Here is a 72,089-nt window from a genome sequence, read left to right on the forward strand (position 1 = left end):
GAAGTGGGGCCGTTTCTATAAGAATTAACAAGGTCAAATTCTTTAAACCACTCATAGAACCAGGCTAGTGTTCCAGGGCCAAACCGGACACAACAGTGAGAATAAAACGATGGTTGGAGTAATACCTGTGTGAGGTCTGTTGTCTTAGCTTACATAAACGGCAGCACAGTTTAAGACTTCGTGTTCACTGGGCAGCTATTAAATCTGATAGATTTCACTAGGAAGGGTTCAAAACCAAAAGCTATCTTTTTCGATGCACTCTCTCTCTCTGAGTCTTTGTTGTTACGCGTTGTCCATTTGTTGTTATTTGGTCAATTTTTATTCATGTGGGGGATTGTTAAGAAGTAATGGTTTTGTGCTAACTTTAATGTAATATTAAAGTGGGTGCCAATCCTAAAGTGAGATGAATTAAAGTGGGTTTAGATTCTTTATAGTAAAATATTTACATCACAAAAAGAATGACCAAAAACTATTAAGATTTGAATGAGAAATTGACTCATTAAGTTGGCTTCATGAAAGAGGTGTTGGGAAAGGTGTAAAATCTTCTATCCTACATTGATTGTAGAGGAGAGCATTGATGGGTATTTAAATCCCAATTTTTGCCTAAGGGTGTGAGACCTTTGGGGTATCCAAATTTTCCGAAGGAAGACAGTTATGGATGCTTCAAGGATGGACCTGGGCCGAGACTATGATCCAAGTTGGTTATGTAAAAATTGTCGCCTGCCCGCTCGGACTGGATTGGTCCGAGTCCGGGTTTGTGGTCTGTGGGTCCTGGATCGTGGATCTTGGATCTTGGGACTTGGGCTTGGGCTTGGGCTTACTAGACTGGATTGAGTGTGGGGGTTGGGCTTGGCCCACCCATCTTAATCTTTTTGGGCCAAACCAGATCTGTGGGCTTTAGAAATATACACACAATACACGTGTGTATATAAAATGTGCAACCCCTCTACATTCATGATGGATTAATCCATTAGTTTTGTAGGTTAATATAAAATTTATTTCTACGTTGGTGATGGGCCTTGATGGCAGGAGCCTTTTCCTCTCTCCCTTCATGTGTATAAAAGGAGGCCCTTTCCTTCAATTTTTACCACCAGAAATTTTGCGATCTTTGTGTTCTTCCAAAATTTCAGTTTTTTATTCTTCCTACTGTGAGAGAGTGCTCTGCCTTAGTTCTGTTCGCCGAAACTACTCAATAGGTGCCCTGTTGTAGCTGGTCTAATCGTCGTATCTTGGGAGACAGACATCGAACAACCTCCAGCACCCAACCAGTGAAGTGGCAAATCTGTTTCAAGGAGACTGTTTAGTGCAGGCTTCGGTTTGCTACCTTTTGCCATTGTATTTTATTTTGTAATTTTGTTTTATCTACTTGTAATTTGTCCAGCATGTTTCTTATTGTGAAATCTAAATTGTTAATTATGAATCTGTTTGTTTTATTTAAGTACACAATTTACACAACAAATTCAACCCTCAAAACTTCTGATATCTATTACAAACCAATAACAACATATTTAAATCTCGTCCAACAAAATCAACGCGTCATTGGCTCGCTTAACCTACTCATACACCATGATCATTGTTGTCTAATAACCAGTTCCTTCCTAGACATTCTATCAAACACTTTATTACCATCATCAATCAAACTACATTTCGTATGCATGTCAACCAAATCAGCATCAACATACATATCTGAATTGAGCCCAACTCTTATGACTTTTGATTCACATCGGCAGCAATTATAAAAATAAAGATGAAACGACACCTTGGAACCACTAGGATCTGTGAAGGGTAGGGAGTTTCGGTTAACAGACAAATTGGTGGCATTGAGGGTGATGAACTTAGTATGGAAGACGACGTTTACGGTGATGTCGACGGCATGGTGAACTTATAGCTGACGAGGTCCGGTTTGAGGTTGATATCGTAACATTTAGGAATAACGAATTATAGGTGACGAGGTCTAGATCTCCGTTGTGCTTGACTGTCGTGACCACATCTCCACTGTTATCTCTCTCTCTCTCTGTTGATCTTGGGTTTTCAAATCTAAATAGTTCACTACACACATAAATATGCACATATATACATATAGAGAGAGAAACCCAGAGCTTTCTAGAGAGAGAAAATGAAGATGATCGAAAAAATAGCCCTCTCTTTCATACTCATCCCTATCATCTTTCTCTTTATCACCTACTTCATTTTCATTGGAACCATTCATGTCATAGAAAGGCTTCGGCGGCAGTGGAAGACGGAAGATGAGGGTTTTGGCGGTGGCGACAACATGATTATGGTTTAGGCAACAACACATGTATCTTAAGGCCCCATTTGTTTTGGGTGAAAGAGAGGGTATTGGGATTGCTAATACAAGGTATTAGCAATAGTCTTGTTTGTTTTGGGAGAAGGCCTTGGGACTATTAGTCCCTTGGTATTACTAATACCCTTGGAGAGGGGATTGGTAAGGAGGAGGTAGAGATGGTATTAGAAAAATAGTGAGGGGATTAGAAATTTTTTTATTTTTTTTATTTTTTATATATGGGAAATTTTTTTTAAAATATAATTTTTAATTTTTTATATTTTTTTATTTGTTTTATTATTTTATATAAAAATAATTTAACAATTCCTCACTACTAATCCCCTCACTAATAATCCCCTCACTATCAATCCCCTCCATTCTATCTCCCAAAACAAACGAGGCCTAATTGAAGAAGAAAGAAGGCTTCGGCATTGGAGGAAACAATGGTGGTGGTAGACGACGAAAGAGAAAGGCTTCGGTGATAGTGAAATTGGTGCGATGGTTTTGGAGAGAGAGAGGAAACACAATTACGTAGGTTTAGTTTCAGTTTTCTGAATTTAATTTTTTGAAAATTAAATTTTTTATTTTTTATATTTTTTTTAGTGAATATTTTTAAACTTTTAACTATTTTTTTTATTTTTAATGAATATTTTTAAAATTTTAACTATTTTTTTTTAGATGAACTTTACTTAGATGTATTTAAAAATTAAAATATTTATAAAAAAATATTTTAAAAAATTAATAAATAAATACGAATACAAAAAATATACTGAATTCTTGTATTTTTTTTAAAAATATTTTTGGTATTTAGTTAATTTTCTAAATATTTTTTTCACAAATATTATACTTTTTAAGTATATTTATGTTAGGTGTATTTAAAAATGCTTAGAATATTAAAAAAATTTAGTGAAAACAAAAAAAAATACGAAAAATAAAAAATTTTAATTTTTTGAAAAGTGAATCTTGAAAATAGAAACCAAATAAGCTGATTAGGGCTCTCTCATTTCGGTATAGGTCCGTGAAGTTGATAGAGTATATATATGGATAATTTGATCATTTCACAAAATCATACCCTTATAAATAAAATTATTTAGCATGTGAACTTTTAAGTAAAAAAAATTTAAATTTAGATTTATAGGCTGGGTGCCTTATTTCAATTACATTAGTCTAGTCTAGGGAGTCCTTTTTTAAATATTTCATAACTAGTGTTTCACCCGTGTTATGTACGGGCTGTATTTATAATTATTTGTATATATGTGAATTGTGAATTGTGAATTGTGATTTTTATTTTTATTTTTATTCTTTTGCACACAGAAAAAGGATAACAAATGCAACATATCTTCAATCAATTATTTATTTATTTTTTTTTTGAGGATAACACAGCAGTATAAACATTAACTAAGTAAAAAGTCTTACAACAGTAGCAAGTTGGTGAGCAGCGTAAACCACATCACGATCCACTTTTTGTAAGACAACATGATCAAAAGATTTACATAAAGACAAAATGTCAGCTATAATGGATTGGAGACTCCAATCGGATTCTTGAGCATGGTGGTGGAGCAGCAGAAGAAGGACTGAGCAATCTGTTTGAAGAAGCAGATGATTGATGCCGGAATGGACTGCCCAACGCAGAGCATGGAGAACAGCAGCTGCTTCGACTTGTTGAGGAGATAACATTGAAGGTCCCAAAATAGCTTCCTCATAAACTTGGTGATCATCAGAATCAAAGCAAACCCACGCTAGACCAGTGCGCTCACCTACAGCAACCCAAGAGCCATCCACAACAATACGCATACACGGACCAGCAGCAATGCATGGCTTGGCAGTCTGCAAAATAACCTGCTTAACAAAACTGGGTTGAGGAGAAGAACTAGAATAAGAAATCTCATAGGGGACATTTTGCAGGGGTGAAAGAAATAATGTTAGTAACTCGGAAGCAAACATGATCGATCGATCTATGGACACCTCAACTCTATGAAATTCTACAAAGTGACGTTGCATCCAAATGGCCCATAATAAGGCAATGGAGTGTATTACAATCTCCGAGTCATGTATTTGTTGCACCCAGCCTTGAAACCGTGAGACAAAGGATAGAGGTCTTCCCACCCCAAAATCTAAACCCAAAGTCGACCCACGCCAAATCCGTTGTGAAATGGGGCAATCAAAAAATAGATGTTCAAGGGATTCCTCATGCTGAAAACACCTGGAACAAATAATATCAATTGGCATCCCCCTTTTCTTTAATTCAGTTTTAACCGGAAGAATATTATGTAGACATTTCCACACAAACAAGATCCATTTAGGGGGGATCTTGATCTGCCATAAGCGTTTCCAAACTTGCCAATCCGGATCAGGCCTAGAATGGTTGGGAAACTGTCGGGTCAACGCCTGCCTATAACCCGATTTGACTGAATACTCGCCACTTTTGGTCGGTCCCCACACCATTTTGTCCTCGACATCAACTTGAGAAATGTGCATGGATACAATATAAGAGAGAACATATGCAGGAAAAAACAATTTCAATAATTCAAGACGCCAAGACCGTAGTAAGGGATCTATGAAATGTGCAACCCTCAACCCAGGACAAATAGCAGTCCAACCTCAACCTCTACAAGGATTTGAAACAATCGGAATCCATTGATCCTCAAATGGGTTAATACATTGTCCGTTCCCCACTACCCATTGAAGCCCCGAGGCGAGTAACGAACGGCCCCATAAAATACTCCGCCATCCCCATGAGGAGGATGAAGATTGGCGAATGTCAAGAAAAGAATGCTGTTGACAATATTTACCAAGCAACACTCGTGAAAGTAATAAATTGGGGCATGAAAGAATCCGCCATGCTTGTTTAGCTAGCAAAGCTTGGTTAAAACACATAAGATTTCGAAAACCTAATCCGCCCCAGTCTTTTGGGAGACACAGATATGTCCATTTTTTCCAAGATATCCCTTTACCCTGGGGAGAAGCCCAAAGAAACTGACGAATAAGAGACGTAAACTTATGCTGAATGGATTCAGGCATGCGAAACACAGTCATAAGGTACACCGGAATGGATTGAAGGACATGTTTGACCAAAATACCCCAGCCTGCAAAATTTTAAAAATCACACTTCTAGCCTTGTAACTTGTGGCTAACTTTACTCAAAATTGAAGTAAATATGTCCGACTTTGAGCGCCCGGAGAAACCCAAGTTAGCCCCCAAATAGATGCCGGGATTTGGGACAACTTTAACTCCAAAAAGAGAAACCAGCCAGTCCCTAGCCAAAGGTGAAAAATTGGGACTAAGATAAAGCTCCGATTTATGAAAATTTATACGCAGCCCGGAGTAGTGACAAAAAGCATTTAAAAACCAATGGAAGCACCAAATTTCATCTATCTTATAGTTGAGGAATATAAAACAATCATCAGCAAAGAGCAAATGGGAAATGGGGGGCGACTGCCGACTAATAGCAATACCACTGCAGATGTTAAGAGACGCTAGATGCGCAAATCCTTCCGAAAAGACATGCATTACCAATAAAAACAAATACGGCGAAAAGGGGTCGCCTGGCGTAGACCCGCAGCAGGTTCAAAAAAATCCGACGGGGTGCCATTAACCAAGACAGCAAATTGAATAGTAGATACACATTGAGATATTAATTGAATCCACTTAGGTGAGAAGCCCATTTTATCCATAACCGCTTCAAGGAAAGCCCAACTCACTCTATCGTAGGCTTTATTCATATCCAACTTTAATCCAAAAGAGGACAAACTCCCCTGTTTGTTACGCTTTTTAATATATTCAAGAACTTCATGGGCCAACAAAATATTATCGGATATAAGTCGACCCTTCAAGAAAGCACACTGATTATCAGCAAGCAGATCCGGCAGCACTAGACTAAGTCTATTAGCCAGAACTTTAGCGCCTATTTTGTAAAGCACATTGCATAAACTGATAGGCCTATAATCATGAACCGTCAATGGACTCTTCGTTTTGGGAATAAGGCAGATAAAAGTTTTGTTGAGTGGTTTGAATAAGAGTCCGGTATTGAGAAAACCCAACACAGCCTCAGTCACAGATGATCCCACAATTGGCCAATATTTTTGATAAAAACCAGCTATAAACCCATCTGGCCCCGGAGCCTTAAACTTTCCCATTTGAAAGATAGCCTTTTGTATTTCCTCAGTGGAAAATGGATTGTCCAAGAGAGTAGAATGATAAGGAGTCAATTGAGTATTAATGACACTAATTAAATTAAAATGAGAGGGAAATGAACCTGAGCCAATGTGAGAGGCCGAAGACAATGAAAATAGGTGCTTAAAATGCGCGACAAAAGCCGTTTGGATATCCTGGGGCTGAGTGAGAACATGGCCATCGTGATCTTGGATGAGAGCAATGCGATTCCGACTCCGTCTCCAGGACGCCATCCGGTGAAAGAATTTTGTATTGCGATCCCCTAAAGACAGCCAATGTTGTTTAGAGCACTGAGCCCAATAAAGCTCCTGCTTCTGTAACAAAATATCAAGATGTAACCGCAGCTCCTGTTCAGTAGAATGTGAGCCCAGATTTGGTAACGACTCTTGGACCTGGCGGAGACGAGCGTGAATGTCGTCAATTTGACCTTGGAGACTCTTGAATGACAAAGCATTCCAATTTTTCAAATGTCGGTAAACAATGGTCTGCCTTTGAACACATGAAGCAACATCAGGAATGGGGCTTTGCCAAAATTTTTGGATAATATCATGAGTAGACGGATCTGCTAACCAAACTGCCTCAAATCTGCCCCATTTCGGTCCAAAAGGTTCTATTCGGCTAGTGTCAAAGAATAGCGGACTATGATCAGACCGGTGAATAGGCAATGTTACAAGTGAAAATTGTGAGAAGAGGGCTGTCCAACTAGATGAAGCTAGCACCCTATCCAATCGCTCATAAACCGCTTCAGTCTCCTTGCGATTATTACACCAAGTATACCACACCCCTTGAGAAGGAAGATCCACCAACCTATTGCGAAAGATTAAATCATTAAAAGTCGGTGCTCCAGGAATGAATCCTTTATGTGAACTGAGTTTTTCAGCCCAACCCCGAACCTGATTAAGATCCCCATAATAATGAATGGCTTTTAAAATTTCTGAAATTTGGTTTTTATACTACTCCATACTTGGCCCCGAGCTAGAATACAGGGAGAACCATACATGAAAATGATGAACCAATTCCCCCTCACAGAATCATGAACCTGTAAAATAATGAAGTTCGCATTTAGTTCGCACACCTCAAGCAAAGTATCAACATGCCAACCAACCCATAAGCCACCGGCTCTACCATTAGAATCCACACCACAATGATGTTTGAAACCCAAAGAAGACCCAAATCGAGAAGCCTGCAGCACAGTATGTTTGGTCTCCATAAAGAATCAAATATCGGTCTTAAGCTTACGGATCAAATTACGAGCTGCTTGAACTGTCAGGGGATGACTTAGACCCCTGCAGTTCCAGCTAAGAAGCTTCATGGCAAGCGAGGAGGTTGTTGTGGGACAACCTCCTACGAAACCCGTTGAATCGACCCAAGACTAGGATCTAAAACCAAGGCCATAAACCGGCTTGTTTGATGATGAACCTGCAGTAAATCAGATGGAGCACATGCCTGCGAAACTTCATGATCGAGACCACAGCCTTCCGGTGAGCTGACCCCCGTATCGTATCCCGATTCGGAGGTGATAACATCCTGCATAAGAAGACCCGTAGTAGGAGAAACACCCCGCCGATGGCCGCGAGAAACATGTGAGGAGTGACCCCGACGATGCCGAGAAGAGGAACCCATTGAAGAACTCGTACCAGCAAGGAGATGGTTTGACCGAAGATGTAACTTTCGACGGCGACGCTGTGGCCGAAATCTGGTCGACGCCTCCTGTGGTAAACACGGAACAGCATGGGCAGGGGCATGCATGACTGACTAAGGAGAGTACCTTGCTTTCTTCCGACAACGGAGATGCTTTCGTAAAAGCGAACCCAAGCTCTGAGAAGGATACACAGAATCTGAGACCATACCCGAACCATGCAAAGAGGATTCAGTCGGACCAACCTGGAAAGGGCTCGGCACCATATCTACAACAAACATGGGCTTTGTATCATATAATAAGTCAAAACCGGACTCCATTTCCCTTAGCCGTTTCCTGATTGAAGGCCCACGAACAAGAGAAACAGAAGAAGTAGGATTAGGAAGTGCAGCTGCTACAGTAGGTGTCTGGGGTCCATTAGCCAACATAGAGCTAGATTGGCCAACTTCAAGATTGGCCAAGCCCGTAATTGTCCAGCTACTTGGGCTTTCTCGGACAAAGGCCCGAGTGGTAATTGGGGCCTCGCCCATAGGAAAATTCAACCGTGGGCCAGGCCTATTGACTTGAATAGCTCGAATAACATCCTCTGTTGAAGCAAGTAGAGAGCCTTGACCGGAACCATTAATGGATCCATAGTTAATGTGCTGTTCTTTCAATCAATTATTTTAAATTTTCTTTTATTCAAAATTTCAAAATAATGTACGGGGCAAAATTTATAACTAAATTAAGAAAAAATCTATTCCTAACTACATTTTTTTTACTTCTGTGTAAATGCTTAAAAAAATAAACCTGAAAAAGGTAGTCAATACAAATATTATACATTAAGTAAAAAAATGTGATGAGCAATTAAAATTACTATAGTTTTAATTTCAAATTTAAAATAAAAAAAAACTATTTTAAAAACATTTTGTTTAGTTATTACCAAATAGAATTTTCTTCACAAAAAAGAAAGTTATAAAATTTTGTTACAAATTTTCAAATGTCTATTGTTAAACATTTTATTCTATTTACTTGTTTGTTTGCTTTCTTATTTTGGGAGTTTTGATTTTTAATTTTTACTCCACATTCATTGTATTATTTTATTTATTTTTTTTCTTTTTACTTGATTTTTGCATGATATTTCTTTCATACTGCATCTCCGAGTGTATTAGTGAAAATATCATACATTTAAAATGCACAAAATTATAATATATCGACAAAAAAAATAATTGCCCAAAACTAAAACTACTTTAAGAAAAAATAAAAAAATAAAAACAAAAATGAAATTGTTTGAAATAAAAAATGATTTATTTATTTATTAATTAATTTTTAAAAATAAACTTTTAAACAAAACAAAGAAAACTATATAAAAAAAAGTACATAAACCAAACATAAAATATAATACAAAAAATAAATGAATTATAGGATTTTCAAAAAGTGAGACTCATAAACAAATTTGTAAAATCTTGTCTATTCATATACTTTTTGTGTATATTTTTTGTACTTTTAATCCCGAGAATGACAGTAAAATAGTTTACTCTTTTTGCATTAGGTCTATCTAATAGTTTTAGCAAATACAAGTGTAATAAATTTTATGATACAAAACACAAATAATTGTGTGACAAAGTATCTAAAAAAAATGAAAGTAACGTTCAATGATGATGTAGAAATACACCTGACATTTTAATTGGAGGTATAAACAGATAAATTGCCATAAAAAAGAAAGACAACCTTTATTTTTCATCACAACAATTACATAACTCAATATACAATTTTAATGTCTCTCATTCTTTTATACGCCCAATTCTCTATCAATATTAGAATGAATATATGAATAAAAAAAAAAAAAACATTTGAAAAGATAAAAGATGCGGTTTGAGACCTTTCAATTGTTGAATTCTATTAATTAATAGTTATTAGGATGTAATGGTTTGGTTTCTAATATTTGCTAGCCATTAAAGCTAAATTCTTTGGTTTTATCTATATTCTGTAACGCCCTCAAAATAAAAAGGATAATCCAACCCAAGAGCTTCATAAACATAATAAGAAATGTATTACTTTCATTCATCAGAGTTTATATTACGAAAGAGATTACAAGTGTTATACTTTCATAAATATTCATTCTGAAACTATAGCATGTAATACTAAGTAATTACAACAAAATAAATGCCCTATGGGCTTACATCTTTCCAAGATATTACTTGGTTACAACAAAAGAGTCCTAAGCTCTATACATATAAAGTCCTCGGTTTGGATAAACATTTAACACAAAACAAAATAACAAAATGGAGCCTTCAGCCCTTCAACCTCCTAAAGTATGTCCATAGAGGCGGCATGTCACCTGTATTTGAAAATGGTTTCCTAAGTAGGGTGGGCTAAAGCCCAGTAAAGATATGCTAAAACAATATATGAGATTTAACTAAGATATAAGCATCAGATAAATGCGCAATATTCATAACCAACACATATTCTTTCTAAGACCATTCAATATAGATAACTACACCTCATTCCATTTCCATTCATCCATTTTGGATTAATCTATTTACCAAATTCATTATCATCTAATCAACCAAAATGAGACTACAACTCAATGGTTTACAATCTAATAAATTCATCAACCCAACACTTCTATTTTCTTGCCATTTTACGGGATTCATATCCGAGGGAATCGACACCCATATATATATAAGATTTCAGGACTTTCACCCTGAACACTCCGGCCAACTTAGTTTTCAATGGAGTCCATCCCCTATCTCCTCCCAAACAATGGAGTACATCCCCTATCTCCTTCCAAACAATGATACATATACAATGTATTTAAAAGCACCGTTATATACAATGACTAACCAAATCACATATTCAATAGTTTAATCAAACCGTCATATTCAATGACATAATTTAAATAATTAGTTTCAATTCACCTAATTCTCATACAGTTTCTACAACAATCATAGATATCCTCCACCGATAGCCCAAAGCAGGTATTTCTAAACAGATATACAATCCGTCAAACAGATAATTTATCAAATTTTCATAGGTGAATGATTCATCAAATCTAATTACACCATTCATTCATACACTTCCCCAATTTCATATTTTCCCATGTTAATTTCATTATTTATTCAAAATAGTTATTTAACACAAAGTAGGGCAAAACCTTCTCCTTTTCCGAATACTATCCCCAAGGCCCAATCTCACGATTGATTTTTATATAACATCATAATCAAGTCCTCACCTACATATATAGAGCCAAATATAGAAAACCCCTCTTTCAAAATTCAAACCCAAACCTAACTTTATCCAAATCTTCCCGAATTCCATCATTTATACAAAATGACAAATACCTAGGTTAAAACCTATATCAAATAGTAGAATATCCTTACCTCAAGTGTAGTAGCTCAAAGGAAGAATGGAAGAAGCCTCAAAGATGTCCAAACTCAATTTTGCTCGAATGAAATGGAAACCCACAAGATGCTCTATCTTTTTAATAAAGGGACAAGTGTTAAGAGATCTCCAAATCAACGTGTATTTTTAGAGAGAGAGAGAGAGAGTTTAAAGAGAGAGAGAGAGAGTTGGATTAGTGTTCTTAGGGAAAAAGAAGATCAAAAGTGATATAAAATCACCCTGCTGCGAACTGCTAAACGCGACCTTCGCTCGAGCGAAGGAGTTGTCGCTCAAGCGACCAGACACAACAAGTGACCTCGCTCGTGAGCAAGAAGCGTTGCTCGAGCGTAAAATGCAAAGCTTCAAAAATTTCACAGACGCACACACTCGCTCGAGTGTAAGAAGCCTCGCTCGAGGGAAGCACTTTACCTTCCCAAAAATTCTGCGTTTGGGAAAGAAACCTAAGGACTCTCAATTCTCGCTCAAGTGCAAAAAACCTTGCTCGAGCAAAGAAGCAAATTACACAAGGCTCGCTCGAGCGCAAAAAGCCTCGCTCAAGCGAAGAGGCCAAAATCTGGGCAACAACAATCTAAACCAACTAACGACCAACCTGTTCTAAACACGCCCAACATATTCCAAAGCTTAAATTCAAAGAGTTAAAGGAGGAAAACAAGACATGGATACAACGTATAACCACGGAACCCGAGTTCGGAACATAATAAAGGTCGTGTTGAAACCGGGATCGCTATAACCTCCCCCCCTTAAAGAATTTCGTCCCCGAAATTTTAGTACAAGTTTCAAAACCATGATTATCCAATTTTCAAAATGATTACAATTCAACTTCTATCATCATGACCCACCCACTGGTCATTCAATCTCATCACAAGAGAACAAATCTACAATATATAGCTCAATATACATTACTAGTATGTATCTTTCGAAATTTAACCACTTTTAAGATGTACATCTCATATTTCCAAAACATATTCAATGTTTATGATAAATTCGCATTTTCAAAACTGAAACAACATATATAATACTTTCATAATTCAAAACATATACAATGTTCTCATAGTCCATAAGTAAAACTAAAATCTCAACATACACTCAAACATCAACAAATAAGTCCGGATATTTCTCTCGGACTTCCAATTCATGCTCCCAAGTTACTTCCTCAACCCCGTAATGTTTCCACAATACTTTGACCAAGGGGATTGTCTTGCCTCGCAAGACTTGGTCCCGCGTATCCAAGACTCGCACCGGTCTCTCCTCATACGAGGCATCCTCACCTACCTCTAAGTCAGTGCAATCAAACACATGCAATGGATCCGGCTCATACTTCCGAAGCATGCTAATATAAAACACGTCATGCACCCCAAAAAGTTGTGGCGGTAACTCCAAACAATAGGCAACCTCCTTAATCTGTTCAAGGATTTCAAAAGGGCCAATAAATCGAAGGGATAACTTCTCACTCTTCCCAAATCTCATCAAACCCCTTCTAGGTGATATTTTCAAAAAGACATGATCACCCACCTCGAATGACAAGGGTCTCCTTCTACGGTCGGCATAACTCTTTTGGCGACTTTGGACTGTAACCAACCTCTTACGGATAAGTGCCACTTTCTCCGTCGTTTCCCAAACCAACTCTGGACCCAATAAAGGTGCATCACCCACCTCGGCCCAATACATTGGAGATCTACACGGTCGGCCATACAAGGCCTTAAACAGTGCCATGCCAATGCTCGATTGGAAACTGTTATTGTAGGCAAACTCCACTAAGGGTAAGTGTCTCTCCCACGACCCCTTAAAGTTAAGGATACAACCTCGAAGCATATCCTCAAGGACCTAAATATTACGTTTGGACTGCCTGTCGGTCTGATGATGATAGGCAGTACTACAGGTCAATCTAGTGCCCAAGGCACTCTGCAAGCTCTGTCACAATCGAGCAATGAAACATGGAGCTCTATCCGAGACAATCGTCATAAGGACCCCGTGCAACCTCACTATGTCCCGAATATATAAGTCAGCAAGGTAATCTATCGAATCCCTTACGTGCATAAAAATAAAATGCGCCGACTTAGTCAGTCGATCAACTACCACCCAAATGGCATCACTACCCCGTTGAGTCCTCGGAAGGCCCACAACAAAATCCATCGTGACATGCTCTCATTTTCACTCAGCTATAGGCAAAGGTTGCAACAAACCCGTTGGCATCTAATGTTCGGTCTTCACTTGCTGACAAGTAAGGCACTTCGATACAAACACTGCCACATCCTTTTTCATACCCCTCCACCAAAACTGATGACTTAGGTCGTGATGCATCTTTGTGCCTCCCGGATGCACTGCAAGGCGTGAATGGTGAAACTCTCGAAGTACTTCCTCCCGACAAGACTCCGGCACAAACAAGTGGTCACGGTATCTCACACTCAGGTCGGGATACACAGTCAAACCCTTCTCTACCTTTCCACTGGAGAACTTCTTCCGGAGGGATTCTACATCAAAGTCACCCCTCTGCGCTTCTAACACTCGGTTCACAAGTGTAGGTTGTGCAACCACAGAGAACAAGGCTGCAAACTCAATAGACTGGCCTAAATACAAGTCAAACTCCCCAAGAGCACCCAACATCTCCCATTCTCGGATGGCAATACAAGCCACACTGCCGATAGATTTCCTACTCAAGGTGTCAGCCATTACATTGGCCTTCCTCGGATGGTAATGCAACTCAAAATCATAATCCGCTATGAACTCCATCTACATTCTCTGCCTTAAATTCAAGTTCTTCTGTATAAACAGATATTTCAGACTCTTATGATGAGAAAAACACCTCAAATCTTTAGCCATACAGATAGTGCCTCCAAATTTTCAAGGCAAAAATCATAGCTGCTAACTCTAAATCATGAGTAGGGTAGTTCCTCTCGTGTGTTTTCAACAGTCGTGAGCCATAAGCTACTACTTTCCCTCCTTGCATCAATACACAACCCAAACCCGCTCATGAGACATCACAATACACTGAATAGCCCAAACCTCTATTTGGAATAATCAAGATTGGAGCAGTGGTTAGCCGAACTTTAAGCGCTTGGAATAACTTTTCACAAGTCTCACTCCACACAAATTTGACTCATTTCCTCGTCAATCTAGTCAAAGGCGAAGCTAATTTGGAGAAATCCTTCACAAACCGGCGATAATACCTTGCCAACCCCAAGAAGCTACGGATCTCAAAAGCATTCTTAGGCTGCGCCTAATCTTACACTGCCTCAATTTTGGATGAATCTATAGTCACCCTTTCCCCGGATACTACAAGGCCTAAGAACTTAACCTCTTTTAGCCAGAACTCACACTTCTCGATCTTAGCATGCAACTTATGGGCTCTAAGTAACTCAAACACCACTCGCAAGAGTTCCTCGTGCTCCTCCTCAGAGGGTGAGTAAATCAAGATGTCGTCGATGAAGACGACCACAAAACGATCTAAGAACTCTCGGAAGATTCGGTTCATCAAGTCCATAAACACAGCTGGGGCATTGGTTAGCCCAAAAGGCATCACAAGAAACTCATAGTGGCCATACTGCGTACGAAATGCTGCATTCGGGATATCCTCCTCCCTGACCCTCAACTGGTGGTAACCCGATCTTTGGTCTATCTTGGTGAAACAACGAGACCCTTTTAACTGATCAAACAGGTTATCTACATGAGGCATAGGATACTTGTTCTTAACCGTAACCCGGTTCAACTTTCGATAGTCAATACAAAGTCGAAAGACTCCATCTTTCTTCTTAGCAAAGAGGGCCGGTGCTCTCCAAGGCAAAGTACTAGGGCGAATAAAACCCTTATCTAGTAATTCCTGGAGTTGAACCTTCAACTCACTCAACTCAGCTGGTGCAAAACGATACGGGCCACGGAAATCGGTGATGTGCCAGACACTAAATCAATAGAGAATTCGATCTCTCGATGGGGAGGTAAACTAATAAGGTCCTCGAGAAAGACATCCGAGTACTCACAAACCACTCCTGGCAACTCAACTCGAACTTCATCACACTCACTACTTAGAAAGCTAGTAAGAAGACAACTAAGTTCACTCCGTCCACGCGAATCATAACCGGTGATAAGACTCTATCCACCCGGTACCCCAAGAAATAAAAACAGTCACCGCTCAAGGTACATACAGTAACTCTCTAATGGTAGCAATCTATAACAGCTCGGTATGACGAAAACCAGTCCATACCCAAAATAATATCGAAACTAGTCATATCAAACAAAACAAATGCAAAAAGGTAACCGACAGCCTGCAACCTCGATGTCACAACCTCGACATCCTTGTTTTAGAATAGCCTCACTACCAATAGGTGACTCTACACAAATATGAGATGCTAACTGTAACATGCTCGGGCGGTACTCATGCGCGTTAAATAGTTCGGACCCTCGGTCTCTTTGATCTAGTCTCATGAGTGCAATGTGAAACATAGATGAGAGTCTAGATTTGGCAACTTTTTTATTTTATTGCAAAATCTTTTGCCAGAAATGGACTGCGTCATCAGATCTCAGAGTCACTGCCTAATATTTTGGAAAATTAGGAAACCTATGACTCGTGCCAAGGCCACTGTTCGTCATAACCAAAGTTGTCTCGGTTCGGAACCTTAGGTATGAGAGGGGAAGGTCATTATTTGAGCACCCCCGCTCACCCGATCAAAAGATCGGCCTTTACTAACCATGATATGAATTTTAGTTTCTTTATATGTTCATGTTTTGATTATTTAATAAATCCTAAAATTTACTATGTGAAACATATAAGTATAGACTTTATCATCCACTTTGGAACGATTTGATTTCATGTAGCTTTGAAAGAGTTTCGAAGATGTACAACCCAAATAAATTGAGTTTACAAACATGAAAATCAACATCATTCCAAATTAAACAACACAACTTCCATCCATTGGCATTCATAGAGTTATATCACATAAGCAAATCGCCTCATGGTAGAATACTAGACATAATAAGAAAAACACTCACAAACAGGATGCTAAAGCATAAAAACTTACATGTTTGACGTCCCACGAACAAGCTACAAAACAAAGTTAGTAAAATATGCATGATCTTATATACAAAATCCTAATGCAATTCACTCATGAGATACAACTAAAGATTCGACTTCTAAAATATGATATGTGAATCATCTCAAGAACATGAGGTAGTGCACATAATCACATAGGAATTGATTAAATCCACAAATGCAAACTTAGCCGAATCAAGATGCATGAAACATGGATATTATGATGAAAATAAATATGATGTTTATGTACAAATAAAGAAAACAAGTAAAAGAACGGGATAGAAAGAAGCAGGGATGAGGAATTATTACAACACTTGAATAAATTATTACAGACCAAATAAGAGAGAGAGGAGGGAGTATTGCAATAAAATAAGATAAAACCTCACAAAACACTCAAAATAAAAATAAACAAAATAAAAGCTTTATGTTCCTTGGAATCGTCGGCAAAAATTGGTCAACATTGGGAGATTACGCCATCTTGTCCGAAAGAAGCTAACCGACAGGCCAAATAGGCTGGTCGGCCAACTAGGCCGTGCAAAACCTATCTTGTTGTGAAACCAAGAAAAGGGACAAACAAGAAATATTATTATTATTATTATTATTATTATTATTATTATTATTATTATTATTATTATTATTATGAGTTAAACAAACCACTTAGATCACAGCAACACCCTATGAAATATAAAGTATGAAAATAAATATGAGATAGAAAATATAAGAAAATGAAAGATTAGAAATTTACCTTCGAAAGAAAGATTGAACTTCTTGATTTCCAAACTTACTCTTGATCACCCTCAAGTGTATGAATTATGTTCTCAATCCTCAATTTGAAAGCTTGGAATTCTTGCTAGAATGATGGCTTGGAGGTGTATATGGTGAAAAAGCGATTGTCTCTCTTGTTTTTGCTCACTTTTACCAACACTCACTCTTCCTCTCTATCAAAACTACTGTAATTCAAGTATTTCAAAATTTTTGGACGAGTTTAGGATGTAGAAAAGATGAAATTTTAGTTCGTATGGAAGATATAGGGTGTATATGGAAGATAAGAGTGTGTTTAACTCAAAAACTCAACTTTTCTCTCTTTTCTTCCTCTTTTCTCTAGCTCAAATGTTCTCTCCTTAATCTATCCTCACCCTCCTCTCAACAATCAGATGTATACTTATAGCCTAAGCAAGTGGAGAAATGGTGGAAGACAAGATAAAGCATAAATGAAGGTAATGGAGCTAATAGAACACTAATGGAGCTAATTGGAGCAAAAATTGAGCATTATCCTCAATGGAGCAAACACTAGGTAATGGGGATGAGTATACATGCATTGGGACATGTTTGGGTCAGAAAATGGGTCAATGGAGTGTCCCAACCGAACCAAACAATGGGCGTTGCTATTTTGGACCGAGTCAACAAAATCTGATGTTAAGCTCAACTTCAAATGGGCATATCTCCCTCATATGGACTTGGTTTTAGGTGGTTCTTGGGTCTAAATTGAAGTCCCAGAAGTCTACTTTCCAATGGTGGTGGGCTCACATTTAAATTCCAAGTGTACAAAGAGATATGCCTAATTTAGTGAAGGTTGTCTCGGTTGGGTCAACAAAATCTGCTCTTAAGCACAACTTCAAATGGGCATATCTCCCTTATTTGTACTTGGTCTAAGGTGATTATTGGGTCTAAATTGAAGCCCTAGAAGTCTACTTTCCAATGGTGGTAGTCTCACATTTAAATTCCAAGTGTACAAAGAGAAATGCCTAATTTAGTGAAGGTTGCTCATTTCCTTTTTAATGATTTGATACTCATCATTTTCCTAAACTAGTTTTCTTTCATCCCTTCCTATTTCCTTCAACTCCAAACCTATAAAGAAGATGTTTTTAAATATTTTTCAAAATGTTCACCTCCCTTCCATTTATTTCCACTTTGTCCTTACTCGATTTACTGAAAAGTGCAATATTTTAATCGAAATGGGAGCCTCGGGACATCATAGAAACATTTAAAAAACATATTTTGAAAAGAGGGTTTTAAGGTCTAAAATAGTTTGGCCAAAAAATGGGTGAAAGTTGGGATTAAAGCTTAAATTCCATACTTCTTACTGAGAATTTTGTGAGATTACATATTCTAATTGTCATCATCGGGTAATCAAAAGAAAGTGCCCAAGTCTTAGGGTCGGTCAAAATGGGGTCTCTACAATTGTCCCTCTTTAACAGAACTCGAAGTCATTTCATGATGTGAGTGAATGTCAAAGCCCAAAGACGACCTTTTTGACAAGGCCATAAGACTTGAGCAAACAAACAAGATGCAATGCAAGTGGTTAAACCCGAAGGTTGGCTATGTATCGCTTTGCAAGGAATCAAACCAGAGTAGTTTAGGGGCAGAATGCAAATGATATGCTCAAAATGCAGTTTGAAAGTTGGACTTATACGCTTCACGAAGCCGATTAGTTTTGAAAACTTATACTCATGCAATGAGGAATGTGATGACATGAATGAAAAGCTTAAATCAAAACAAAAAGCGAGTCATGTCTTACATGGAAAGAACTAAGAATAACATGACGGTGCAACCAATTAGAAACATCTCCTCGTGTTGCATACGAAAAGAAAGAGAAAACCTCAACCAAGAGAAATCAACAACCTAACGCGTCTCACATGAAAGGAGGAATGATGGTGTGAACACCAGGCGCACCTGATGTTTTTAACCGAGTAAATCAATAACCTAACGCGTCTCATGCAAGAGGAGGAAAGATGGTGTGAACACCAAGTGCACCTGCTGTTTTTTTAACCGCTTTGGATGGTGTGAACAGACAGGCGCACCTGCTGTTGTTAACCGATTTGGGTGGTGTGAACAGACAGGTGCACCTGTTGTTGTTAACCGATTTGGGTGGTGTGAACAGATAGACGCACCTGCTGTTTTCAACGATTTGGGTGGTGTGAACAGACAGGCGCACCTGCTGTTATTAACCGATTTGGGTGGTGTGAACAGACAGGCACACCTGTTATTTTTAACCGATTTGGGTGGTGTGAACAGACAGGCGCACCTGCTATTGTTAACCGATTTGGGTGGTGTGAATAGACAGGCGCACCTGCTGTTGTTAACTGATTTGGATGGTGTGAATAGACAGGCGCACCTGCTGTTTTTAACCGATTTGGGTGGTGTGAACAGACAGGCGCACCTGCTGTTTTTAACCGATTTGGATGGTGTGAATAGACAGGCGCACCTGCTGTTTTTAACCAATTGAATGGCCACGAATGTCGCTTTACTTCCTGGTCATATTCACAACTTTTCGTATTCTCCAACGGGGTGACAGACTAGGTTGATTTAGTATCCAGAATTGAGGTGCATACTGTAGACACCCCATTTTGACCGGCCCTAAGACTCGGGCGCTTTCTTTTGATTACCCGATGATGACAATTAGAATGTGTTTCTCACAAAATTCTCAGAAAGAAAGATGGAATTTAAGTTTTAATCCCAACCTTCACCCATTTTTTTGGCCAAACTATTTTAGACCTTAAAACCCTCTTTTCAAAATATGTTTTTTTTAAATGTTTCTACGATGTCCCGAGGCTTCCATTTCGATTAAAATATTGCACTTTTCAGTAAACCGAGTAAGGACAAAGTGGAAATAAATGGAAGGGAGGTGAAATTTTTGAAAAATATTTAAAAATATCTTCTTTATAGGTTTGGAGTTGAAGGAAATAGGAGGGGATGAAAGAAAGCTGGTTTAGGAAAAGGATGAGTATCAAATCATTAAGAAGGAAATGAGCAGTCTTCACTAAATTGGGCATTTCTGTTTGTACACTTAGAATTTAAATGTGAGGCTACCACCATTAGAAAGTAGACTTCTGGGGCTTCAATTTAGACCCAAGAACCACCTTAGACCAAGTCCAAATAAGGGAGATATGCCCATTTGAAGTTGAGCTTAAGAGCAGATTTTGTTGATCCAGCCCGAGACAGCCTTCACTAAATTAGGCATATCTCTTTGTACACTTGGAATTTAAATGTGAGGCCACCACCATTGGAAAGTAGACTTCTGGGGCTTCAATTTGGACCCAAGAACCACCTTAGAACAAGTCCATATGGGGGAGATATGCCCATTTGAAGTTGGGCTTAAAAGCAGATTTTGTTGATTCGACCCAAAACAACAATAGCCCATTTTTCTTGGTTTTGGTTCGGTTGGGACAACCCATTTACCCATTTTTTGAGCCATTCAAGTGCATCCACTCATCCTCCATTATACCTAATCATCCTCCATAGTCAAAAAGATATTTTGTTTGCATCCATAAAGGAGTATCCCATGCAACCACCTTGAAAATTTGCCCTCCTATCACATTCTTGTCTCCCACCTTGTCTCCCACCTTCTTTTTGACCTTTACTCTCCCTCATTGCCTATATAGAATGATCATATTGTAAGAGAGGAGGAGGACCACGAAATTGAAGAGAAAGGAGTGAGAAAAGGGTGAAAAAAGAGAGAAAAATTGAGTTTTTGAACCAAAAATATTCCTATCTTCCATATACACCTCATTCCTTCCATAGCTGCTGAAATTCCTCATTTCCATACACCAAAACCACTCCAAAAATTCTGATATAGCCAAAGATCAATTGCCTCGACCATAAGGAAGAATGTTTAGTGATTGAAAGTGAAAAAAAACTAGAGAGTTAACCACTTTTCATACCACAAACTCCATAAACTCCATAATTTTGAATTAAGGATTTGAGAACACACTTCCTACACTTGAGGGTAATCAAGAGGAAGTTTGGAAATCAAGAAGTCCAATCTTTCTTTGGAAGGTGAATTTTTAATCTTTCATTTTCTTATATTTTGTATCTTATATTTATTTTCTTACTTCTTATTTCATTGTGTTTTGTTATAATCCAAGTAGTTGTTTATCTCATATTTATTTTCTTACTTTATATTTCATAGTATGTTGTTATAATCCTAGTGGTTTGTTTAGCTCATAATTATTTATTTATTTTTATTCGCATACTTAATTTCATATTAGTTTTGTTGTAATCTTGCATGTTTTACCTCACATTTATTTTTTTTCGTGTATTAGTCTCATATTAGTTCTGTTATAATCTTGCATGTTCTATCTTATATTTGTTTTATTGCTTTAGGTTTATATTGTGAGTTTGCACTTTTTTTTATTTTATTTTATATTTATTTTCTTTTTTAATCTAACCGGTAGTGGTTAGTTGAGCCACCTACATATTTTTTTTTTGTTTGTTCCTTTTCTTGGTTTTGCAACAAGACAGGTTTTGCTTGGCCTAGTTCGCCGGCCGGCCTATTTGGCCGGTCGGTTAGCTTCTTCCGAACAAGATGGCGTAATCTTCCAATATTGGCCAATTTCCGCCGGCGGTTCTAAAGAACATGAAGCTTTTATTTTATTTATTTATTTTATTTTGAGTGTATTGTGAGGTTTTTATTTTGTTGTAATTTTCTCCTCATCCCTCTCTAATTCGGTTTGTAATTATTCTTTAAAATGTTGTAATAATTCCCCGCCCCGCTTCTTTCCATCCCGTTCTTTTACTTGCTTTCTTTATTTGTACATAAACATCATATTTATTTTTCATCATAGTTATGCTTTGCATCCATGTTTCATGCATCTTGATTCGGCTAAGTTTGCATTTGTGGATTTAATCAATTCCTATGTGATTATGTGCGCTACCTCATGTTCTTGAGATGATTCACATATCATATTTTAGAAGCCGAATCTTTAGTTGCATCTCATGAGTGAATTACATTAGGGTTTTGTATATAAGATCATGCATATTTTACTAACTTTGTTTTGCAGCTTGTTCGTGGGACATCAAACATGTGAGTTTTTATGCTTTAGCATCCCATGTGTGCGTGTTTTTCTTACTATGTCTAGCATTCTACCATGAGGCTAGTTGCTTATGTGATATAACTCTATGAATGCCAGTGGATGGAGGTTGTGTCGCTTAATTTGGAATGATGTTGATTTTTCATGCTTGTAAACTCAATTTATTTGGGTTGTACATCGTCAAAACTCTTTCAAAATGCATGATATCAAATTGTTCCAAAATGAATGGCATAGTCTATACTTGTATGCTTCACATAGTAAATTTTAGGATTTATTAACTAATCAGAACATGAACATATAAATAAAATAAATTTCATATCATGGTTAGTAAAGGCCGATCTTTGATCGGGTGGGCGGGGGTGCTCATTATTGACCTTCCCCTCTCATACCTAAGGTTCCGAGCCAAGTATCCTTGGTTACGACGAACAGTAGCTTTGGCACGAGTCATGGGTTTCCTAATTTTCCCAAAATAAATATTAGGTGGCGACTCTGAGATCTGATGACGCAGTCCATTTTTGACAAAATTGTAATAAAATGGATTTTCAATAAAAGTTTCCAAAACTGGACTCTCATCTATGTTTCACATTGCACTCATGAGAATAGATCAAAGAGATCTCGGGGGTCCGAACTGTTTAACGCGCGCGGGTACCCCCCGGGCATGTTACAGTTTCTGGCGACTCTGCTGGGGATTTTATGAAACCTTGACTCGAACTCCATGATATGACCTTTATTTTCAATTATATGTTCATTGCATTGCATTCATTGGTGCACTTCAAGTCCTTGTGTTGCCCAGATACTAGTGGGAGCACAGGTAAGCTTTTTGTGACACTACACCTATTTTTACGATACTTTAGAGGCCTTGTGTTGTAACCTTTTGAGATTTGTCAAAAGGGTAGCTTTGCTATGTAGCCCTGCTATCTAGCTTTGCTATCTAAGGTTCTCAGACTCCGAAGAGAGGCTATTTGACTCTTCTGATTTCCTGGGATCTTTATTGGTTATGACCTGAAGGACTCTTTGGTAACGTCACCTTGGCTTCAACCCGTAAAGTAGAGCCAACCTTGTACATATGGTGAGCTATAGTACCTTTCAAATTAAGACAGGATGCTTTCCCGTTTCTAGGATGTATGATACCGCTTGTGTGAATAGTGAAACCCTAGATCATTCCAAGCTAGGACAGGATAACCCTACCCTCTTTAGGGGTGTTTGTTCTCTTTCTTCCTTTATGTGCAATGTATTGGATCTATACATGGGTTCTCAAATTCAAATGAGTGGTTCAGGATGTTCAGTTTAGCATCATTACTTCCAAAACAAAAAAAAAAAAAACAAAACAAAAACAAAAACAAAAACATAAAATCAAAAAACAAAATAAAAATAAAAAAATAAAAAACTCCAATATCCCACAAAGTCGACCATTGTAAATAAATAGAACTTGTGGGGTATCCGACCATCTCTGTGATTGGGGAGTGACCACCTGTTGATTGCATGAGCTTTATTTTGAATGTTGTGGCTGGCCCACACTTTGACTAGCAATTTATTTTGAATGTTGTGGCTGGTCAACACTTTGACTAGCAAAATTGAGAATGGTTTTATTCTGAGTTCTGAATTGAGTATTGAGTGTAAGTTTGACTCCACCAAGTTTGTAGAGTTAGAGTCAGGCTCGAGTCAGCCTAATAAGTCAGAGTCTGTTGATTTCGATAGTGCTAACCTAGACATTTCTGTTCTGTCTAGGTTCTCTTTGTCATTTTCTTTTGAGTATGTTGTCAAAAGTCTGTTGTCATTGCTGAGTCATAGTCTCTTTTCAATAAACAGAAAAACAAAAAAACAAAATGCCATAGAGTCTGCCTACTTCTCTGTGCCTTAATTCATTGCATTGACCAAAGTTTTTCAAAACTTTTTCCAAAACTCTGATGAAAACAAAGAGGAAGAATTTCCTCGGGATTTGCAAATTTTGATCAACTGAGAAGAAGAGAGGTGTGCTAAGCCTTTGATGAATAAAATCATTTTTGTTAATGTGGGTACTGAGAATGATCCTAGCTTGGTCCAAATTGGTTCTATCTTGTCTTCGTAAGAGTACGAGTGATTAGTCACTTTGTGAAAAGATTTCAAAAAACTGTTTTTGCGTGGTCCTACAAAGACATGCCTGGAATTGATTATACAGCATAGGATCCCTCTTGACTCGAGGTCCGACCTCCTTAGCTCCTTAGCTTTCAAACCTGAATTCGAAGTATTCAATGATCATTCAAAGTGTAAGGCTTGCGTAGCCGAATTGGAAATATCCCTTGAATTAGGGGCCATGATGTGATTCAAATGGAGGCAGCCCTTCAACTAGGGGCAAGAAGGTCGAATGTGATTCAGATTTGAAACAGCCCTTGATCTAGGGGCAAAAGTATGAGGCTTGCATAGCCGAAATGGAGGTAGCCCTTGAACTAGGGGCAATAAGGTACCATCCTTGAGAGGCTCGCTGGGCCGAAAACCCGAAAGGGCGACCTAGGCAAAAGTTAGAGCACAAAAAAATAAATAAATAAATAAATAAATAAATAAATAAAGAAGGAAAAATAAAAAGAAAAATGAAAAGCTCGCAAGGTTAAAAACCCGAAAGGGCGGCTTTGGCAAAAGTTAGAGCGTAAAATGAGAGTGTCAATACCCAAGTGAACCTTAGCCAGAACTATGTAGGGCCAGTGATTCAGATTGGAAGCAACCCTTGAACTAGGGGCAAGAAGGTCTGATGTGATGTAGATTTGAAGCAGCCCTTAAACTAGGAAAGGTTGGATGTGATCAAAGAGTTAAAACTAAATCGTTTCCCAAAGAAGACCGCACAGAAAGGCAAAACCCATAATTTGAGAGAATGAACTTTATTATTGAAGGACAGTCGAGTTCCTATCCACTACACTAGGGGCAACACTAGGGGCAAATTCAAACCCAATTAACCTAGTCCCTACATCATCATATCTACTGGTCAAGTGTAGCAGTCGTTCTTAACATCCAATCAACATGGACAAGTTAAACTGAAAGTAACCCTTGAGAGGCTCGCTGGGCTGAAAATCCGGAAGGGAGACCCAGGCAAAAGTTAGAGCAGAAAAACAAAAAAAAATATATAGAAAAAAAAATGAAATGAACAAAATTAAAAAAAAAAAAAAATTAAAAAAAAAAAATATAGAAAAATGAAAAAATGAAAAGCTCGCAAGGTTGAAAACCCGAAAGGGCGGCTTTGGCAAAAGTTAGAGCACAAAAGGAGAGTGTCAATACCCGAGTAACCCTCAGCCCGAACTACGATGGCCTGATTCCTATCTTGAGGATACGTAGGTAGCTTCATCTTGAAGTTCGGCCCCAATAATTTTTGTTAACTCATTCATTTCGTCCATGTTTGATTGGTGTATCTTTAGTCGACTTGGTTGTCCTATTCGTGTTGATTGGTGTATCTTCGTTCTGCTCAGTTCAGTTGTTCAATTCAACTTGGTTCAGTTTGGTTCAGTTTGGCGGTTCGGTTCGGTCCCGTTCTGCTCAGTTTCATTCGATTCGGATCGGCTCGGTTCGGTTATCATCGTTGCTACAAAACCAATTCGGGGTTATTTGGCTTGGGGCTATGCACCCCAATGGTTGATTCCATGTTAGTTGAGTAGTGGCCATTTGCAAAAATAGGTTTTGATTAATTTGAATGAAGCTGACTAATTTTTCTCAAAAATTGTTCTATTTTTGCAAAACTTGGACCATTCTTTGGATTTGAAAAGGGAAAATTTTCAGTGCTTACAGTTTAACTTACATGATTTGAAACAGAAAATTGAATAAGTATGCTAATCTAACTGTCTGTTGATCAAAACATTTTTATGAAAAAAAATCAAAAAAATAAAATAAAATTTCAAGGTAATGAATTAGGGGCATAGTCGAGTTAGAGATTCTATCTTCTCCATCACTTGAGTCATGAAGTTCCTTGGCCAACTCTTTGGCTAGATCATGAGTTCGTCAGCCAACGTTTTGGTCGGCCCAGTTTCAATTTCAACCCATCAGGATAAACTGCAGAATCACTTAGGCTCAATGGTTGTGTTCCAGAGTCTTGTTTTTTTTTAAGTTCCTTTCATACCAGTCAATGTATATAAGTATGTTTGGATTGTTTTGTTTCGTTTTTCTTTCGTTAAGTCATTCTTTGATTTAGGTCAGTATGGGTCAGTATAGAATCAACGTTCAATTCAGAGTTCAAAATTCAATCACTCTCAAATTCAATCAAACAAAAATGTTTTCAAGTTCAAAGTGATATGCCAGTCACGCCCTCGATGTGCAAAAACTAAACTGATTTTATTGTAGTCAGGGGAGGACATCCCCGATCACAGAGACACAAAACAAAACAAAACAAAAAAAAAAACAAAAACAAAAACAAAACACAAAACACAAAAAAAAAAAAATAATAAAAACAAAAACAAAACAAAAAAAAAAAAAACAAAAAAACAAAACAAAACAAAACAAAACAAAAAAACAAAGAGAGAGAGAGAGGGATCTTTTTCTTCTTTCTTCTCCGGCAACAGCCCGGCGGCGAAGATTGCAACCGACTTCATTTGCACACAACTCCGTTGCCTGACTTTACCATCAGCTGCCTCGCTTCATCTTTACTTCTTCGAAGCTCTTGAAGACTCTGCCTCGGCCTTGGTAGAGCTTCCGAAGGAGATTATCCCTCGCTGGCCGTCAAAGGTAGTCCCATGACGAGTTGCGACGGTCACCTGTCGTTTCAACTCCTTAATTTGTTTCTTCAAGCCACTAACTTCCCCTCGAGAATCTTTGTACATATGTTGAAGTAAAGAAAGTTGTGCATTCAATCGATGTACTTCATATGTCCTGTTCTGCAGTCGACGGGACAAGTTGGAGACCGCTGTCACGGTCTCCACACATGACCTCAGTGTATATGAGTTTGCTTCAATGTCAGACTGTGCCGCCATGATTTGTTCAACTGACATCGCTGGAAAGTTGAAAACAGGGGAAGGAGGAGGAGCCCGTGGTTGAGGTTCAGGGGAGTCAGAATTGGTCATCTCTATCGTGGACTCGTTCAGGTCGGGAAAAAGAGTGAGAGAACCATGTGAAGAGGCCATGACAGAGGAGAGTAATGCAAAAAAAAAAAGGTTGCAGAGTGGTGGCAGAGAAAGTTTGCAGGCTTTGGCTCTGCTTCTCTCTCGCAGGCCTCAACTTAAGAAGAGAGCCAAAGAAGAAGACAAAGAGGGAGGAAGGCTGAGATAATCATTGACAATCGGGGCACGATTGGATAGCCTGTCGGTCAGGCGCCGCGATTGTTGAAATCGTGTGCCAGATACAACGCTCGAAGAAGATGACGGAAGAGAGAGTGAGACAAAAACAGAGAGAGAGGCGGGAGAATTGTATATTTATACATATATGTGTATATATTGTATATCTATGTATTATATATATTTGTTTGAACGTTTTGGTCACAAAAGTGGCTTAGGTTTAGTGGTTTGGCTCAGTGATTGAAGGCTGGAAGGCTGAGCCCAAGGTCAGGGGTTCAAACCCCACAAACAAATGTTTCTTTTGTTTTGTTTTGGTCTTATGTATATATATGTCTCGTATACCTATATATATATATTTGTTTGAATATTTTGTCACAAGAGTGGCATGGCTCAGTGGTCGAGGACTCGAAGGCCAAACTTGAGATCAGAGGGTCGAACCCCTGTGTCTATGCATTTTGCATTTTTCCTTTCTTTTTTTGCGTGTTTTGCGTACGTGCGTTGACGTCAGCAAACGGAATATGCCTTCTCAGTAACGGTATCTTTCCGTTGATGGCTGCAAACAGAATATTCCCCGAACCTATGTATGTATACCGTACATGCATGTCTGTATATTGCCGTATTTGTATGTATTTTGTCTGTACATAGTATATGTATACGGTATTTGGTTCGAGCATACAATTCCTTCTTTCATTCTGTGCATCTATCGCACAATAATCTCATTTCAAGCATCTATCGCACAATTTCGATTCCATCGCACTGTCTTGTGCAATTTCAATTTAATCGCACAATCTTGCGCATTACACCATCTTGTGCACTCCCTTGGTCTAGGAGACCTTAAATCCTCTAAAGGTGCAATTCCTTTGGTGTTTGTCGTGCCCGAACGACTTCAGATGGTCTGGTATAGCCACCTGCCTGTGATTGCAATGAGTTCCTAGGAGACCAACTGCGACGGTGGAAACTAGAGTTCGAATGGCGATGCCTAGAACGCAAAAGGTTTGGAATTTCCGAGACTAAAGTCTGGTTTAAATACCCAGGGGTGTATCCCCGGCTTGAAATCTGTATGGCAGCCCCATAGGTTGAGGTAGCGTGTATGCGCCTCAATTCTGGATACTGAACCAACCTAGTCTGTCACCCCGTTGGAGAATAGGGAAAATTGTGAATATGATCAGGAAGAAAAGCAACATCGGTGGCTTCTACATGTAGAGGTTACCCCTTGTCATTCTACCATACCTTCTTCCAGTTGCGTGAGACGCGTTTGGATTTCGAATCCACCTTTACTCCTTTCCCGCGAAACGTGTTAGGATGTGACGTTCTCCTTGGTTAAAACCTTCCCTCTCTCCGTATAAAATACGTTGAGATACGCCTGTTGGTTACACTATTGTCATTCTCTTTGGTTAAAACCTTCCCTCTCTCCGTATAAAATACGTTGAGATACGCCTGTTGGTTACACCATTGTCATTTTCTCTGGTTAAAACCTTCCCCCTCTCCGTATAAAATACGGTTAGGTACGCCTGTTGGTTACACCATTGTCATTCTCGTTGGTTAAAACCTTCCCTCTCTTCGTATAAAATACGTTGAGATACGCCTGTTGGTTACACCATTGTCATTTTCTCTGGTTAAAACCTTCCCTCTCTCCGTATAAAATACGCTGAGATACGCCTGTTGGTTACACCATTGTCATTCTCTTTGGTTAAAACCTTCCCTCTCTCCGTATAAAATACGTTGAGATACGCCTGTTGGTTACACCATTGTCATTTTCTCTGGTTAAAACCTTCCCTCTCTCCGTATAAAATACGCTGAGATACGCCTGTTGGTTACACCATTGTCATTTTCTCTGGTTAAAACCTGCCCTCTCTCCGTATAAAATACGTTGAGATACGCCTGTTGGTTACACCATTGTCATTTTCTCTGGTTAAAACCTTCCCCCTCTCCGTATAAAATACGGTTAGGTACGCCTGTTGGTTACACCATTGTTGTTCTCCTTGGTTAAAACCTTCCCTCTCTCCGTATAGAATACGCTGAGATATGCCTGTTGGTTACACCATTGTTGTTCTCCTTGGTTAAAACCTTCCCTTTCTCCGTGACACATTTGCATGTGATCTTGTGGCACATTTAATGCAATGCATCCCCTGTTATATTTCATATCATTTGCACGAAGCTTGCCTCTTCATTGTTGTCATCTTCATATCTTTATCATCACTCCATGGCATGGTATTGCATTGCATAATCATGAATTTTCAAACAACTGGCTTCGCAAAGCGTGTAAGTCCAACCTTCAAACTGCATTTTGAGCATGTCACTTCCATTCTGCCCCTGAACTACGCTGGTTTGATTCCTTGCAAAAGGATACGTAGGCAACCTTCGGGTTCAACCACTTGCATTGCATCTTGTTTGTTTGCCCAAGTCTTACGGCCTTGTCAAAAGGGTCGTCTTTGGGCTTTGACATTCACTCACGTCATGAAATGACTTTGAGCTCTGTCAAAGAGGGGCAACTGTAGACACCCCATTTTGACCGGCCCTAAGACTCGGGCGCTTTCTTTTGATTACCCGATGATGACAATTAGAATGTGTTTCTCACAAAATTCTCAGAAAGAAAGATGGAATTTAAGTTTTAATCCCAACCTTCACCCATTTTTTTGGCCAAACTATTTTAGACCTTAAAACCCTCTTTTCAAAATATGTTTTTTTTAAATGTTTCTACGATGTCCCGAGGCTTCCATTTCGATTAAAATATTGCACTTTTCAGTAAACCGAGTAAGGACAAAGTGGAAATAAATGGAAGGGAGGTGAAATTTTTGAAAAATATTTAAAAATATCTTCTTTATAGGTTTGGAGTTGAAGGAAATAGGAGGGGATGAAAGAAAGCTGGTTTAGGAAAAGGATGAGTATCAAATCATTAAGAAGGAAATGAGCAGTCTTCACTAAATTGGGCATTTCTGTTTGTACACTTAGAATTTAAATGTGAGGCTACCACCATTAGAAAGTAGACTTCTGGGGCTTCAATTTAGACCCAAGAACCACCTTAGACCAAGTCCAAATAAGGGAGATATGCCCATTTGAAGTTGAGCTTAAGAGCAGATTTTGTTGATCCAGCCCGAGACAGCCTTCACTAAATTAGGCATATCTCTTTGTACACTTGGAATTTAAATGTGAGGCCACCACCATTGGAAAGTAGACTTCTGGGGCTTCAATTTGGACCCAAGAACCACCTTAGACCAAGTCCATATGGGGGAGATATGCCCATTTGAAGTTGGGCTTAAAAGCAGATTTTGTTGATTCGACCCAAAACAACAATAGCCCATTTTTCTTGGTTTTGGTTCGGTTGGGACAACCCATTTACCCATTTTTTGAGCCATTCAAGTGCATCCACTCATCCTCCATTATACCTAATCATCCTCCATAGTCAAAAAGATATTTTGTTTGCATCCATAAAGGAGTATCCCATGCAACCACCTTGAAAATTTGCCCTCCTATCACATTCTTGTCTCCCACCTTGTCTCCCACCTTCTTTTTGACCTTTACTCTCCCTCATTGCCTATATAGAATGATCATATTGTAAGAGAGGAGGAGGACCACGAAATTGAAGAGAAAGGAGTGAGAAAAGGGTGAAAAAAGAGAGAAAAATTGAGTTTTTGAACCAAAAATATTCCTATCTTCCATATACACCTCATACCTTCCATAGCTGCTGAAATTCCTCATTTCCATACACCAAAACCACTCCAAAAATTCTGATATAGCCAAAGATCAATTGCCTCGACCATAAGGAAGAATGTTTAGTGATTGAAAGTGAAAAAAAACTAGAGAGTTAACCACTTTTCATACCACAAACTCCATAAACTCCATAATTTTGAATTAAGGATTTGAGAACACACTTCCTACACTTGAGGGTAATCAAGAGGAAGTTTGGAAATCAAGAAGTCCAATCTTTCTTTGGAAGGTGAATTTTTAATCTTTCATTTTCTTATATTTTGTATCTTATATTTATTTTCTTACTTCTTATTTCATTGTGTTTTGTTATAATCCAAGTAGTTGTTTATCTCATATTTATTTTCTTACTTTATATTTCATAGTATGTTGTTATAATCCTAGTGGTTTGTTTAGCTCATAATTATTTATTTATTTTTATTCGCATACTTAATTTCATATTAGTTTTGTTGTAATCTTGCATGTTTTACCTCACATTTATTTTTTTTCGTGTATTAGTCTCATATTAGTTCTGTTATAATCTTGCATGTTCTATCTTATATTTGTTTTATTGCTTTAGGTTTATATTGTGAGTTTGCACTTTTTTTTATTTTATTTTATATTTATTTTCTTTTTTAATCTAACCGGTAGTGGTTAGTTGAGCCACCTACATATTTTTTTTTTGTTTGTTCCTTTTCTTGGTTTTGCAACAAGACAGGTTTTGCTTGGCCTAGTTCGCCGGCCGGCCTATTTGGCCGGTCGGTTAGCTTCTTCCGAACAAGATGGCGTAATCTTCCAATATTGGCCAATTTCCGCCGGCGGTTCTAAAGAACATGAAGCTTTTATTTTATTTATTTATTTTATTTTGAGTGTATTGTGAGGTTTTTATTTTGTTGTAATTTTCTCCTCATCCCTCTCTAATTCGGTTTGTAATTATTCTTTAAAATGTTGTAATAATTCCCCGCCCCGCTTCTTTCCATCCCGTTCTTTTACTTGCTTTCTTTATTTGTACATAAACATCATATTTATTTTTCATCATAGTTATGCTTTGCATCCATGTTTCATGCATCTTGATTCGGCTAAGTTTGCATTTGTGGATTTAATCAATTCCTATGTGATTATGTGCGCTACCTCATGTTCTTGAGATGATTCACATATCATATTTTAGAAGCCGAATCTTTAGTTGCATCTCATGAGTGAATTACATTAGGGTTTTGTATATAAGATCATGCATATTTTACTAACTTTGTTTTGCAGCTTGTTCGTGGGACATCAAACATGTGAGTTTTTATGCTTTAGCATCCCATGTGTGCGTGTTTTTCTTACTATGTCTAGCATTCTACCATGAGGCTAGTTGCTTATGTGATATAACTCTATGAATGCTAGTGGATGGAGGTTGTGTCGCTTAATTTGGAATGATGTTGATTTTTCATGCTTGTAAACTCAATTTATTTGGGTTGTACATCGTCAAAACTCTTTCAAAATGCATGATATCAAATTGTTCCAAAATGAATGGCATAGTCTATACTTGTATGCTTCACATAGTAAATTTTAGGATTTATTAACTAATCAGAACATGAACATATAAATAAAATAAATTTCATATCATGGTTAGTAAAGGCCGATCTTTGATCGGGTGGGCGGGGGTGCTCATTATTGACCTTCCCCTCTCATACCTAAGGTTTCGAGCCAAGTATCCTTGGTTACGACGAACAGTAGCTTTGGCACGAGTCATGGGTTTCCTAATTTTCCCAAAATAAATATTAGGTGGCGACTCTGAGATCTGATGACGCAGTCCATTTTTGACAAAATTGTAATAAAATGGATTTTCAATAAAAGTTGCCAAAACTGGACTCTCATCTATGTTTCACATTGCACTCATGAGAATAGATCAAAGAGATCTCGGGGGTCCGAACTGTTTAACGCGCGCGGGTACCCCCCGGGCATGTTACACATACCTGCTACCTCAACCTATGGGGATGCCATACAGATTTCAAGCCGGGGATACACCCCTGGGTATTTAAACCAGACTTTAGTCTCGAAAATTCTAAACCTTTGCGTTCTAGGCATCGCCATTCAAACTCTAGTTTTCACCGTCGCAGTTGGTTTCTTAGGAACTCATTGCAAACACAACCAAGATAATACACAGATATTTACATATAAATACGCACAGATATGTACATATGGTATACACATATGCATATACAGACAAAATACAGACAGATATATACAGATATATACACAGACATATACAATATATATACAGGTATATACGACATAGACATATACGGACCTATGCACAAACATATACGGATATATACACAGATGGAGAATATTCCACTTGCGGCCATCAGTAGGAAGATGTTACAGAGAAGGCATATTCTGTTTGTTGACGTCAACACACGTACGCAAAACACGCAAAAAATAAAGGAAAAACACAATATGCATGGATGTGGGGATATGGGGTTTCGAACCCCTGACCTCAGGCTTAGTCTCTTGGTCTTCAACCACTGAGCCAAACCACTGAACCAAGCCACTCTTGTGACAAAATTTTCAAACAAATATATATATATACTTATACAAGACATATATATATAAAACCAAAATCAGAACAAAGAAACACTTGATGTGGGGTTCGAGCCCTTGACCTCGGGCTTAGACTCTCCAAATCCTCAACCACTGGGCCAAACCACTGAACTCAAGCCACTCTCGTGACAGAAATAATTCAAACAAATATATATAGGTATACAAGACATATATACATAAAACCAAAATCAAAACAAAGAAACACTCGATTTGGGGTTCGAACCCTTGACCTCGGGCTTAGACTCTCCAAATCCTCAACCATTGGGCCAAACCACTGAACTCAAGCCACTCTCATGATAAAAACAATTCAAACAAATATATATAGGTATACAAGACATATATACATAAAACTGAAACAAAAACAAAACAAAGAAACACTCGATGTGGGGTTTGAACCCCTGACCTCGGGCTTAGTCTTTCAATCCTTAACCACTAAGCCAAACCATTGAACCCAAGTCACTTCTGTGACCAAATGTTCAAACAAATATATATATATATATATATTACATAGCTATACAATATATATACATATATGCATACACAACTCTCTCGTGTCTCTCTCTTTTTTGATAACCGCGTTTGACACGCGGCCAGCTTTTGCGTCACTGGTCGACAAAAACAGGCCTCGAATGACGCTTGCCTTGGCTATCTCTCCCTCTTTGTCTTCTTCTCTTCAGCCTCTTCTCTTCAGCCTTCTTCTTAATCAGTCTTCTCCGTCTTCTTCTTCATCACTGATTTCTCCTTCTTCATCACTCACCACTCTCTTTCTTCTCACTCACCTCAGTTTCTTTTTCCTCATTGAGAGACAAACTTCTTCATCGAGAGACAGAACAGCGAAGGCCAAACCTTAGTCTATTCTCTATTCTTACTCTGCAACTCATTTCTTTTACACCTCTTACCTCTAATCCATGGCTTCCTCGTCCCGTCCCCTCACTCTGTTTTCGAACCTAAACGATCCCATAAACGCTTCTGGTTCGGGGCCGAGTGTCCCTACTCCCACGCTTCCCATCATTCCTCTTCCTAACCTTCCTGTGTTATCAATTGAGCAAATAATGGCTGCTCAATCCAATATAGAAGCCAACCACTTTACATTGAGGTCTTGCATGGAGATAGTGGCGGCGGTCACTAACTTGTTTCACCGACTGCAGGCCAGGACGAGTGAAGTACACCAGGTCAACGCCCAACTCTCCCTGCTCCAGCGCATGTACAAAGATGCACGAGCAGAGATTTGTGCACTGAAGGTTGAGAACAAGGAGCTGAAACGGCAGGCCACCTCCGTGGCCTGATTTGGAGTTTTCTTACTTCACCTTTGATAGTCGGCAAGGGGCCGACTCTCTCGGCAGAAGCACTGGAGCAGGGCCCTCGAAGGTCTTTGACGAAAAAAAGAGGAAGAGCTCGGTGGGGAGAGCCGAGTAAGTGAAGTCGGTGCGTGGCCGTCACTGGAAACGAAACAAGAGATCTCTCTCTCTCTTTATGTTTTTTTTTTTTTTTTTTTTTGGGCTTGTTGTTTTTCTTTTTTTTTTCTTTTTTCTTTTTGTATATATGGGTTTGTTTTTTTTTTTTTTTTGGAGTGAGCAAGCATAGCTTCGACTCTTTTTTTTTTTTTTTTTTTTGTCTCTGGAATCGGGGATATTATCCCCTGACTGTAATAAAAATTAGTTTCTCTTTTTTCTTTGTTTGCATATCAATGGCGTGACTGGCATATCACTTTGAGCTTGAAAACAATTTGTTCGATTGAATTTGAGAATGATTAAATTTTAAACTCTGAATTGGACATTGACTCTATACTAACCTGAATCAACGAATGACCTAACGAACTGAAAAACGAAGCAAATCAATCCAAACACACTTATATACACTGACTAGTATGAATACACTGACTGGTATAAAAGGAACACACTTTTATACACTGACTGGATGAATACACTGAATGGTATGAAAGGAACATACTTATATACACTGATTGATATGAATACCCTTACTGGTATGAATACACTGGCTGGTATTAATAGAACGTAAAAAAAAACATGACTCTAAAACACAACCATTGAGCCTAAACGATTCTACAGTTTGTTCTTATGGGTTGAAATTGAAACTGATAGGCCGACCAAAAAGTTGGCCGACGAACTCATGATCTAGCCAAAGAGTTGGCCAACGAACTCATGACTTAAGTAGTAGAGAAGATAGAATCTCTGACTCACTATGCCCCTAATTCGTTGCCTTGACGCTTCTTTTTCTCTTGATTTTTTTGTAAAAATATTTTGATTAACATGAGAGTTAGATTAGCATACTTATTTCATTTGCTGTTTTGAAATCATGTAAGCTAAGTTGTGAGCACTGAAAATTTTCCATTTTTTAAGTCCAAAGAATGGTCCAAGTTTTGCAAAAATGGAACAATTTTTGAGAAAATCAGTCAATTTCATTCAAATTAATCAAAACCTATTTTTGCAAATGGCCACTACTCAACCAACATGGAATCAACCATTGGGGTGCATAGCCCCAAGCCAGATAATCAATGGTAACAACTGAACCAAGCCGATCTGAACCGAATCAAGCCGAACGGAACTGGACCGAACTAAACCAAACCAAGTTGAATCAAACCAATTGATCTGAGTAGAACGAAGATACACTCCAACACGGATAAGACAACCAAGTCGACTAAAGATACACCAAATAAACATGAACAAGATGAATGAATTGAAAAATTATTGGGGCCGAACTTCAAGATGAAACTACCTACGTATCCTAAAGATAAGAATCAGGCCATCGTAGTTCCAGCCAAGGTTCACTCAGGTATTGACACTCTCCTTTTGTGCTCTAACTTTTGCCAAAGCCGCCCTTTCGGGTTTTCAACCTTGCGAGTTTTTCATTTTTTATTTTTTTTTTCATTTTGTTCATTTCATTTTTTTTTATTTCTTTTGAGTTTCTATTTTTTTGTTTTTTTGCTCTAACTTTTACGTGGGTCGCCCTTCCAGGTTTTCAGCCCAATGAGCCTCTCAAGGTTTACTTTCATTTTAACTTGTCCATGTTGATTAGGTGTGAAATCTCTAGGCCATCTATAAGAATGACGGCTACACTTGACTAGTAGATGTGATGATGTAGGGACTAGGCTAATTGGGTCTGAATTTGTCCCTAGTGTAGTGGATAGGAACTCGACTGTCCTTCAATAATAAAATTCATTCTCTCAAATTCTGGGTTTTGCCTTTCTGGGCGGTCTTCATTGGGAAGCGATTCAGTTTTAACTCTTTGATCACATCCAACCTTTTGCCCCTAGTTCAAGGGTTGCTTCAAATCTAAATCACATCTAACCTTCTTGCCCTTAGTTCAAGGATTGCTTCCAATCTGAATCACAGGTCTTACATAGCTTTGGCTAAGGTTCACTCGGGTATTGACTGTCTTCTTTTACGCTCTAACTTTTGCCAAAGCCGCCTTTCGGGTTTTCAACCTTGTGAGCTTTTCATTTTTTCTGTTTATTTATTTTATTTTATTTGTGTTTTTTTGTGTTTTTTTTTTCTTCGCTGCTCTAACTTTTGCCTGGGTCACCCTTTCAGGTTTTCGGCCTAGCGAGCCTCTCAAGGGTAGTACTTCTTTAGCTTGTCCATGTTGATTGGTTGTGGGAACTCCAAACCATCCAAATCCATGAGAATGATTGCTCGTCATGACCAAATTGATTTAATGATGTAGGGGCCCGTCCAATTGGGTCTAAACTTGCCCCTAGGGTCGTGAATAGGAGCTCAGCTGTCTTTCAACACTAAGTTCCCTTCCCTCAAATTCCTGGATCTAACCTTTTTGTTGAATGCTCTGGCTATCTTGCGTTGATACCCCTGAATGTGGTATAATGCCTTCAATCGTCGCTCATCAAATAGCATCAGTTCCTCAAATCAGTTCTGTTGCCAATAAGCTTATGTTATTTGACATTCAGCCATAATCCTTAATGAAGGCACTTCCAACTCAATCGGCAAAACAACCTCCATTCCATATACCAAAGAGTAAGGGGTTGCCCTTGTAGACGTTCGGTTAGATATCCTGTATCCCAAAAGTGCAAAAGGCAACTTATCTGGCCAATCTTTATGAGTTTCTACCGTCTTACATAGGATGTTCTTGATATTCTTATTTGTAGCTTCAACGGCTCCATTGGTTTGTGGCCTGTAGGTTGATGACTTGTGAAAAGCCACGTTATACTTCTCAAGTAGAACTGCCACTTCTCATTTGAAATGTGAGCCATTGTCTGAAATTAATTCATTTGGCACCCCGTATCTGCAGATAATGTTGTTCCTGATAAATTTGGCCACATGTGATGCTTTCAACATTGAATACGACTGTGCTTCAACCCACTTGGTAAAATAGTCAATGGCAATCAAGATGAATTGATGCCCATTTGAACCTTTCGGTGTGACTGTCCCGATGACATCTATGCCCCAAACTGAGAAAGGCCAAGGTGAAGTCATGTTATAGAGTTTTGATGGCGGGATGTTCATGCGATTGGCATGGATTTGACATTTGTGGCATCGCCTAACAAAGTTAATACAATAACTCTCCATAATTAACCAGTAGTATCATTCTCTAAGGATTTTTCTGGCTAGCATTACACCGTTCATATGGGCTTCGCACTCTCCTCCATGGATGGCTTCCATGATACGCTTTGCCTCTTCTTCCTCTACACACAGCTTGTGCATTCCCAAATGCCCTCTCTTGTATAACTTATCTCCACAAATGACGAACTGAGTGGCCAAACGCCGTATCCCCCTTTTGTCTTTCATGTTTGCCCCTTGTGGGTATGTACCTCTTTCCAGAAAATTCCAAATATCAAAGTATTAAGGGTTCTCATCTAGAACTTATCCCGTTGTGGCTATCATTTCATACGCGGGGGTGTACCTTTGTTTTATAAGGATCGGGCGCATCTTGACCCTAACCGGTATATCTATCATTGATGCCAGGGTTGCCAATGCATCAGCAAATTGGTTGTTCTCTCTTACCGGGTGTGTAAAAGTTAGTTTTTCGAACCTCGGGATCAATATGTCCAAGGTCTGATGGTAGACTTTCATTTTTTCCTCTTTAACTTTCCAATCTCCGTTGGCTTGAGAGACGACCAAGTTCGAGTCCCCGATCACATCCAACCTTATTGCCCCTAGTTCCAGGGCTGCTTCCAATCCGCAATGCACGCCTCATACTCTGCTTGGTTGTTAGATACCCTGAATCGGAGTTTCAAAGCTAAGGGGATATGAGAATCATCTGGTGCTATGAGAAACACGCTTATCCCATAGCCAAATTGATTGGACGCTCCATCAAAGTACAATTTCCAAGTGTCTTATTCCATTTGCATGACCTCTTCATCTGGAAATGAGTACTCTATATATTCTCCTCCTTCAATTGGGTGATTAGCCAAAAATTCTGCTACAACCCTTCCTTTGACAGATTTGCAAGTGGCATACTTAAGGTCAAATTCGGAAAGCAAAAGCAACTAACGAGCTAGCCTACCGGTAAGTGCTGGTTTCTTAAAGAGATATTTGATTGGGTCTAATCTTGAAACCAGAATTACCGAGTGAGCTAACAGGTAATGTCTCAACTTCTTGGTGGCCCATACCAAAGCAAAGCAAACTTTTTCCAAAGGAGTATAGCGGGTCTCATATTCAAGCATCTTTTTACTTAAGTAATAGATGGCCTTCTCCACTTTCTCATCCGACTCTTGTGTAAGCATACATTCCGTAGTTGATTCGATCACTGATAAGTACAGGATTAGCGGGTTCTCTGGCTCAAGCGGTGATAACACAAGTGGATTCTGTAAATACTACTTAACTTGCTCGAATGCAAACTGACATCGATTATCCCATTGGAACTTCTTCCCTTTCTTTAGGAGACCAAACAGTGGTTCACAAGTCAAGGTTAGCTTTGAAATAAGCCTCCTTATGAATTGCACCTTTCCTAGAAAATCCCGCACCTCTTTTTCAGTCATTGGTGGCGGTATTTCTAAGATGGCCTTAATTTTAGATGGATCAACATCAACTTCGATTCCCCGCTGTGTGATCAGAAATCCCAACATCTTGCCCGCAGTAACCCCAAAGGTGCAGTTTTGTGGATTCAGCCTTAGCCTGTATTCCCTAATTCTCTCAAAGAATTTATTCAATGCAGTGTAATGGCTTTCCTGATCTTTGGACTTGACAATCATATCATCTACATACACCTCAACTTCCTTGTGGATCATATCATGCAAAAGAGTGGTAGCATCTCTCTGATAAGTGGCCCCAGTATTCTTCAAACTGAATGGCATAACCTTGTAGCACTATGTCCCCCATGGTGTGGTAAATGCTGTATTTTCTCTGTCCTCTGGAGCCAGAAGAATATGGTTATACCCTGAAAAACCATCCATGAATGACAATAAGGCATGCCCTGGAGTGAAGTCTACCAATTCATCAATATGTGGCAATGGGAATCATCCTTCGGACTAGCCTTATTCAAATCCCAGAAGTCAACACAAACTCGGATTCTTCCATCTTTCTTAGAAACTGGCACAATATTGGCTAACCAAGTAGGATATTCTGATACAAGCAAAAATCCAGCATTGATTTACTTGGTAACCTTTTTTTTTTAATTTTCAAGGCCCAATCCGGACGAATTCTACGAAGCTTCTGTTTGACAAGTCGGGCCTCAGGGTCGAGAGGGATCCTATGTTGTATAATCTCAGGATCAATTCTTGGCATGTCTTCGTAGGACCTTACAAAAACGTCTTTGAATTCTTTTAATAAAGCAACTAATTGTTAACGTTCTTCTGAAGACAATGTAGAACCAATTTGGATCAAACGAGGATTTTTTTTAGTACCCACATTTATAGAAACAATTTCATCCACTAATGGCTTAGCACGCCTTTTTTCATCCCAGTCGATTAAATTTTTCAAAACCTGAGGAATTTCTTCCTCTTCGTTTTTATCAAAATCTTGAAAATTTTGGTCAATGTTATGAACTATGGGCACAGAAAAGTAAGCAAAAATCACACCTTCATTCAAAGCCTCGGGCTTATAAGTTGCAATAAACTCAATAGATAAAGAAAAAGAAGACTCAGACATCTTAGACAAACTTAAATCTGCCTCTAACCCAACAGGCCCACCAGACTCAGACTCAATAGCCAATTCAGAATTCCCAATACAACTCTTTTCAAAATGCCAATTTATTTGAGAGCCATTCACTACATCCATGATGAAGCTTGAACAGTCAGCAGGTACCTCTTCCCCGATCGCGGCAATGGTCATGTCCCCCATATTCATCGGTTCAGCGCTAGTATGCGATTCTGTTAGTAAGTCAGCCAATGTTAGACCCAGAACTTTTTTTGTGCTGCTTTTCGAGCTGACTTCTTTGTCTTGTTTGATGTCGATACTAGGATCTACCCATTCCTCATCACTGTCGGAGAGCTGATGATCGAAGAAGATCTCAAACCTAGGGTATCTCTTCTTCTCCACTTGATCAATCCAGGGCTTAGGGAAACCACAGAAAGGGAAGTTTTCTCCTTGGCAGACAAAGCGCCCATTCAAGGTCCCATAAATTGGCTTATGAACTAACTTAAACTGTTGCTCGGTTCTCTTGGCCTTGATCCTCTCCCTGATCTCTTCAGTTTTCCTTTTCCAGTCATCAGACGTGGGCGCATACCCTAGTCCGAATGCATGTGGGTTATGAGGTACTTTACTGGCTGGAGTAATACCTTTCCTTCCACTTTGTCCTAATCCCATCCCTGGAATGTGACCTAGTTTAATCATGAAATAGATTGATTGGGCACTGACATATACACCTTCGTCTTCTTCCATGAGCGTTTGAACTAGTTGGGCCTCTGCCAATGTAAAACCTGATAAGAACACATCTTCTTCCCCATGCTGTATTTCTAGCAATGGTGTTGAGACTTCTAGGGGAGGATGAATGGATGAATTTCCGAAGACAGTGGCAATTCCTCTGCTATATGGATACTTTACTAATTGATGCAGTGTGGATGATACAACTTTCATCTGATGAAGCTAGCCTTCCCAATAGCAAGTTGAATGTTACGGGAACATCCATGACATGAAATTCAGCTTCCTGCTCAGATGGACCCACTGTTATTTGTACTTTGATTGTCCCCATCACTTCCCGACTAGTATTATCATCGGCCCGGATCAATTGAGTAGTGGGCGTGAAATCTGCCGGCTTTAGCCTGATTGCATAAGCAGTGCGTGTAGGACAGACATTGATGGCTGATCCGGTGTCAATTAGAACAATTGGGATCCATTTCTTTCTGCATTCCAGTGATATGTACAGAGGCTTATTATGTTCTGATCCTTCTGTTGGCAGCTCTTTGTCAGCAAAAGTTATTGCCGGGATGATTTCTCTTGGGGTGATTAATGATACTAATTGCTCGAGAGTGGTGTCAATTGATAGCTTAGCCTTGTTCAACATTGACAATATTGCCTGTCGATGTTCTCGAGAAGCCATGAGAAGACCCCAAATGGAAATGTTTGCCTGGATCTTTTTCAGTTGTTTTAGAACCAGGTCTTCTTATATTTCTTTCTCTTTCTCTTTCTTTACATTTTTGTCTTTACTAGAGGGCTCTCCTTGGTCTAAATGTGGAGGCTTGAAGTAGCGCCCACTCCTGGTCAAATGATCAATTTCATCTGCATACCAAGTCTCATCCGGCACATTGTTTACCCATTCACCATCAGTGTGGGCGAGTTGTAGGTCATTATCATCCCATCATTCGCCTTCATTGACCGGAAGACACTTATCTAATGCAGCTTGAATCATTCCCACAGTATGCTTTGGATGGCTTTCTGGTTCTTTTTCTTTTCCTTTGGAACTCTTTCCTTTACCATATTCAACAGGTTTTCCAAAATCAAGTCTCAGCTTATCCCCTTTTTCTTTTTGTTTCCTCATCAAAAGCTTCGTCACCGTTTTACCAACCATGACTGTAATTCTTCAGTTCCCACCATCCCATCTGCATATTCCCAAGGTCTAATTCTTCAAAGAAATGGAGATTAGCCAAGTCCTCCTCTAGGTCAGCCAAATGATCCAACCCCTGTTCAAGTACATCCTCTCTGACAACATTGATAGAAAATGAGTCAGGCAAATCAACCTCAAGCTTTAGTTGACCACTGGGAACAATATATTGGCTAGGATCATACTTTTTCTCTGATAGTTTTCCAGCCTCAAGCATAGGTATTTCGGTTACTACCACTATAGGGATTTTGAGTTTTGGCTGGGTTGGAGGTGTATCCATCATACACAACTCGGTGCCTTCAGGAATATGTACCTCAGGTTTTGGTAAATGGGTAGGTGTGATATAGATACTGGGGTTAAAGGTGGATAAAAGTGTATGGATGAGGTTAAGATGAGGAGGTGGTGGAATTCTGTCATGGGACGGCAACGGGTTGGTAGTGACGTTGGGTTTTTGTGGTTGTGGGGGAGCTATGACTTTATTGTCTATGAGGTTTTGGATCTCATGACGGAGACGAATACAACAGTCTGTGTCATGTCCGGGTTGTTGGTGAAAAGCACAGTGTTTGGTAGGGTCATGTTTGGCTGGGAGAGGTTTGGGAAGAGGTCGGGGGTCCAAAGGCTTCAAATATCCTGTTTTTGTCAAGATATTCATTGCTTTGGAAAGTGTCATACAGAGAGGGGTGAATGTTCTGCTTAGGGCTTGGGTTGTGTTCGTTGTTTGTAGGCCAGCATTGGCAAATGGGTCGGCTATTTTGGTGGTGGTGGTGGTAGTGACCGAATTAACCTCAAAAGGTCTCACGACTGTACTACTACTAGTAGCATTGGGACTGCGACCAAAAGGCTTCTGAATAGGTTCCTTGTTGTTCATGATGACTTCATGTTTGATGGCATCCTCTATTTGGACCCCTATCTCCTTTAAGTCATTAAAAGTGAAAAGCGGAAGGAATATCATTTTTCGTAACATCGTTCCATGTAGATTTCTGACTATCATACGGATTTGGTCTTTTTAAGGTGGTCTGTTGGTTATCATTGCTGCTTTTGCCCTCCATCTAGTGATAAAGGTCACGAAACTTTCATTGGGCTCTTGACGAGTGGCCTCTAATTCCCGAGTAGTCACTTCAATCTAGGTGTTATAAGCATACTGGGTGATAAAGGCCCTGGCCAACTCTTCCCAACATTGTTTTACCGAGTCCTCTAACTTGGCATACCAGATGGCAGCCACTCCTAACAAAGTTCGTCCGAATAAAGAGAGCTTTTGCGGACGAGTTAAACCCATAGGCTTTAAGACATCAGAAAACAGGCGAATATGCACCATTGGGTCACCGGAGCCATCAAACCTATCAATGTGTGGCATTTTGAACCGTTCTGGCAACTTCACAGCTGTCTCAGTGTACCCGTCTTCGATGTCCAGAATTGAATTAACTCCTTGTGCCTGTTTGAAAAGTTTTTCCAACTTAGCCAACTTCAACATAGTTGAGTCAAACTCAGGTGCTTCAGAGGGAATGAGCCCTCCCACTGGTTGTGGAAGAGGAAATGATCCTCCTGAAGTTTGTGCGGGAACCCTCAGGTCTTCTGATGAATTAAGTTCGGGAAACTCGTCAACTAGTGGATGTGGAAGTGGAACTGGATGAGTCATCGGAGGTGGTTGAGTAATGAATGCCCCAGATGAGCATTGTAGTTTAGCAAGAGTATTGCCTTGAGCGGCAAGAGTAGTGCCTTGGGCAGCAACCGTAATGGCAATGGTAGCCATGCTCCGTTGAAGGGCCAATAGTGTGTCTGCTATATTTTCTGGAATCTGAGCCATCACTGATTCTGGTGAGTTGAGTGGTAATGATCTAGCAGGTGAAGAAGGGGTATTCTGGACAGTTGATGAAGCTTTTGCTTCTCTTCGTGTAACTGGTGGTAAAGAAACTAATACTGGCTGACTCTGAACCAAATCTGCACTTTCGCAAAGTCTACCAACGCGAGTCCACAGAACTTGGGGGATATCAGACCTTTCGGAAGCTATAGTGCCCGACTACCTTGCTGAAACAAAATGGGACCCCCAATCAGAATTTTATTAGCATCCTAGCTCAACTAATTACTGCTAACTCATGTTGAAAAACTGAACTCAACCCCACAAGCTGAAATGACTGAACCACTCATCTGAATCTGAGAATTCCCATACATTGCACATAACACATAGCAGGAAAGAGAACAAATACCCCTATGGGGCAAGGGTTACCCTGTCCTAACTTTGAAATGATCTAGGGTTTCATTATTCAAACAAGCGGCATCATACATCCTAGAAATGGGAGAGCATTCTATCCTAATTTTGGAAGGTACTATAGCTCATTATATGCACACAAGGTTGGCTCTACTCTAGGGGTTGAAGTCAAGGTGACATTACCAAAGAGTCCTTTGGGTCATAACCAATGAAGATATTAGGAACTTAGAAGAGTCAATATTAGCCTCTTTTCAAAGTCTGAGAACTTTCAAATCTCAAAAGATTATAACACAAGGCCTACAAAGTAACGTAAAGATAGGTGTAATGTCACAAAAAAAGTGTGTCTATGCTCCCACCAGTATTTGGGCAACACAAGAACTTTCAGTGCACCGATGCATGCAATACAATAAACATATAATTGAAAATAAAATTCATATCATGGAGTTCGAGTCAAGGTTTCATAAACTCCTCAGCAGAGTCGTCAGAAACTGTAACATGCTCGGGGGGTACCCGTGCGCGTTAAACAGTTCGGACCCTCGGTCTCTTTGATCTAGTCTCACGAGTGCAATGTGAAACATAGATGAGAGTCCAGATTTGGCAACTTTTAGAAAATTCATTTTATTGCAAAACCTTTTGCCATAAATAGACTGCGTCATTAGATCTCAGAGTCGCAGCCTAATATTTTGGGAAATTAGGAAACCCATTACTCGTGCCAGGGCCACTGTTCGTCATAACCAAAGTTGTCTCGGTTCAGAACCTTACGTATGAGAGGGGAAGGTCATTATTTGAGCACTCCCGCTCACCCGATCAAAAGATCGGCCTTTACTAACCATGATATGAATTTTAGTTTCTCTATATGTTCATGTTTTGATTATTTAATAAATCCTAAAATTTACTATGTGAAGCATACAAGTATAGACTGTGTCATCCACTTTGGAACGATTTGATTTCATGTAGCTTTGAAAGAGTTTCGAAGATGTACAACCCAAATAAATTGAGTTTACAAACATGAAAATCAACATCATTCCAAATTAAACGACACAATCTCCATCTATTGGCATTCATAGAGTTATATCACATAAGCAAATAGCCTCATGGTAGAATGCTAGACATAATAAGAAAAACACACACAAACGGGATGCTAAAGTATAAAAACTTACATGTTTGACGTCCCACGAACAAGCTACAAAACAAAGTTATTAAAATATGCATGATCCTATATACAAAATCCTAATGCAATTCACTCATGAGATGCAACTAAAGATTCGATTTCTAAAATATGATATGTGAATCATCTCAAGAACATAAGGTAGCTCACATAATCACATAGGAATTAATTAAATCCACAAATGCAAACTTAGCCGAATCAAGATGCATGAAACATGGATGCAAAGCATAATTATGATGAAAATAAATATGATGTTTATGTACAAATAAAGAAAGCAAGTAAAAGAACGAGATAAAAAGAAGATGTTTATGTACAAATAAAGAAAGCAAGTAAAAGAACGAGATAGAAAGAAGCGGGGATGGGGAATTATTACAACACTTGAATAAATTATTACACACCAAATGAGAGAGAGAGGAGGGAATATTACAATAAAATAAGACAAAACCTCACAAAACACTCAAAATAAAAATAAACAAAATAAAAGCTTCATGTTCCTTGAAACCGTCGGCAGAAATTGATCAACATTGGGAGATTACGCCATCTTGTTCGAAAGAAGCTAACTGACAGGCCAAATAGGCCGGCCGGCCAACTAGGCCGGCCGGCCAACTAGGCCGTGCAAAACCTGTCTTGTTGCGAAACCAAGAAAAGGGACAAATAATAAATATTTAGGTGGCTCAACTAACCACTATCGGTTAGCTTACAACACAATTAATATGAAACAAGAGCAAGCAAATAAGCAATAATAATAATAATAATAATTACTTAGATCACAACAACACCCTATGAAATATAAAGTATGAAAATAAATATGAGATAGAAAATATAAGAAAATGAAAGATTAGAAATTCACCTTCGAAAGAAAGATTGAACTTCTTGATTTCCAAACTTACTCTTGATCACCCTCAAGTGTATGAATTATGTTCTCAATCCTCAATTTGAAAGCTTGGAATTCTTGCTAGAGTGATGGCTTGGAGGTGTATATGGTGAAAAAGTGATTGTCTCTCTTGTTTTTGCTCACTTTTACCAACACTCACTCTTCATCTCTATCAAAACTACTATAATTCAAGTATTTTAGAATTTTTGGACGAGTTTAGGATGTAGAAAAGATGAAATTTCAGTTCATATGGAAGATATAGGGTGTATATGGAAGATAAGAGTGTGTTTAACTCAAAAACTCAACTTTTCTCTAGCTCAAATGTTCTCTCCTTAATCTATCCTCATCCTCCTCTCAACAATCAGATGTATACTTATAGCCTAAGCAAGTGGAGAAATGGTGGAAGACAAGATAGAGCATAAATGAAGGTAATAGAGCTAATGGAACACTAATGGAGCTAATGGGAGCAAAAAAGGAGCATTATCTTCAATAAAGCAAACACTAGGTAATAGGGGATGAGTATACATGCATTGGGACATGTTTGGGTCAGAAAATTGGTCAATGGAGTGTCCCAACCGAACCAAACAATGGGCTGCTGCTATTTTGGGCCGAGTCAACAAAATCTGATGTTAAGCCCAACTTCAAATGGGCATATCTCCCTCATCTGAACTTGGTTTTAGGTAGTTCTTGGGTCTAAATTGAAGTCCCAGAAGTCTACTTTCCAATGGTAGTGGGATCACATTTAAATTCCAAGTGTACAAAGAGATATGCCTAATTTAGTAAAGGCTGTCTCGGGCTGGGCCAACAAAATCTGCTCTTAAGCACAACTTCAAATGGGCATATCTCCCTTATTTGGACTTGGTCTAAGGTGATTCTTAGGTCTAAATTGAAGCCCCAGAAGTCCACTTTCTAATGGTGGCAGTCTCATATTTAAATTCCAAGTGTACAAAGACAAATTCCTAATTTAATGAAGGCTGCTCATTTCCTTCTTAATGATTTGATACTCATCATTTTCCTAAACTAGATTTCTTTCATCCCTTCCTATTTCCTTCAACTCCAAACCTATAAAGAATATGTTTTTAAATATTTTTCAAAAAGTTCACCTCCCTTCCATTTATTTCCACTTTGTCCTTACTCGATTTACTGAAAAGTGCAATATTTTAATCGAAATGGGAGCCTTGGGACATCGTATAAACATTTAAAAAACATATTTTGAAAAGAGGGTTTTAAGGTCTAAAATAGTTTGGCCAAAAAATAGGTGAATGTTGGGATTAAAGCTTAAATTTCATCTTTCTTACTAAGAATTTTGTGAGATTACATATTCTAATTGTCATCATCAGGTAATCAAAAGAACGTGCCCAAGTCTTAGGGCCGGTCAAAATGAGGTGTCTACAGTAACTACGCCAAGGCCAAACCCAAAACCGATGCAAATGCTGAAGAAATAAAGGAATGGGATGCACCTGTATCAATCAACATATTAATAACTGAATTACAAAACAAAAAGGTACCTCTCACAACAGATGGAGCCGGTACAAGATCTGGCGCGGTAACAACATACACGCACCCCGTAGGTCTCGGATCTACCTGCTCACCTCTCAGAGCATAAGGCTACTGCACTGACTGAGCCAAAGAGGCTCCATGATTAGCCCTCGAGGTCTGTACTGACTGCGCTGGCCAGTGACTCTGTGTCTGTCTCGAACCAGACGCACCAGTTGTGCCACTCAACTGTGGGCAAAATCTCTTCAAGTGCCACGCCTGCCCACACTGATAACAAGTGAGCGGCTGGTCTCTGCCCTGACTCTGGCCTTGAGAACGAGCCGAATATGAAGCTGCTCGCTGCCCTCCTCCCTTTCTGTGGGCAAGTTGGAGACTTGTGGCCTAGCTGGCCACACTTGAAACAGGTGATGTTTCCCTGACCTCCTCTCCCAGAACCCGAATTCAGCACTAGAAAGGAAGGTCTCGAATGCACTCCTTGGGACTGTTGAGGGTTAGAACCTCTCTACCTCTTGCTGTCTCCCTATCTATCCTAACTCCTCTTGGAGCCCCTTATCCTCTCCTCCTCCACATGCATGATAGTCTCAAGATGGGCTGCAGCCTCCACAAGGCGCTCATAATCCCTAATCATGGACCTGGCAACTCTAAACATGAGTCTGGTCCCCAATCTCTTTTTGAACTCCAGACAACGGCGTTCCTCAGTTGCCACTAACTCCGGTGCAAACCTAGACAAGCTAGTAAAAGTGGCCTCAAACTCAGCCACTAGTGTATTCAACTGCACCAACTTGGAGAATTGATCCCTCAACTTCTCCCTCACTGTAGCAGGTAAGTACTTGTCCTGGAAAGCATCAACAAAGGCCTCCCAAGTCTCTCCAATGCGCCTCCACGCATATTTCCACCACTGACCTGCATCTCCCTTCAACTAGAAGGACGCCAAGGTCACTCTCAAACCTCCGTCTTCGATGCCGAGCATCTCAAACGTCTTCGTCATCTGCTTCAACCACTCGTCAGCCTTCATTGGCTCCTTGGGATCACCCAAAAACTCATTCGGATTCGATTGGAAGAATTCCCTCTTTAAGAACAATGGCCCTGTTTCAGCTACATGGGTCTGGACTTGATTCTCAACCCTGGGAATGTCCATGAATTCCCTCAATGTTCCTGCCATTTCACAAGCTAAGGCACCTATGGCCTGTTGACCTACTGGCACGGCCACGTTGGCCTGACTAACTCTCTCCTCCTGCGCCGAAATTTCATCCAGTATAGGCATCTCATGCCTCCTAGGCCTACCACGCCTACCACCACGACCTCGTCCTAACATCCTAATGAAGATAACAAAAAGATTAGCACATTTACAAATGTGCCATAGCTAATTCACTCGTGTCCTAATACGATGGACAATTGTAATTCACTACACATAAGCACATAATCACATAAACACATACGAATTTCATTTTCGGATAATGACCATCCCGTGGCGTTGCTAGAGTTCCAGTTAGAAACGGTAGTGATCAAGTGCCTTTCCAACAACACTCCTAAAAACCCATGGACCCGATCAACATCCTAGAAATTTAATCCCATACCCACATAATCACATAAACATGTTATCATATAAGCACATTACACCCATAGTTAGGTCTCTAACAAGCGAGACAAACCCATTGTGGTACTAATCACTTCTCATGTATCCAAAGTATTCAAACTCCGTACGCTTTGATACCAAGTTGTAACGCTCTCAAAATAAAGAGGATAACCAACCCAAGAGATTCATAAACATAATAAGAAATGTATTACTTTCATTCTTCAGAGTTTATATTATAAAAGAGATTACATGCGTTATACTTTCATAAATATTCATTCTAAAACTACAACATGTAACACTAATTAATTACAAAAAAATAAACGCCCTACAGGCTTACATCTTTCCAAGATATTACTTAGTTACAACAAAAGATCCTAAGCTCTATACATATAAAGCCCTCGACTTGGATAAACATTTAACACAAAACAAAATAACAAAATTGAGCCTTCAGCCCCTAAACCTCCCAAACTATGTCCTTGGAGGCGGCATGTCACCTGTACCTGAAAATGGTTTCCCAAGTAGGGTAGGCCAAAGTCCAGTAGAGATATGCTAAAATAATATATGAGATTTAACTAAGATATAAGCATCAGATAAATGTGCAATATTCATAACCAACACATATTCTTTCCAAGACCATTCAATATGGATAACCATACCTCATTCTATTTCCATTCATCCATTTCGGATTAATCTATTTACCAAATTCATTATCATTTAATCAACTAAAATGAGATTACAACTCAACGGTTTGCAATTCAATATATTTATCAATCTAACACTTCTGTTTTCTTGCCATTTTATGGGATTCACATCCGAGGGAATCGGCACCTGTATATATATAAGATTTCGGGACTTCTACCCTGGACACTCCGGCCAACTTAGTTTTTAATGGAGTCCATCCCCTATCTCCTCCCAAACAATGATACATATACAATGTATTTAAAAGTGCTGTCATATACAATGACTAACCAAATCACATATTCAATAGTTTAATCAAACGTCATATTCAATGACATAATTCAAATGATTAGTTTCAATTCACCTAATTCTCATGCAGTTTCTACAACAATCATAGCTATCCTCCATCGATAGCCCAAAGCAGGTATTTCTAAACAGATATACAATCCGTCAAACAGATAATTTATCAAATTTTCATAGGTGAATGATTCATCAAATCTAATTACACCATTCATTCATACACTTCCCCAATTTCATATTTTCCCATGTTAATTTCATTATTTATTCAAAATAGTTATTTAACACAGTATGACAAAACCTTCTAATTTTTTCCAGTATCATCCCCAAGGCCCAATCTCACTATTGATTTTCATATAACATCATAATCAAGTCCTCACCTACATATATGCAGCCAAATATAGAAAACCCCTCTTTCAAAATTCAAACCCAAACCCTAACTTCACTCAAATCTTCCCAAATTCCACCATTTATACAAAATGACAAATACCTAGGTTAAAACACATATCAAAGAGTAGAATATCCCTACCTCAAGTGTAGAAACTCAAAGAGACTGGAAGAAGCCTCAAAGATATCCAAACTCAATTTTGCTCGGATAAAATGGAAACCACAAGATGCTCTATCTTTTTAATAAAGGGACAAGGGTTGAGAGATCCCCAAATCAAGGTGTATTTATAGAGAGAGAGTTTTAGAGAGAGAGAGTTGGATTAGGGTTCTTAGGGAAAAAGAAGATCAAAAGTGATATAAAATCATCCTGCTGCAAACTGATATACGCAACCTTCGCTCAAGCGAATGAGTTGTCACTCGAGCGGCCAGACACACCAAGTGACCTTGCTTGAGCGCAAGAAGCGTCGCTCAAGCGTAAAATGTAATGCTTCAGAAATTTCACAGACGCACACGCTCGGTCGAGCGCAAGAAGTCTCGCTTACCTTCCTAGAAATTCTGCGTCTGGGAAAGAAACCTGAGGACTCTTAATTCTCGCTCGAGCGCAAGAAACCTCGCTCAAGCGAAGAAGCAAATTACACAAGGCTCGCTCGAGCGCAAAAAGCCTCGCTTGAGTGAAGATGCCAAAATCTGGGCAGCAACAATCTAAACCAACTAACAACCAACATGTTCTAAACATGACCAACATATTCCAAAGCCCAAATTCAAAGAGTTAAAAAGAGGAAAACAAGACACGAACACAACGTACAACCACGGTACTTGAGTCTGGAACATAATAGAGGTCCGGTCAAAATCGAGATTGCTATATATTCACTTGATAATTTGATGGCGGACACGTGTCAAACCTTTACACAAATAGTTGACACACTTTTTGAGCATTATTAATAAAATACATGGTTTATTATTATTATTATTTTTTTGCAATTACAACCTGTTATTTTTTTAATAAGAATTTAGATATGTTTTAGATATTTTTTTAATATATAAATTATTTTTTACAATGTAATTTTTATTTTTTTTTTCACAATTGTAACCTGTTATTTTTTTAATAAGAATTATATTTATTTTAGATATTTTTTAATATAGAATTTTTAAAAAATTTTAATGAAATGCACAGTTTAATTTTTTCTCTTTTTTTTGGCAATTGCAACCTGTTATTTTTTAATAAGAAATTATATTTGTTTTAAATATTTTTTAAAAAATACAAATTATTTTTTTTAGATTTTAATGAATTGTGTATTTTTTTTTTCTCTTTTTTTCACAATTGTAACCTTTTATTTTTTAATAAGAATTTATATTTGTTTTAAATATTTTTTTTAATATATCATTTTTTTTCCCGTGTAATTTTTTTTTTGGCAATTACAACCGGTTATTGTTTAATAAGAATTTATATTTGTTTTAAATATTTTTTTTAATATACAAATTATTGTTTTTGATTTTTTTATAAAAATAATTTAACAATCCTATTATTAACCATAATTTATAGGAGAAGTTGAAAATTGGACAGTAGTAGGTATGAGAGAAGTTAAAAATGCTTGTGGATTGAGAAAAATCAATAAATATTGAGATTTTTTTAAAAAAATAAAAAAATTACAAAATCAAGATTGGGATATTGGAGCTCTTATAAGATTTGTGGGTTAGAAACTCTATTTTTGTTATATATAACTAGCCTATCACCCGTGCTATGCACGAGATAATTATGGATATTTATATTTTTTTTAATATATAAATTATGTTTTTTAAGATTTTTTATAAAAATAATTTAACAATCTTACCACTAATCATAGTGTACAGGAGAAATTAAAAAGGCTACTACAGTAACTATGCACGGGTTATTTGTATGAGGGAATTTTAAATGCTAATCAAGATTTTGACCAAATCAATAAATACAGACATGTGAATTTGAAAAAGTTAATAAATGCTGAGTTTTTTTTTTAAATCAAAAATTTAAAAAATTAAGATTGAGAGATTGGAGTTCCCACGAGGCTTGGGGTTTAGAAACCCCATTTTCCTTAATATATTTACAATTATTTATATATGTGAATTGCGATTTTTAAATGTTTTTTTTTTCTCAAATGTTTTTTTTTTGCCTTTTTTATATTATATTAAAGTTTAATATTTTGATAATAATCATATGTGTTGGACTTTTCAATGAATTAAATGTCTTATTTTTTTGTTATATTATATTAAAGTTTAATATTTTGATAATAATCATATGTGTTGGACTTTTTAAGAAATTTTTTTTATGCTTGTTCTTAATGCATTAAAGTGTTATTATGAGGGATAATAATTATATGTGTTGGGACTTTTCAAGGAATTTATACGTGTTGGATTTCAAAGAAATTTTTTTATGCTTGTTCTTAATGCATTAAAATATTATTATGAGGGTAGGACTTGGGGGTTGGGAGAAGTTAATAAATGTTAAGTTTTTTTTTTTTAAATCAAAAAATTTAGACTGAGAGATTGGAACTCCCATTAGAGTTGGGGTTAAAAACCTCCTTTTACTTAATATATAATATAGATATATAGATGGATGGATTATAACTTATCTTTGAATAATAATAATTTTAAAAAAATAGAATTTAAAATATTATTTTTCTTGTTTAATTATTCTACTGGTCCGCCCAAGTGAAAGATCTCAGTCATCCAAAATCTTTAAACGCCACGAACCTGCCCCAATCAACGTCCACATTAAGAAGAAGCGGGGCCCATTATTTGAATGTGGAGCATCACTCAATGTCGAAGAAGCCCATCGTTTTTTAATGAAAAATGCTTCGGAGCATTAATTAGTGCTCCCATTGATTAGGTGGCATTGGGTCTCGCCATTAATGATGTGATATTTTGGTCTTGGAGTTATATTTTTTTTTTTTACTTTTTTAATGTATTAATGCTATTAGCGGTGGTGTTTTTAGTGGGATGAATCATTGTTATTTTTTAATACGGTGGCATTTGGGAACCAAAAAAAAAAATAGTTTCTAGCTTTAAACTTGTTTTGGATCATTAATTTTTACACGTGAAGGGATAAAAAAGTCAAAAAATTAATTTTTAACTAATTTTTCAAATCACTCCTAAATCATAAATAAATTAAACAATTTTTTTTTTTAAATTTATAAAAAAAAAATACAGATATTCTCATATTTTAAATATAATTATGCTAAATTCTCTTAAGTTGTATTTGAATTGAATAATAAATTTGAATAAAAATTTAAAAAGAAAAAAGAAAAAATATTAGTAAAATATAGTTATCAAATTTTACTCATAATTTTTAGGATAAATTACATTGACACTCCCTAAAGTTTATGTTTATTACAGTTCCCCCCTCACCTTACATCCTCCTTCCTGAAGTTTAAAGTTTCATTACAGATTACACCTTGAGGTTTAAAGTTTCATAACACTTCCCTCCTCACCGTAATAATCATCAAACATAAAAATTAAATAAGCAGGGAGTTAGTGTAATTTCCTAAATGTGAGGAAGAACTGTAATAAACATAAACTTCAGGAAATGTCAGTGTAATTTACCCTAATTTTATTTTTCTTTCAAAATTTATATCCAAATTCATGTTTCAAACAAAAGGTTTTAATGTACATAATAATTATATTATTTTTTATTAATAATTCGTTAGTCGTATGAATAAAAAAAATAGTATTATCTTATTTTATCTACTAAAAGGTATAATAGTTACTCTATTTATTTTAATTTATAGTCATCAATATTAGTTTGAGTCATTTTATCTTATTAGAAAGAAGATTAGTATAATTACATAAAAAGTATAAAGCTAATTATATATATTTTTAAATTTTAAAGAAAGTAAGAGTTTGTTTGGGATGTCCTAATAAGTGAATTTTTTGACTTTTTAGACTAAAAAGTTGAGGGAAAAAAATATGGTTGTTTGGGATAATTTTTTATCTTTTTAAGAAAAAAAATATGTATTAAAATATTGTATAAAATGACAAAATTATGTTTTTATCCCTACATTGTAGACTTTTCAGTAACAGGCGGCAGGAGGATAATACGGCTTGGTTGGAATGGCGCATAAGGCTTCACGGGTATTGTTGGACTATGGGGGTCCACCACGGGTCTTATTTTGATAATCTGAACCGTTCAATATGTAGAACTCGTTGAGTACTATATGTCTATGCAAAATCACTTTAATCGGATATCGATAACTATGTGATCAAAAAAGTTTTGTATGAAATTAATAGACAGTGAAAAATAAACGGTTAAAAAAAATCTGTTTTGATCACATAACTATCCATATCCGATCAACGTGATTTTTTAACAGGTATATAGTACTCGACGAGTTCTAAACATTGAACGGTTTGGATTATCAAAACGAGACCCATAGTGAGCCCCACGGACCCAACATTACCCTCTAACTTGATGAATGTACATATATATATTTAATTTTCTTTTTTGCTCCTTTCACAGACCTAATACGTACTTATCAACCATCAATTCAATACCTGTCAACTCGTTAGTTTGTATTAAAATATTATGTAAATTAATTTTTTTATATTTTTAATTTGTAAATAATAATAATTTTTTAACTTTTTAAAAAGTTTTTTTAACTTTTTAAATTTTTTTTCATATGGCAAACCAGCCTAAGTACAATTTACACGGAAAAAAATGAAAAAGAAGTCATTGTTTGAGTAGAGAACATGCTTTCAATGTCCAAGAACTAGAAATTCCCCCAAAAATCAGATATTCCCACATTTGGTGTCTTTGAAAGGCCCAAGTCATTTCAATTTTCTATTAGCAGATTCTCACTAGATTCCAGGAATCATCCCTTCCCCAGCATCCCATTTCCCACTGTCCAATGCTTATCATTACGTACCAGTAAACACCCACACACTAACATAAAATTCACGATCACAAAATATTAGATATTTTTCTAATATATAAATTATTTTTTACAATATATTTTTTTAATTATTTTTTTTATAATCGTAACTTATTATTTTTTAATAAAAAACTATATTTGTTTTAAATATATTTTTTAATATAGAATTTTTTTAAAACTTTAATAAAATGCATGTAATTTTGCTTCTCTTTTTTTTTTTTATAATTACAACCTGTTATTTTTAATAAAAAATTATATTTACTTTAGATATTTTTTTAATTTAAAATTATTTTTTTTAAGATTTTAATGAAATACACAGTTATTTTTTTTTACAATTATAACTTGTTATTTTTAATAAGAATTTATATTTATTTTAAATATTTTTTAATATACAAATTATTTTTTATAACCTGTTATTTTTTAATAAAAATTTATATGTATTTTAGATATTTTTTTAATATATAAATTATTTTTTTAGATTTTTTTTAAAAATAATTTAAGAATCACATCACCAACCATGCTATATATGAGAAGTTGAAAATAGTGCAGTAATAGGTATGGAAAAAATCAAAAAGACTTGTGGGTTTGGGAAAATCAGTAAACGTTGAGATTTTTTTTTTTAAAATCAAAAAATTAAAAAATTAAGATTGTGATATTGAAACTCTCAAAAGGCTTGTGGGTTAAAAATCCTTTTTTTCTTATATAATATACTAGTGTACTAGTGTTTCACCCGTGCTATGCAAGGATTGTGTTTATAATTATTTGTATGTATGTGAATTGTGTGTGTGTGTGTTTTTTTTTCTTATACACAGAAAAAGGAATATAACAAATGCAACATATCTTAAATCAATTATTTTATGTTTGCTTTTATTCAAAATTTAAAAATAATGTACGAGCAAAATTTATAACTAAATTGAGGAAAAATTTACTTCTAAGAACTTTTTTTTACTTCTATATAAATACTTAAAAAAATAAACCTGAAAAAGGTTATCAATATAAATATTATATATTAAGTAAAAAAATGTGGTTAGTAGTTATGCTTACAAAAATTTACTATAGTTTTAATTTAAAATTTTTTAAAAATATATTTTAAAAGCATTTTATTTAGTTAGTACCAAATAGAATTTTCTTAGAAAAAAGGAAAGCTATAAAATTTTCTTGTAAATTTTCAAATGTCTATTGTTAAACATTCAATTCTACTTGCTTGTTGGTTTGCTTACTTGTTTTGGGAGTTTTGATATTTGATCTTTGCTCTACATTTATCATATAATTTTATTTATTTTTCTACTTCTTACTTGATCTTCACATGATATTACTTTCATAGTGCATCTCCAAGTATACTAGTAAAAATATCATACATTTAAAATGTACAAAATTACAATATATAAAAGAAAACAAAAAGTAAGTAATTGTCCAAAACTAAAACTACTTTAAGAAAAAATAAAAAATAAAAACAAAAATAAAATTGTTTGAAATAGAAATTGATTAATTAATTTTTAAAAATAAACTTTTAAACAAAACAAATTAATATATATTAAAAAAAAAGTATAGAAACTAAACATAAAATATAATATAAAAAATAAATGAATTATAAGATTTTCAAGAAGTGAGACTCACTAACAAATTTTGTAAAATCATATCTATTCATATATTTTTTGTACTTCTAATCCCGATAATGACATTGAAATAGTTTGTACTTTTTGCATTAGGTCCATCTAATAGCTTTAACAAACACAAATGTAATAAATTTCATAATACAAAGTACAAACAATTGTGAGACAAAATATCTAAAAAAAATGAAAGTAACGTTCAATGATGATGTAGAAACACACCTGATGTTTTAATTAGAGGTATAACTAGATAAATCGCCATAGAGGAGGAAGACAACATTTATTTTTCATCACAATAATAACTCAATATATAATTTTAATCTCTTTCACTCTTCCACACGTCAAATTCTCTATCAATATTAGAATGAATGCACGAACCAAAAAAATGGAACATTTGAAAGGACAAAGAGATGTGGTTTGAGATCTTTCAATTGTTGAATTTTATTAATTAATAGTTATTAGGCTTTAATGGCCGGGTTTCTAATATTTGTTAGCCATTAAAGCTGAATTCTTTGGTTTCATCTATATTCACTTGATAATTTGAGAGTGGACACTTGTCAAACTTTTACACAAACACTTGACACATTTTTTTTAGTATTATTAATGAAATGCATAGTGTAATTTTTTTTTCTCTTTTTTTATTTATTTATTTTTTCTCCACAATTATAACTTGTTATTTTTTTAATAAGAATTTATATTTGTCTTAGATATGTTTTTAATATACAAATTATTTTTTACAATGTAATTTTTTTTTTTTGCAATTGCAACCTATTATTTTCTAATAAGAATTTATAATGAAATTATTTTTTTTAGATTTTAATGAAATACAAGGTGTATTTTTTTTTTTCTTTTTTTTTCGCAATTGCAACCTATTATTTTTTAATAAGAATTTATATTGAAATTATTTTTTTAGATTTTAATGAAATACACGGTGTATTTTTTTTCTCTCTCTCTCTTTCTTTTTTTTCTTGTTTTTTCGCAACTTTAATCTGTTATTTTTTTTTAAAAAAATTTGTATTTGTTTTATATATATTTTTAATATACAAATTATTTTTTACAGTGTAATTTTTTTTTTTCACAACTGCAATATGTTATTTTTTAATAAGAATTTATATTTGTTTTAGATATTTTTTTAATACATAATTTTTTTTTTAGATATTTTATAAAAATAATTTAACAATCCCATCCCTAACTATAGTGTATTGGAGAAGTTAAAATGGGTTGTGGGTTGAGAGAAGTCAATAAATGCTGAGATTTCTTTTTAAATCAAAAAATTAGAAAATTAATGTTGAAATATTGGAGCTCCCATAAGACTTGTGGGTTAGAAACCCCATTTTTCTTATATAATATACTAGTGTTCCACCCGTGCTATGCACGGGTTGTGTTTACAATTATTTATATATATGCAAATTGTAATTTTTAATGCTTTCTTTTTTTGTACACATAAAAAGGAATATAACAAATATAGCATATTTTCAATCAATTATTTTATGTTTGCTTTTATTTAAAATTTAAAAATAATGTACGGGCAAAATTTATAACTAAATTAAGAAAAATTTATTCCTAACGAATTTTTTTTACTTCTATATTGATACTTAAAAAAATAAACCTGAAAAATGTAGTCAATATAAATTTTATATGTTAAGTAAAAAAATGTAGTTAGCAATTATGCTTACATAGATTTACTATAGTTTTAATTTCAAATTAAAAAAATATATATATTTTAAAAGAATGTTATTTAGTTAGTACCAAATAGAATTTTTTTAGCAAAAAGGAAATTTATAAAATTTTGTTGTAAATTTTCAAATGTTTATTGTTAAACATTTTATTCTAGTTGCTTGTTTGTTTGCTTCCTTGCTTTGGGTGTTTTGATATTTGATCTTTGCTCCACATTCATCGTATTGTTTTATTTATTTTTTTTTCTTCTTGCTTGATTTTCACATGATATTTCTTTCATAGTGCATCTCTGATTGTATTAGTAAAAATATCATACACTTAAAATGTAAAAAATTACAATATGTAGAAAAAAAAGGTAAATAATCGTCCAAAATTAAAACTACTTTAAGAAAAAAATAAAAAATAAAAACAAAAATGAAATTGTTTGAAATAGAAAATGATTTATTTATTTACTAATTAATTTTTAAAAATAAACTTCTAAATAAAACAAATAAAACTATATAAAAAATACAGAAACTAAACCTAAAATATAATACAAAAAATAAATGAATTATAAGATTTTCAAGAAGTGAGACTCACAAACAAATTTTTATAAAATCTTGTCTATTCATATATATTTTGTGTATTTTTTTGTACTTCTAATCCTGATAATGATATTGAAATAATTTGCACTTCTTGTATTAGGTCTATTTAATGGCTTTAGCAAGCACAGATGCAATAAATTTCATAACATAAAACACAAATAATTGTGATGTAAAAGCACCTTCACGTTCTAATTGGAAGTATAACCAGACAAATCGCTACAGAAGAGGAAGATAACCTTTATTTTTCATTACAACAATTACATAACTCAATGTATAATTTTAATGTCTCTTACTCTTTCACACGTCCAATTCTTTATCAATATTAGAATGAATACATGAACAAAAAAAAAAAGGAAATATTTGAAAAGACAAAGAGATGTGGTTTGAGACCTTTTAATTGCTGAATTATATTAATTAATAGTTAATAGGTTTCAATGGTTGGACTTCTATTTTGTTAGTCATTAAAGCCGAGTTCTTTAATTTCATCTATATTCATTTGATAATTTGAGAGTGGACAAGTGTCAAGCCATTACACAAATACTTGACACATTTTTTTAACATGATTAATGAAATGTATAGTGTAGTTTTTTTTCCCTCTTTTTTTTTTTTTTTTTTTGGGCAATTGCAATATGTTATTTTTTTAATAAGAATTTATATTTGTCATTAAAGCTGAATTCTTTGTTTTTTTTTTTTATATATTTACTTGATAATTTGAGAGTGGATATGTGTCAAACTTTTACACAAATACTTGGCACATTTTTTGAGTATTATTAATAAAATGCGCGGTGTAATTTTTTTTTTCTTCTCGCAATTGCAACATGTTATTTTTTTAATAAGCATTTATATTTATTTTAAATATTTTTTAATATACAAATTACTTTTTACAATGTAAGTTTTTTACTCTCTTTTTTTTTTTTTTGTTGCAATTGCAACTTGTTATTTTTTAATAAAAATTTATATTTGTTTTAGATATTTTTTTAATATAGGAATTATTTTTTTTAGATTTTAATGAAATGCACAGTATAATTTGTTTTCGCAATTGCAACATGATATTTTTTAAAACAAATTTATATTTGTTTTAGAGATTTTTTTAATATACAAATTCTTTTTACAGTGTAATTTTTTTCTCTTTTTTTTTCACAATTGCGACATGTTATTTTTTAATAAAAATTTATATTTGTTTTAGATTTTTTTTAATATACAAATTATTATTTTTTAGATTTTTTATAAAAATAATTTAATAATCTCATCAAAAACTATAGTGTATGGGAGAAGTTGAAAAGAGTGCAGAAGTAAGTATGAAAGAAGTCAAAAAGGCTTGTAGGTTAGGAGAAATCAATAAATATTGAGGTCTTTTTTTAAAAAATAAAAATTTAGAAAAATAAGATTGAAATATTGGAGCTTGTGGGTTTAAAAATTTCTTTTTCTTTATATAATATATATATATATATAGATAGTTAGATTATATATAACGCATCTTTAAATAATAATAATTAAAAAAAAGAATTTAAAATAGTATTATTTTTCTTGTTTAATTATTCTGCTGGTCCGCCTAAGTGAAAGATCTCAGTCATCCAAAATTTAAACGCCAAGAACCTGCCCCAATCAACGTCCACATTAACAAGAAGCGGGGCCCATTATTTGAATGCGGAGCATCACTCAATCACTGTTTTTCAGTTTGGGGGCATTTGGGAAGAAAAAACAAAAAAAAGGGTTAGTTTTTAAATTTTAACTTATTTTAGATTATATATCTTTTATATTTTTTATATAAAATGATAAAAAAGTTAAAAGTCATTTTTTAACCAACTTCCTAAATCAACCCTAAATAATAAATAAATTAAACGATTTCTTTTTTTGAAATTTATAAAAAAATACAGTTGTTCTCATATTTTAAATATAATTATGCTAAATTATCTTAAGTTTTATTTGAATCATAAATTTGAGTAAAAATTTAAAAAAAAAAAAAGAAAAAATATGAGTAAAAAATAGTTATCATAATTTACTCATATTTTTTATTTTTCTTTCAAAATTTCTATCCAAATTGATATTTCAAACGAAAGGTTTTAATGTACATAATAATTATATCGTTGTTCATTAATAATTTATTAGTCGTATGAATAAAAAAATAATATTATCTTATCTTATCTACCAAAAGGTAAAATAGTTATCTCTATTTATTTTAATCTATACTAGTTTATTACAAAGAAAATCAGTATAATTACATAAAAAGTATAGAGCTAATTATATATATATATATATATATATTTTAAAATTTTAAAGAAAAGTATAATTTACAGAAAAAAAGAATAAAGAAAAAAAAGTCATTGTTTGAGTAGAAACATGTTTTCAATGTCCAAGAACTAGAAATTCCCAAAAAAATCAGATATTCCCACATTTGGTGTCATTGAAAAACCCAAGTCATTTCAATTTCACCAATGACAAGGAATTTTAATTTTGGAGGTTTAAAAAGGGTTTTACTAATGTGGTCATAGAAAAATAAAAATAAAAATATAAACATACATATCACATCACATCATATATGAACCCCGCTCCTTATCATATTATTAAAACTCCATTTAAAATTTTAAAATTAAAACTCTCCATCTCTATTCTTTTAATTTACCATTTGTAGATTCTCAGTAGATTCCAGGAATCATCCCTTCCCAAGAATCCCATTTCCCACTGTCCAATGCTTATCAGTACACACCAGTAACCACCCACACACCAATATAAACATTCATGATCACAAAATATTATGTATAATTTTAAAAATTATTTATGTATTTATATATATTTGAAAGTAATAAAATATTTTAGTATTTATATTAAAAAAAATTATATTATATAATTTAAACGGTCTGGTTCAATTATAAATGAATTTGTAATTATAAAATTACAAACTGAACTGGAAATACGATTTAACTATTTTGAAAATTAAAAATTACAACCGAACTATAAAATTACTACCCCTTCCTTTAGCCAATTGGATTGTCAAGTCGGCGGAAGCTAAAACTCTCGTATAAAAAAGTCAAAGTTTAAATCTCAATAAGTGAATCAATAATTAATATTTCATTATTCACAACTTTTTGGGACTACCCTTAAGATTTTTGTTCAATAATTATATGATATAAGTGACACAAAATTACATCTATTCAATGAACTAGTCAAGACCAAGTCTTTGCGAATTCGGTTCCTTTAAAATGATTTTTTCTAAAGTAATTTTAGCAAAATTTTTTGTACAGTTGAAATTTAATTTTATAAAAATTGAGGAAATAATATATTGACAGTCGCTTTAAAAAAAAAATCTCAACATTACAAAAAATCATTGCAAAAGATCTAGACTAGATAGTGTTTGAAAACTTGCTAAAATAGTCAAAAAAAAAAAAAAAAAAAACTATAAAAAATTAATCCATTTAATTTTACTGTTATTTATATAATTTTTTATAAAAAAATAAAAAATTATTAAAAAAATCAATGCCCAAACACGAATGCCCCTCAATCCGAGCCGAGATATTAAAAAAAAAAAAAAAAAAAAACAGCCCCTAACCCTCCTACTACGGTACCACCCAATGGGGACACCAATTAGTCTATACCAAAAAGTCATTTGCTAGCCGGGTCTAAGTGCGACTAATAGTAACCGAATATGCCGCGAATTCTCTTCGCCTTAACGGCTCTTTTGTGCTTTTTTCCAACCGCCACTTCATCACGTTAAGCATATGCTCTCTAAATATTCTATCTCCTCCTTTTTAAACTCCCCCACACCTTATTTTCACTGCGTTCACTACTCCCACCCACAAATCTTCATTCTTATTAGGCTTTTTCCTTTCAACTTTTTCACTTCCAATTCTGGGTTCAGAGAGAGAATAAAGATAAAGGGTTGGATGAAATTTGGGAAGAGATTGAAGCAACAAGTTCAAGAAACTTTGCCGGGATGGCACGACAAGTTTCTGTCCTACAAGGATTTGAAAAAGCTTGTGAGGTTAATTTCTTCGGCTCCTCCGATGATGAATGGATCGCTCGAGTTTGGGAAGGCTGAGGCTGAGTTCATGTACTTGTTGAACAATGAGATCGAGAAATTCAACTCTTTTTTTATGGAACAAGAGGAGGATTTCGTTATCCGCCATAAGGTTAGTTTTCTTATTCTTGTTTGTATTGAGTTTTTTTTTTTTTTTTAATTGTGAATTGTAGTGGAATAAGGGGTTAGTGAGATCTAAATCTGATACTGGTTTGAAAATGGTATTGTTTTAGTTTGAACTCAGTCAAAGACCAACATTTCTAACCAAAATAGTTGGTTGGGTCAACTGAGTCAACTCAGTTGAAAATTAAGGGAATGTTAATTTTTTTTTTTTTTTTTTTTTTTGGGTGGCTTTAATTATTATAATTTGAAGGGAATGTTAAAGTTATAAGCCAAGGGCTGGAAACTTGGCATAGCCCATTTTAACATGTTGAAAAATATGGGTCCCTATGTCCACTTCATAACAACACGATTATACCTTGTCTTTATTTTGTTGACTAGTTACACGACTTTATTATAGAATAAACATTTAATCATATGGTGTTCGAAGAATATATGCTAAATAATTAGTAGATGGTGATGAGATTAACGTAATAGACGTGACTTTTTTTGGGGGGTCACGAATTACGTTAAATCACATCGAATATATGCATGAACGAATAAATTCAGGATTACAGAATTATTTGACTGCTAGTTGGTGATGAGATTAATGTATAGACATAACATTTTGTTGTTTTTGGGGGTCACGAAGTACATTAAATCACATTGAATTTATGCATGAACGAATAAATTCAGGATTAGAGAATAATTTGATGTAAAGAATAATTCGGAATACGAGAATTATTCAACACAATGATGTGTATTGCAGTTATGGATAATGACAATATTTAACAAGAATTCTTAGAACTTTTAATTAAAAAGAAAAAGAAAAAAAAGACATAAGTAACAATGATGATTATGACACTTGAGATAAAATGTTTATTGGGAATAAACATTAGTATGTGAAATTAAAATTGCATAGGTTATTTTAATGTGGTGAAAAAGATAAAAATTAATAATGTGTTGATTGCAGGAGTTGCAACAGAGGATTGAGAGAGTGACTGAGAGTTGGGGACCAAATGGAAGTCAACCATCAGAGATGGATTACAAAGAGGAGATGGGTAAAATCAGAAAAGAGATTGTCAATTTCCATGGTGAAATGGTGCTTTTAATGAACTATAGCAATATCAACTACACAGGTACTCCTCGATGTTCAATTCTTCCCATATTTGTGTTTTTGCGAACAAGAAATTCACTTCCATTTGAACTCAATTGACATAACTTGTCTAAAATAAAGACGGGTGTTTGATATAATTCAAGCCAAAGCAGTTTACCCAGTTGTGTTAATTATTACTTGTATTAGGAGCCTCTACGAATGATCACAAACACATGAGCAAGAATTATCCCATAATTTTCAGTTTTGAAGTTACAAGGCACTAGTTATGGTAGCCTTAAGAGAGATTGAAGAAAAAGAGGAACTGTGTATTTTTCTGCGGAGTTTTTCCATCATTGTTGTGTAAAATGTATTCTCTATCTTTATATAGTCGTCAACAACCACCATATCTTCTACAGATAAGATCCCTTCATTCAAATACATGGGTTTATCGAATAATCCATGTGGATACGTCAAGTGTATTGGATCAGATCAAATCCGATCAAATTTTTCAATAACATGGATGTATGAGTTATAACATTTGTTTAGGCAGAAAAACATTTTTATTACTGAACATAGTTTCTAGAAAAGGTCTTTTGTAATAAAAGATTTTTGTATTTTATTGCAAACTTGAAAGTGGTGTGCTAGCAGTGGTTGCAACAGTCGCAGTAGTGGCAGCGATAGTAGCCTTGGGTTAGGGTGGTGCGGGTGGTTGTGGAGGCAGGGTGGTAAGGTGGCGGCATTGGCGAGTGATGGTGGTGACAATGGTGATGGCATTGAGAAGACCATAGTTATTAGAAAAATGTTCTCTGCCTTGAAAAAATAGAAAAGGGTTTCGCTTAAATTAATTCAGCTTTCATTGTTCATGGAAAAGCCTTTTTTATTGACTATTTTTCTTGTCATATCCAAATCCCAAAAATAATTTTTATTTTTATTTTTTATGAAGCCTAAGATTGCATTGATATACTAATTGAACCAAATGGCAAAAATAGAAATTCAATTAGTAGTTCTAGTCGCATTTCTTTGTTGAGTGTTATCACTATACAAAATTGTTAGACAATACAAAAAAAAAAAAAAAAATGAATTTATTACTTTGCAGGGTTGGCCAAGATCTTGAAGAAATATGACAAGCGAACTGGTGGGTTGTTGCGCTCACCCTTCATTCAGAATGTGTTGCAGCAACCTTTTTACACAACTGATCTCATATCAAAACTTGTCAAAGAATGTGAAAGCACCATCGATGCAATGTTCCCGGTGGTTGAAGAAGAAGAAGGAATAATCCGCGGAGAAAGAGAGGCGATTATGGTGTCGGGAGAAGGAGTTTTTAGGAATACAATTGCAGCTCTGCTGACTATGCAAGAGATTAGAAGAGGAAGCTCCACATACGGCCACTTCTCTCTACCGCCTCTCAACTTGCCGGATTTTGATTTCATCCAGGCCTGTCAACTCAATTCACCCATACCAATTCCCTAATATTAGAGAAATTATGATACATGCAATACATTTAACACATATAGTTGGCCATAATTTTGTGTTTTTTGGGGATTGGCTAAATGCTACATAATACATGATGTATAAGAAAGTAGGCCTACCGCTTCTTCCTTATTTTTATTTTATTTTTTTGTTGTATGCTAATTAGTATGTTGAAAGATGAGCTTCTCTTTTAGAGTAAAAGACAGTTCTAATATTAATGGAAAAATTACAAATTTTCAATATTTTGGAATTAGCTTTTCTAAAATGGGATTATTTGAATCAGATAAGGGAAAAAAAATGTTGAAGGTTTATTAGTTGTTAAACAAATTGAATCACCAGAAGGTATAGAGGTTTTAATTAGACCAGTTAGGGGTAATGTTATTTGTGAGTTTGATTATCACAAAAAGCATAACTCAATACTATAAGAGATGGACTAAAAAAAAAATTAAATTATAATCAAACATCACATGAGGTATAATGAAACAATTCTTGGATCATAAGTAAAATAATGTCATAATTAACAGAGATCGTAGCTAAAGATGCATACTAAAAAATGTGCACCATAGATTTTCCTTCACTTTAGTGCAAAATTGAACATTTGTATAAATGTACAAAATCATAGAAGATTTTACAAGATAATATGTCACTTTAGTGCCTGCCACTACTTCTGGCAACTCATCAAACATTTGTATTTATTTGTTTGCATAACATTTATATATGCCAAAAAAAAAAAAAAATACTCGTTATTTATATTTTTGAACAAAAAACAAAAAATTAATTATTTTTATTTATCAAACGACACCTAAGATGTTGAAGACCTCATTTAATAGGTGAGTGTGGCATGATCTTTTGGGAGACAACTTCTTTTTGGTAAACAAAAATATTTTTCTCATTTAAATGGTTTACTCCCAAGTATGGGTCAAGTTTGAGGTTAATCCTTGCCATGAGACATTTTTAATCACAAAAACCTAATAATAATTGATAATTGGACCGAAGTAAGCCTAATATTTTTACTCACAAAAGCCTAATAATAGTTGATAATTGGATCGAAGTAGGAAAAGTCACATAAGACTAATAACTTCTACTAGAGAATGGAGGGATTCTCATAGACGGCGCCATTGAAGCAACCACTCACAATCAACACAATATTTTCTGTTTAGAGTATCATGCCTTCATGGCTTTGTTCTCCCTTGACGAAAAGGCCTCCTGCTAGTTGAAGGAAATAATTAGCTTTATAAGGTGGGTCGTAAATGTCCCACGGAGCGATGTAGGACGCGCCCTACAAAGCCACCCTTTAGAGAGCAAAATAATTATTTTTAAGGATCCAAGAAAAAAAGAGTCCATAGAGAGCAAAAGTATAATATACCCATTTATGAGTTGTGCGATGTCTACAAATCCTAGCCCATTGCCCTTTTTTTTGGTGGGTTTGAATTTTAGCCCTCTCTTGGATAACAAAACAGCAATCAAATTTCTTTTATAGTACCCCAGCTAAGAGGCTAAGGCCTACTTTTATAAGGCCAAGCCCAATCTATACATTGGGCCTTCCCTAGGTTGGTCCACCATTTACTTAGGATAATTACTCGTATACTGACTAGACTTATTTGGAAATGGGGTGATTGTTGCGGCAATATGGGCTCATTTTAAGATCCGTTTTAATAATTTGAATCATTCACTTTTTAGAGTATATTGGGGGTGTTTGGTGCAGTTTTTTTAAGCCAACTTATAGCTTCTGGCTTTTAAAAAGTTATTTTGGACTGTTTGATTAAACTTATTTCAAACAGCTTCTGATTCTAACAACTTATTTTAAGTCAAAAAAGCTGATTCTGAGAAGCTGCTCACCCCTTGCTTCTGATTATCAGCTTCTGCTGTGGACATGTTAATTCACCGTTATACTCTTAGATTTTTTTATTTTTTATTTTTTTAAAAATAGAAAAAGACTTAAATGGACTATTAAATATTATTATTATTTTTTATGAAAAATGTAGACAAATAGTGAATAATAAAAAATAAAAATTAATTGAAAAAGTTACTTCACAGCTTATTTAACAAACATTACTCAGCAACTTAAATCTATAATCCAACAGCTATACCAAACAGATTAACCGCTTCTGATTAAAGTCATAATCTATAATCTGTTAAGCTATAATCTATAATCTGTTTTAACAGCTACACCAAACACCACCATTGAGTAGAATATATTTACAAAAAATAAAGTTGATCGAATATTGTTAACTATTTCATCGAATTGCATTTGTATCTAAAAAATAAATGATAAATGTGATTTGAATTATAGAAATGAATACAAATGTGAGTGGATGAAAGAGTTAATGATATCCAATCAACTTGATTTTTGTTAGGTATGTTCTAATCGATGTACTCCAAAAAATGAACGATTTGGATCATCGAAATGAGTCTTGAAATGGGCCCATATAGATGTACAACAGTGACTGCTGTGCGAGATGCACAACAATCACCCTATTTCCAACTTATTTACTTCCAAGTCCTAAATAAAATTTTGTGAACATATAAATTTTTGCAAATGAGAAATTTATGGTGTGACTTATTTATTTACTAGCATATACCCATGCCTGAAGACACGGTGTAAATAATGTTAGGATTAAAATAAAATTGTAATCCCAACACTATTTAAATTTATTTTTTAATTTGATAAAATCACAAATTTATTATAAAATTTTGGAGTTCTCACAAAACTCCTCACGAAACTTATTTTTGCTTATATAATATATAACTAGATAGATAGATGTGCCTAACATACATACAATTTTCACGGGTATACATATAATACTACTTTTGCTTATATAATTATATGAAAATTGTATGGATACCCGTAATGTCCTACTGTATTACAGGCATACAAACATTATATGGAAATATTTGTAAAATATATTGAACAAAAAGAATAAAATAAAAAATAAAAAAACAAATAGAGAAAAAAATAAAAACGGGAGAAAATAAAAAATAAATAAAAAGAAAAGAAAGAGGAATGTGGGATCATGGAAGGATGGGTGAGAAAAAGAAAAAACAAGAGAGAGAGAGAAGAGGGAAAGTAGAAAATGTATATGTAGGACATTTTTTGGAAAATATATCTCAACCAGTGTTTTATAATTTGAACAGATCTGAGCCATCTAAATGTCCTAATAAGACAAAAATATATTGAAGATTCAAAAATCGTCATGTTTTATTAAAATACTAGCGTATGCCCATGGTGTCAATAATGTTAGGATTATAATAAAATTGTAATCCCAACACTATTTAAATTTATTTTTTTATTTGATAAAATCACAAATTTATTATAAAATTTTGAAGTTCTCACAAAATTCTTCATGAAAACTCATTTTTGCTTATATAATATATAGTTAGATAGATAGATGTGCCTATCATACATACAATTTTCACGGGCATACATACAATACTGCTTTTGCTTATATAATTATATAAAAATTGTATGTATGCTCGTAATGTCCTAGTGTATTACGGGCATATAAACATTATATGGAAATGTGTGCAAAATATATTAAACAAAAAGAAGAAAATTAAAAAAAAAACAAAAACAAATAGAGAAAATAAATAAAAATAGGAGAAAATAAAAAATAAATAAAAAGAAAAGAGAGAGGAAGGTGGGATCATGGAAGGATGGGCGAGAAAAAAAAAAGTAAGAGAGAGAGAGAGAATAGGGAAAGTAGAAAATGCATATGTAGAACATTTTTTAGAAAATATATCTCAGCCATTGTTTTATAATTTGAACAGATCTGAGCCATCCAAATGTCCTAATAGGACAAAAATATGTTGAAGATTAAAAAACCATCCTGCTTTATTAAAATATACTAGCGTATATCCGTGCCTGAAGGCACGATGTAAATAATGTTAGGATTAGAATATATTGTAATCTCAACATTATTTAAATTTAGTTTTTAATTTGATAAAATCACAAATTTATTATAAAATTTTGGAGTTCTCACAAATCTCCTCACGAAAACTCGCTTTTGCTTATATAATATATAGGTAGATAGATAGATGTGCCTGACATACATATAATTTTCACAGGCATACATACAATACTTCTTTTGCTTAAATAATTATACGGGCATACATACATCGTATGGAAATATGTGTAAAATATATTGAACAAAAAGGAGAAAATAAAAAAAATAAACAAATAGAGAGAAAAATAAAATAATAAAAAGAAAAGAGAGAAGAAGGTGGAATCATTGGATCATGGAAGGATGGGTCAGAAAAGGAAAAAGTAAGAAAGAGAGAAGTGAGAAAGTAGAAAATAGAAAATGTATATGTAGGACATTTTTTGGAAAATATAACTCATCCATTGTTTTATAATTTGAACAGATTTGAGCTTTCCAAATGTCCTAATAGGACAAAAATAAGTTGAAGATTCAAAAACTATAATGCTTTATTAAAATATGTTGAAGATTCATATGAGATTTAAATTTATGAAATCTATCTGGTATTCAATACGTTTAATAATAATAATTAATTGTTCAAATTAATTTAATATGTGGACTATAAAATTCGTTAATTTAATCTCCATTACATACAGTAATATCTGGCTCCTAATTATGGGATCGCAGGTTTTTCCATATAATATGAATAAAAATAAGTGAACAAAAAGGAAAAAAAAAAACATACAAATAGAGAGAAAAATAAAAATAGGAGAAAATAAAAAAATAAAAAGAAAAGAGAGAGGAAGGTGGATTCATGGGATCATAGAAGGATGGATGAGAAAAGGAAAAAGTAAGAGAGAGAAGCAGAAAAATAGAAAATGTACATGTAGGTTGTGTAGGACAAATTCAAAAACATTCCTGCTTTATTATATAGATATTTTTATTTATATGTATAATATTGAGCTTTATTTGTTAGATTAATACATTATCGGTAAATTACATTTTGCACCCATGCGCTTTACATAAAATCTCACTTTGATCCTTACACATCATATTGTGACACTTGACCTCCTGAGCTTTTGGTCAAGTGTCACATTGGCCCTTTTGTTACTACCACTGTTTGACTCTTTAACAAAAGTTAGTCACATGAAAAACATGTGATCACTAAATGGCAGCATGGAGAAAAAACTTACTCGCATGGAGAAAAAACTTACTCGCAGTATCCATAACTACATTGCCACAAATGAAGCCAATGTCAACATGAACACACAAATGGCCAT

General features: G+C 35.5%; 1 protein-coding gene and 2 long non-coding RNA genes across 3 annotated transcripts; all 3 read left to right on the plus strand.

The window, feature by feature from the left end:
* Positions 1 to 19,854: 19,854 nt before the first annotated feature.
* LOC145790794 (uncharacterized) lies at positions 19,855 to 27,905 on the plus strand. Its single transcript, XR_014329992.1, has 2 exons — positions 19,855 to 21,279; positions 21,745 to 27,905. It is a non-coding gene; the product is annotated as an uncharacterized LOC145790794 (long non-coding RNA).
* Positions 27,906 to 29,505: 1,600 nt separating this feature from the next.
* On the plus strand, positions 29,506 to 32,290 carry LOC145790795 (uncharacterized). The gene is made up of 2 exons (XR_014329993.1): positions 29,506 to 31,475; positions 31,941 to 32,290. It is a non-coding gene; the product is annotated as an uncharacterized LOC145790795 (long non-coding RNA).
* Positions 32,291 to 63,836: 31,546 nt separating this feature from the next.
* LOC114260272 (SPX domain-containing protein 3) lies at positions 63,837 to 67,134 on the plus strand. The gene is made up of 3 exons (XM_082869531.1): positions 63,837 to 64,339; positions 65,300 to 65,465; positions 66,519 to 67,134. The coding sequence occupies exons 1-3, from the start codon at positions 63,929 to 63,931 to the stop codon at positions 66,890 to 66,892; spliced, it is 951 nt and encodes a 316-aa protein (XP_082725657.1). The 5' UTR covers positions 63,837 to 63,928; the 3' UTR covers positions 66,893 to 67,134.
* The last annotated feature ends 4,955 nt before the right edge of the window (positions 67,135 to 72,089 follow it).

Source organism: Camellia sinensis, chromosome 5 (assembly GCF_055761805.1).
Source record: "Camellia sinensis isolate YWXY chromosome 5, ASM5576180v1, whole genome shotgun sequence".
Classification (NCBI taxonomy): Eukaryota; Viridiplantae; Streptophyta; class Magnoliopsida; order Ericales; family Theaceae; genus Camellia; species Camellia sinensis.

Bases quoted from the DNA above. Each gene is read 5' to 3' on its own strand.
- LOC114260272 (XM_082869531.1), top strand. From the start codon at position 63,929: ATGCTCTCTAAATATTCTATCTCCTCCTTTTTAAACTCCCCCACACCT. The intron at 64,340-65,299 runs GTTAGTTTTCTT...TGTTGATTGCAG, and splicing joins ATTTCGTTATCCGCCATAAG to GAGTTGCAACAGAGGATTGA. The intron at 65,466-66,518 runs GTACTCCTCGAT...ATTACTTTGCAG, and splicing joins TAGCAATATCAACTACACAG to GGTTGGCCAAGATCTTGAAG.